At 38.0% G+C, this 68,159-nt stretch overlaps 1 protein-coding gene across 1 annotated transcript; it reads left to right on the top strand.

Annotated features, from left to right (window-relative positions):
* Positions 1-22,125: 22,125 nt before the first annotated feature.
* Positions 22,126-23,852, top strand: LOC122282811 (photosystem II 10 kDa polypeptide, chloroplastic). The gene is made up of 5 exons (XM_043094847.1): positions 22,126-22,381; positions 22,479-22,537; positions 22,824-22,879; positions 23,445-23,497; positions 23,609-23,852. The coding sequence occupies exons 1-5, from the start codon at positions 22,225-22,227 to the stop codon at positions 23,701-23,703; spliced, it is 420 nt and encodes a 139-aa protein (XP_042950781.1). The 5' UTR covers positions 22,126-22,224; the 3' UTR covers positions 23,704-23,852.
* The last annotated feature ends 44,307 nt before the right edge of the window (positions 23,853-68,159 follow it).

Genomic DNA, 68,159 nt, shown 5'->3' with positions numbered 1-68,159 from the left:
TCTTGAATTTATTATCTTTGATTGATATGTTTAGGTCTTTTTTTTTCTCCTGTTTAAGAAGAGAACCGTATCTCAATTTTATTTAAGCGTTACAAAAATCTTAAGATCAAGCTTTTTAAAAAACACCACATTCTAATTCTTGGCAATCACAAATATTTAGATCATCCAAGGCCAATTTTGACAAAAAAAGTTACTATAGAAACCCTTGCAATGGCTTCTTTTTTTATTTTATTTAAAGCTAATTGGTCAGCTACATGATAATTCCCTAGCTTTTCTAAAAATATGTTGTATATTTAGGAAATTAAGGATATTAATATATACCACACCTACTCATGTTATTATATTGATATATTTCAAATTAATGACTTCATATAAGGTGAAGTACTGCTTGAATTTGAAATAATATACTTAATGTTGTCCTTTTTTTCTTTATTTTTCCTCTAAGATGTAAATGGTTTTGAAATTATATATAATATTTGAAGATGGAGGTCGTTTTCGATCGAAATTTGAAATCTTAATTAAGCTATATTATAAGCATGTCGACATTGTTCATGATCTTAATTCTTGACTTTTTTAAAAGCTGGTTAAAACATTAATTAAAGTGTGCATTTTATCTTTCTTTTTTAACAAATAATTAATAGTACTCCCCACCAACCCAATTTCTTTTGGAGTATAAACTCTTATAAATACTCATATTCTACCCTAATTTTTAAAGCAGTTGTGCGTGCATTTAATAGAGATTTTTAAGGTTTATTTTATTGGTTGCTAACAAAGTGTCCATAAGAAGCTTAAATCCATGGTTGATATTAGCGCTTCAACCATTCTTCTTAAGCTGGCCTTATGTGCTGCTAATTCATAGTGCAGATTTCCAGGGGGAACCAAACTACAAAGTAGAAACCCATATGCTTAACCACACGGCTTTGAGAGCAATTTGCTAAGTTTATTTAGCAAATTTGCTATTTCCCTAAATTTATATTTTGACTTTAGGCCATATTTTGTTTTTTTTTTTTTTTTTTTTTTTTTGTGTAGTTTATAATATTTACTATTTTTATATAATAATAACATTTATGCAAGTTCATTTACTAAATTTTAGTATATTTTGTAGATGGACCAGATTCAAGATTCTACTACGGATGATGTAGAGTCAAGTATGCCTACACAAAGTGGTACAGCCCTACCTCCACCCGCACTCAATGTAAGTGGTAGACATAGGTCAATGGTTTGGGATCATTTTACTAGAATACCAAACGGTGATCCAAGTAAACCTAGGGCTAAATGTAATTATTGTACTGCTTCGTATGCATGTGATACGAAGACCAACGGTACAAAGTCCATGAAATATCATATTGAAAAACAGTGTAAGAAATGTCCTTTAAATAGGACAGATAAGTCTCAAACTACCCTACCTTGGAAGGCGGATAGAGGAAGTGGTAGTGGAGAACTTGTGTCTATAGTATTTAGTGTTGATGCTTGTAGACAAAGCTTAGCAGAGATAATAATTCTTGATGAGTTACCCTTTAGGCTTGTTGAGAGAGAGGGTTTTAAGAAATTTATGCTTACTGTTTGCCCTAAGTGGGTAACGATTTCATCCCTTGTTACGGTTGCAAAGGATTGTTTTAGTGTGTATACGAGGGAAAAAAATAAGTTGAGAAGTGCTCTTCAAGGGCAACGAATTTCCCTCACTACGGATACATGGACATCCGTGCAAAATCTCAATTATATGTGTCTTACTGCACACTTTATTGATGATGATTGGAATCTACACAAGAGAATTCTTTCTTTTTGTTTGGTTGAGAATCACAAAGGGGATACACTTGGTAAGGCCATTGAGATGTGTTTGCATGATTGGGGGCGACCAAAATATCTTGCCATCACACTTGATAATGCAAGTTCTAATAATGGTGCAGTTTCTTATTTGAAGAAAAAAACCAAGTATAGGAAGGATACTATTTTGGAACATGAATTTTTGCATGTTCGATGCTGTGCCCACATCTTAAACTTAATAGTTCGTGAGGGGTTGAGGGAATTTGATGAGTCTATTGCGAAGGTGAGAGGTATTGTAAAATATGAGAAGTTTTCACCTCAAAGGTGGAGTAAATGTATACAGTTGGAAGAAATTACGTGTAAAAGTGGCATTTGCTTAGATGTACTGACTAGGTGGAACTCCACCTATCTTATGTTAGAGAGAGCAATAAAATTTCGAAGAGCATTTGAACAGTTGGAAGAAGAAGATTCGGCTTTCCTTACTAGTATTGGAGATGATGATGACGATGATGAGGAAGATGTAGAGCAAGTTGTGAATAGGAGAACGTCAAAAAAGTTGGGGCCTCCCAATAATATTGATTGGGAGAAGGCAAGGTTGTTTGTAAAGTTTCTTAAACTATTTCATGATGCAACTTTACGCTTTTCGGGGGGTCTGTATGCAACTTGCAACTCTTTTTTTCCAGTGTTAGCTACAATATCCGGTGCAATTGATTTGGAGTGTCAAAATCAAAACCTTGTGGTGGGATCAATGGCCACAAATATGAAGAAAAAATTTAACAAATATTGGGGCAACTTGGATAATATGAATATGTTGTTGTTTGTTGGGATTCTTCTTGATCCTCGGTACAAGATGCGATATCTTGACTTTGAGTTGGAAGTGATGTATGCCCATGATCCCACAAAAGCAGTTGATTTGAGTTGTTCAGTGAAGAATACTTTAACCCGCATGTATGAGGCATACCTTGCAAATGAAGATGTGAGCAACTCTTTACAACAACAACAGCAGCCTAGAAGTTTATCACGTGAAGATGTAAATCTTACTGGTGAAGATGGCGCAAGTACAGACGTGGATGTTCGTGCACATAGAATGGCCATATTTCAGCAACGGTTGCAGTCTGAGGACTCTCTTGAAAGTAAGTCAGAGGTTGATAGATACCTAGATGAAAAGTGTGAGACAGACAGTGCAAGTTTTGACATTCTAGTTTGGTAGAAGGTTAACTCATTTAGATATCATGTGCTTTCAAAAATTGCACATGATGTACTTGCAATACCAGTCTCTACAGTTGCCTCTGAATCTTGTTTTAGCATAGCGGGTCGTGTTCTTGATCCTTTCCGAAGTAGTTTATCTCCGATGATGGTTGAGGGCCTCATTTGTACACAAAATTGGCTTCGTTCTTCATCTACTCCAATCAGCCTTAGGACTATAATGGATGATGTGGAAGATTTTGAGAGGCAGTTGGATATGAGTATGTTTATTATTTACTTCATTTTATAACCTTTATGATTTATATATGTAGTGAAAATTTATATAAATTGTTTTTTTTTCCTTTATTGTATAGCACTTGCTCAGGAGGGTGAAAATTCTATAGAGGCGTCAAATACAATGTCTACATCTAATGCAAATTCATGAGGTGAGAACTTAAATTGTTTTCTTTAAAATTTCAGATTATTTTCTTCAATTGTGACTTGTCCAATTTAGTTTTACTTTTGTATTGTCTCTCATTGAATTTTTGTGTCCTATTTGGCAGCATTTTGTTTGGTGATGAAAGTTTTGACGGGATCAAGTGTTTGCAGTTTAGAGATCATATCTTAGTTATTTGCTATTTGTATTAGTTATTATTTACTCACTTGTAATGCGTAATATCACTTTATTAGTTATTATGGCTAGAAGCCTAGATGCATGGATTGTAAATTGTAATATTTTTTATGTCCTTTGCTTAACTTTTTTTGGTTTCTTATTTTTTTTCCCTTTTATTTGGACTTTTGGATATTTAGTTGGCATGTTTAGTTAGATGTTTAGTTAAGAATTAGATGTACGTTTTAACTTTTTTCCTTTTCTTTTGAAATATGGATGTTTAGTTGACATAGAATTAGATGTATTAAATTTCATTTGATATAAAATATTGCTTGTAGTTGTATGTGAGGATTTGACATGAATTGTTGGATTTTTTATTTTTGGATGTAAAAGTGGTGCTCTTTAAGTTTTAATGAAATCATAAGTCCTTTGCAAGTCATTAATTTAGACATTAAGTCATGGATTTTTTGTAATTTATGGGTCTTTTTCAATTTTCTTTATTTTTTTTCCTTGTAAAATCTTTTATTCATATTTATTGTATATAGATAATTTTCTTTTTATGCTTAATTTTATTTTGTATTCAAATCTTTTATTTTTAGGTATTTTTTAAATTAAAATTAGATAAAATATTAATGTGATTTCACTGTTGGGCCGATTGGGCCCATGGGCCACATGGTCCATATTTGGACCGACAGACCGACCGGACCGGACCACCCCGAAAGGGACCGACCGGACCGGTCCTTAGTGCATTTCGGTCCGGTCCAGGGTGGGAAAACCCTGGACCGAATTAGTTCGGTCCGGTCTGCAAATCCCCCTGCGGACCGACCGGACCGAACCGAATTCACCCCTAATTCTTGTGACACCCCGTTTTTACGTGTATTTTCACTGAAGGAATATTTTAATTTAATTAATATAATAGTTCTTTTATTTTAAATTATCAGATTTTAATTGAATTTTAATTGCTGTTTAATTTATTTTAGCTTGTCTTTGGATTTAAAATTAAATAGTTTGTTTTTACTAGTTAATTATTATATTTTAGCTTTACGTTGTGTTTAAAATATTTTCTTAGTTTTATTGCTTTTAAACTTTTTTTTCGTTGGATCAGTCGTTGAACTCCAGAGGTGAGGATTGGACCTCATTTCTTTTCTTTTCTTTTCTTTTCTTTTTCTTTTTCCCTTTTTCCTTTTCTTTTCTTCTTTTCTTTCTTTTCTTCTTTTTTTTTTCTTCTTTTTATTCCCATTTTCCCCCTCTCCCCGTGCGCAGTTTCTCTCTTTTCTCCTTCCCGTCGCCGCCACTTTGACAGGCCAGTTCTCCGCTGTCCGGCCACCGTTTAGTGCACCGCCACCACATTCTCTTCTCCTTCCACCAGAGATCATCCCCACCAATTTTCAGAGCCATCAGACCATCCGTTAGCCTTCGAGAGCCGTCGGAAGTCGCTACACCTGCTCTGTTTTTGCCCCTGTCGCCGGTTGCTTTCGCAGCCCAGAACTGCCGCTCGCCGGCGGCGTGGCCTACACCACCCACCCAGTTTTCTTCCCCTCTCACCGGTGAACACCCCCACCAAGTTTCACCTCCATCCGAGCCACCGTTAGCCGCTACGAGCTCCTCCAAGCCATATGGTTTTTCACCGTTTCTGGCGCTGTCGCACCACCTCCGGCCACCATCTTTTCATAGCTTCTTTCCCTACCTCTTGCCGACCTAAACCACCCATTTTCGGCCTCGATCCGTTGTCGGAGCAGCTCCCACGAGCTCAACTCCGTTCAGCCCCTTTTTGGCTTTCGACCGCCATTTCCACCACCACCCACGGCCAAAACTCATTTTTCTTAACTTCATAAATATCTCAAGGCCATTCCCTATCAATCCCAAGCCTTGGTTTGTCCCCGTTCAAAAGTGGGTATTTTACAACCCACGACCACAGTGTAAATTACACTGTTACGTTGCTTTTCCTCCGCCGTTTGCAACGCCGCAAGCTTTCTAAAAATACCGTATAATGCTGTAAGTATTTTCCAAACCCTACTTTTAGATTTAAATATATTTTGCTCTTACAATAAATTATTGCTACTGTTGGTTGATTCCGGACTGAGTCCGAGGAGTTCGGGGGTCGGATGGATGGAGGACGGAGTTGCTTGATTTATTGATTTATGGTTGGTTGATTGTTTTGTGCATTGAAATTGCATTTACATGGTGCATGCTCGTGCATTTTATTTTATTTGAGAAATCCTATTTTGTTGGCATGAATGGATTTTCGGGTGCGTGTATCTCACAAGCCCAAGCCGAGATGGGTTATTATCTCAGTGGAGCTCCTCTGGTCACTCGGGAGTGGATAACACTGAGTGATGTCCCCTGAGTTGTCGTTGGGCGATGACGGGAGCGGGGCTAGAGGATGGCCTGGCCAGGTACGCGCTGGGCGCGAGTCTAGGCATCGCTCTACTCACCGACTCCGTGGCCCTTCGCTGGCGAGGGCTAGAGGATGGCCTGGCCAGGTACGCGCTGGGCGCGAGTCTGGGCATCGCTCGTTTAGGTGTCACATGCGTAGTCGTTACCTGCGGTGTGGCACAGAGCCAGGGTGTGCGGATGATCCCTAGGGGAGATCATGGTGCATGCATAATTGGATCGTTTTTATGGTTTTCGGATGCGGGCCATTTTCTGGAAAAATGGCGAGATTTGGTTTTGAGGCTTTTGATCCATTTTCTGGGAAAATGGTAGTTTGGGCCATTATCTGGGATAATGGCGAGGCTTGGTTTTAAGGATATGTTTTTATGGGCCAAATGGGTTTTTTTGGCATGCGTGGTAAAAATGTCGTTTTGCGGGACATGTGCATTGGCTTTTCTTGCATCCATGTTGTTTGAGTTTTATATGTTTTTATCTAGTGGTGTTTGGAGTTTACTTACCTGCGGCACCATTTTTGGTACCGTAGATTTTGGTGCAGAGTACGAAGAGGAGGAGGAGGCTAAGCCCGAGGATGTGGTTCCGCCGGAGTTCTGAGTTGGTTTATGTTTTATATTTGGCTTTTGAACTATATTTGTGTTATGTAATATTTTATTTATGTATGTTTTAAACAGCTTGTATTATATTAAGAAAAATTCAGGTACTTAGTTATATGACTTTCGTTATCCGCTACGTTTCCTTTTGCACATTTGTTGCTCTTACACACACTTGGCACTCATCTTAGGGTGGTAACCCGGGTTGTCATCATCCGGACGTCTCGATTTCTCCGTGTCCGTGCGTGGGGATTTGAGGGCGTCACAATTCTAGAGGTAGGTTTGCATGTGAGTCATGTGGCATGTGGGTGAGTGAGATGGGCGTATGCCCTAGGTGTGTGAACCCTATATCATCTTCCTTCTCTTTTGCTTCTTCTATAAGCCTTCAAGCATGTTTGCCAAGTGGCTAGGGGTGCTACCCATACCATACGGTGCGGGGTAGACCCCCCTGCCCCCGGTGTGTAGGGTCCTGCATGACCGGGTACGATGTGGGGGGGCAATCCGTCCGCCCCCCCCCCCCCCCCCGGCCATGGCACCCCCTTCTGGACCTTGGGCCCAGAAGTATTTTCTGGGCCGAAAATGGCCCAGAAGCAATTTCTAAGCCATTTTTGGCCCAGAAAGCTCAGCAATGGGCCAAAAATGGCCCACAAGGTTGTATTTTTGGCCCAAAAAAATCTTGGATGTCATTTTCATTTTTCAGCCCATAAAATTATAAGTAAAAAGAAAAAAAAATTAAAAACCAGATTAAAAAAAAAAAAGTGTTATGAATGGTAATTGATTTTATGGCTAATAAAAGTTACTAGTCTAAGAGTCTAATATGTAATAAACTAATAATAATAACTAAGCTATTACAAAATTGAAAGGCTAAACAATTAAAAAATTACAAACATAAACATGTCCAAGGTACATTGTATCAACATTACAAATCATTGAATACAAAATATGAACAAATAATTAAAAATTGAATATTCTAAAGAGATTTGTCAGTTGTGGCTTGTCTTTGAGTCAAGGGGTGTGACACTTGGGGCGGCCCGGGCTTGAGCACATTTTTATGTTGCAGAGCTGCTAGACGTCTATGTATTACTACAAAAATTAATATTAAAATTAATAACAATGAAATCGAAATCAATATAAATAAATTAAAATAATAAAATAAAAAACAATTACCAGGAGGTCCAAATCCAGACTGATCACCACCCTCATCGGTCTCCTTAAAATCTAAAATATCCAGAACATAAATATCATTTCCTATCGTCCAACTCTGTGTGCATATCAATGCCTCTACAGTTGTAGGAGATAATAAACTACGGAAATGATCCAATATACGACATCCGGTACTAAAAGCTGACTCTGAGGCAATGATGCTAATAGGGATGGCCAAAATACAGCGGGCACTCTCAGAAATGATGAGATATTTCTTTGAGGCATTCTTCCACCATCCTAATATATCGAAATTATCATCATCATCTTGGACCATATCCACTGACAAATAATTGTCTAACTCAGAAACCACCTCCATAGTTGTCTTAGTCCACGGCATTCTGCGCTTCTTTGTAGGAGGCCCGGTCACAGTGTCTGTAGAAGGCGTTGGGGTAGGTATATGTGTCTTCGATGTAGTACCACCCTTAATTGTATTAAACTCATCATACAATTTTTTCAGGGTATCTCGTGCCAATTCACCAATAAGTTCAGTCCATACCTGATCGTGAACAAGTCTCAACCCATATAACAACCCTGAAACTTTCAGATGGGGATCAAGAATAACAGCCACATATAACAAAATATTCATTCTAGTCAAATCTCCCCAATACTTATCATATTTTAGCATTATGGTCACTGTCATCCCCCTCATCCTTTCATTAGAACCCCTACACATATCTTCTAATTCTTCTTTTACCCTATATATTTGTTGACAAAATCCATGAGATGTAGGGTACAAAGAACCAAATATATTCAATGTGACATCGTAAAATAATCCAAGAAAATCAACGAAAGTAGAAACTACCACCCAATCCTCATCATTAGGCTTTCGTAATCCATCGTGCTCATCAAAGTATTTGACATATTGGATGTCTTCATCACCCAATAATTGAAAAGTTGTCTTATATTCTTGGGTTGCTTCCAACATCAAGAAGGTTGAGTTCCAATTGGTAGGAACATCAGTACAAAGACCCTTCTTCGATGTTATGCCTGTAGCCTTTGCAACAACTTTGAATTTCTCCAATCTAGAAGGAGAATACCTCACAAATTTCACAGCCATTCTAACTCATGCAACCGAGTCATCAACATCTTTCAACCCCTCAGTCACAATTAAATTCAAAATATGTGCAGCATATCTAACATGCAAATATTCACCACCCAAGAATGTCTTATTTACAACTTTAAGATAATTCTTTAGATATCCCAAAGCGACATCATTAGACAATGCATTATCAACTGACACAGACAAAACCTTTTCCAACCCCCACTCCTTTATTGCGGCCTCCAAGACCTTCCCAATCGTCTCACCCTTATGATCAGTTATTTGACAAAATTTAATAATCTTTTTGTGCAAAACCCAATCAGCATCAACAAAATGCACAGTCAATGACATGTAATTCATATTTTGGATAGAAGTCCAAGTATCGGTAGTGAGGCAAACTACCAAACCCGCCAATTGGCCCCTCAAAACCTCTTTATCACGGATGTACATCCTCTTAATATCCTTTGCCACAGTGTGACGAGAAGGAAGTACAAATCTCGGTTCCAACTCTTGGAAAAATTCTTGGAACCCTTTACCCTCCACAAATTCTTGGAAAAATCCCGAAAGCCCTTTAGGGGTTTCAATCAATGAAACCCCTCAATTAACATGTATGCATAAAATTATTAAAAATCATATATAATGTCATTCAAATATTTAATATCATGTATAAAAGAGCATAAAATATAAAATAATAAATAAATAAATAAATAATTTAGGGTTGATAGTAAGTTAGTAACCATTTCATCTTAGTGGTTTCAATCAATGAAACAAAATAATTGGGTTTCGGATTGGAACCCTAATTTAATTTGGGATTCCAATCCGAGACCCTAAATCAATTTAGGATTTCATTTGAAACCCCTAAATTGATTTGGGGATTTCAATCAATGAAATCCTAAAAAAAATAATTGTGTTTCAGATTGGAACCCTAATTTAACTTGGGATTCCAATCCGAAACCCCAAATCAATTTAGGGGTTTCATTGATGATGAAACCCCTAAATTGATTTGGGGGTTTCAATCAATGAAACTCCAAACAAAATTAGGGTTTCGGATTGAAACCATTTGGGGTTCCAATCCGAAATCCTAACCTCTAAATTGATTTAGGGGTTTCATGATTAAAACCCCTAAATCAATTTAGGGGTTTTCAATACAATGAAATTTACATGAAAAACCATCAATTTAGATGGAATCCGAGACAATCACAGTAAGAAAAGAAAACCCTAACACTGAATACAGTCAATACACATGCACAATGATCACAAATCCACAGCACACAAGTCACAGATCCCATCCTACATCTCCGATTCAACTCATCCTTCCTCCAATATCCGATCAAAACTCAAAAAAAAAAATAAAAAAAAAAATCAACGGAGAAAGGAGAGAGAGGAGAGAACGAGCTAACTTACCGTGAGGCGTGCGTCCGGCGTCGTGCGTCGTGTGAGAGAGAGGAGAGAATGAGAGCAACTCCAAGGACTAGTTGCGAGAGGGAGGAGGGAATGGGGTACTGGGGTAGGATAGAGAGAGAGATTTCGAGAAGAACTACCGAAGGGAGGGGGCGACGCCGAGGGGGGGGGAGGGGATTTAAGGTTTTTGTTAAAACTAAATGAAACGGCGTCGTTTTGTAATGGACAAAACGGTGCCGTTTCATATATAAATTGGTTTTATTATATACATATATATAATATAATATAATATATTATATATAAGTAAACAGGGCGAGGCGGGGGGAAAATGGACCGGGGGGAGGCCGTATCGGTCCCCCGCCTCCACTGGGGGGCAACCCATACGGGCGGGGGGGCCCCCCACCTCGCCCTTGTGTGCGGATGCCCCGCCCCGCATATGTGGGGGCAGGGCGAACGGGGCAAAGCAACGGTCCCGAGGCCCCGCTGCCCACCCCTAAAAGTGTCAACAATGTGCCAACCAAAAATGCTTCTTTCCTAGGTTCCAATGATGGGATTTCTAGGGAAAGCTAAATACTTTTCCCCTCCCAAGTAGGCACCTCTCATGCCAAAAACCCTAATCAAGCCCCAGTCCTAAGCACTAGGCCCTTAGTTGCCAACTTTCACTGGCCCATGATGGGCCTCCTAGTGGGCTTGGGTGCCTATTATTTAAGATGGGAAAGGCCCTTGTTACTTCCCAAGGTCTCTTCATGCCAAAGCTTAGTCTAATATCTAAGTGGGCTAAGACTAAGATAACAAAAGTGGTAAGTAAGGACTTAGCAAAAGTCTGGGTCAACACACATATCCCCGTTCATGACAAATATCATGCAATGCATCTTCGTATGCAACTAGCAGTATGTAATAATCACAACAACAAAAAAGGGAGACTTTGTGCTAGAACAAACTAAAATGTCCCAATATATAATTTAACCATAGATAGCCCCTTACTTAAAAGAGGTCCAGATATTAAGGCATAAGTTAAACATAAATCTGGGAGATGAAATCTCCTTATCACAAACAAAGTTCATAAAAAGGTAGCTCAAAACAACTCTCTGATACGCTTCAAGGTGAACATGACCATCTTTATGAACAATAATATTAACTCCATCTTTCAGTCGAGATTGAGCTTGTTCTCAATTATCTAAAGCCCAATGGAGTTCATCACCATTTTGTTCATCAAAGGCTGGTCTTAACACAACTTTTATCGTTCTGGGGAATGATAGTGGGATTACCACAGTGACATTCCTTAAAATTTCAGTAAGTTAAAAAACTAACTTGCACAAAGATAAGATATACATAATTAATAATAAACATGAAATTTATGTATGATTTGCAAAAAAATTGTATTTTCCATTCATCCAAATTCCTCAACGTCTTTCCCAAAAAGAGTTTTGATGCACATTTTCTTTCGGATAACATTTTCTTAAGAAAATACTTCTTGTTATTAGAGTCATTATAACATAACATATGGTATCATCACAGTTCTTCATTTGCATTGTGAGTATCGGCCAGTAACCGTAGTACAACTCATGTTGAAATTATGTTGTCTATAGATTCATTTCTCAATGCATTGATATTAAACATTTCATCATCATAATATATCATTATCATCATAACATATGCACCCATCAACATTAGGCGCCATATACAACTTCGTTTCAGTATTTTTTAAAAATGATCAATTCGAAGCCCATTGACGATTTTTACCACTCAATTTTTATTCACTTCAGATTGGACATAGTAGTTCCACTAGGATATTCCCCCAATCCTAGCATTGGGTTGTGATAAAATATTTTCATGCTATGCTGTTGGATAAAATATTTCATAACATGTGTTCATTTTGTAACGTGTATCAAGTTTTATGCAAAAATGACCTTTTTATGCAACATGCTAAAAATTGTATCCTTTCATGCTTGTGCAAGAGTAACATAACACATGCCATGTATTCAAGTAGCCAATGCTCCATGATGTATCATATGAAAATTCATGATCAAAATGACATTTATAACATGTACGGTGTTTATACAAGAATAATAAATAAATTATTCCAGAGTAAGTTAGAAACTAACTTACAAACTTTTTGAATTCTATGGATCATAGCTTGCTCAAATAAAATACGTAATAGAGTTAAAATTCTAGGATAAAAAATTAGTATTTGCAAATCTGGCCTCTAATTTCCTGAAATTGACATTTTGGCTCAGAACTTTCACTATTTATAAATTGGCCCCAAATTTCATCAAATTGCACAAACTTCATTTTCTTTTCCATGTTATTAATCCATATGTGATATTGGAATTACCAAAATCAAACATCCACTATGCTAATTTCATCCAACCCTTGGCATGCATTATGACTTGATTTACACCATATGTGATTTCTAGCCTATAATATCCATGAATGCATGTGTGACCGAATTTTTTCATGTAATAAATAATAGATTTGATCCTAAGGACATTTTAACAACTTAGATTCAGGTCACATGAGATCCTATCAACATTTATGCATTAATCAACATCAAAACATCACAAAATCTCCAAATCGAGTATATGCATGATGTATCTAAGTTCTCTTTGACAAATGAACTCTTGCAGCCTAAATAAATCATGCAATCTAACTCTTATCTTGATGACAATATGCTTCCAGATGTTTATTACTTATGATTTCAAAAACTTAATTAAGAAATCCAAGATAACCTCACACAAGTGGAAGCCGAAACAAGCTAGATGATCAACCCAAGATATTGATTTATAAACCTATCATGAGATGCTATTTTATTCAAATATGAACCTTAAATAAATCAAACAAGACATTAGCTAAACCTATAATATCATATCAAGACATTTCAAGGCTAAAGTTTCATCCCAAAACAATTTATACAAGCAAGACTCCAAATCTTAACCGAATTGTACCTCTCAAGTTCAACCTTATGTAGCTCAATCAAATCACCATTATCATGCCATAAATTAAAGCCAAAAATGTTAATCTATCACACAAAAAAAATATTAGGTAGAGTTACTCAAAAAACCATAGCTTTTGAGACACTCAAGCATCAATTACCTTCAAGGTGTTCACTCTAGCTTCACGGTTTCACTCATCTCTCTCACACTAAGAGTGTTTTGCTCTCAAGAAGACCAATGAAATGCTTGAAGAAAGTGTGAGAAGAAGTTAGGGATGAAGAGTGGTATTTATAGGGTTCAATTGAAGAAGGTGGAGGTGCAAATGGATGGAAAGCTATACAGTTTGCTGAAGTGAGGTGAGTGTGATTAGTGAACTGTTCGAGGGAGTGCATGCTTGGGTTTCCAACTTGAATAGTTGAACGACTCACTTGATTATCCCATGGAAAATGACTATATGAAGGCCATTGGTGTAGAATTTGAATGATTTCAAGAGTTGGAAGAAGAATCACATAATTCCTCAAGAGAAACTGAGTGCATGGCTAGTGGTTTGGCTTTCCAAAATTGTCCAATTTTGAGCACCCTGGTCCTATCTTTGTAGTCTGTTTTAATCAAATAGTAGACACTATTTAAAGTAGGTTTTCCTGGTGTGTATTGAGGTATGAATAGTTGCCATTTGGTTTAGCTTGAACAGAAAATGAAGAAAGGGTTGAATGAGCATAGGTTCAACCGAAATAAGTGTCCTTCGGTTTTGATCATTGTTTCGGCAAAATCTAAAGGTGTCATGAGGGTGATTTTATGACATGTTTCTGGAGTTGGAGATGATGCTAAGGGTGTGTGAAGAAGGCTGAGTTTGCTGCATAAAATATTCTAAAAATCATTGGAGGTTTTAGCATGCTTCACTTCCTAGGTGGAATAGTTTCCTGCTTTGAGTGTTTATGGGAGCTGTTCTTGGATCTACATTAGGTCTGGGTTTTCTAGATTTAGGTGAAATGATAAGGATTGAATAAGTTGCAGAAAACCTCTTGAGAAAGTTGTTGAAAAGCCAAGGTTTCAATGGCTTGTTCTAGGGGTGCATCGGTTGCACTTTGATGCATCGATTGGTGAGCTTCAATGGCATTGACATGTCTTTTCTTCAAATGAAAATGGCTGGATTTGATTTAATATTCTAGGGTTGCCTAAAAGTGATGCAAAAAAAGAGGAAAAGATGAAAATTACAAATCAAAAGTCATGGGAACTAGAAGAAAGCTTGGCAAGTCATGATGTTCAAGTTACTATTCATGGCAATGATGAGAGGTTTTGGAAATATAAACCTAAACTCAAGTTAGAAATCTGACCACGGTTGGAAAACAAACCCTAGGGGCGTGTGGGATGGTTTTAAGAGAGAAAACCATTTGCATGGTGGTAATAGCCCTATTTGCAATAGTGAATGAGAATCCTAAGCTTTGTCTCCAACTGTTCAAATCTTATTAGGCTACATATTTCTAAGGATTTAAACCTTTATGTAGGCCTTGAAATGGGCCTTTCCTTGGGCCTCATGTTTAGATCTGATTGGGCCTTTCCTTGGGCCTCAATAGCTCACTAAGTTGAGCCTTAGTCTTGTATCTTACTAAGTTGGGCCTATAGTATTGGGTCTATCCTTGGTCCTTATCTTATTAAGCTTGGACCTTTATTATAACCAACTATTGGGCCTTCTTCAAATCCATCTAATTCTCTTGGCTTGCTATGGACCAAATTCCAAGCCCATTAAGGTAGCAAGTTTCCTTCATGGGACTTGTCATCCGACTATTGACTTATTGGCACTTATTTCCTAAAAAGTCTACATTACTCTAGAATCCTAAAAAAATTACTAACTAAACAAATGGTGGAAGTTATTTTATCAAATCATGATCCAAAATTTATCTTTCCTTAAAGATCCCAACTTCCATTTGACTAAGATCATGGGTTACTATTGTCTAATCCTAAGTTGTCGTTAGGTGGGGTGTTACAGGAGCTAACTTACATGAAAAATATTTTTAACACTATGGTAGCGCTAACGCCACTCCTTTCTTTGCATCATTTGAAGCAACTTGCTTTCTTGAAGACTCTAACCGGATGTAAGACTAAACACTTGACAATCACAAAGTGTGATTTTGGCCTTTATCCAATGCTTTTTAAACTGAGGGAGTGTCAATCGTATTTTTTACATTCGTCTGACTCTAGACATGCTTGAGTATGAGACTTTTAATTTTGCCCATCCATTTACCCTCTAGCCTTGCAGGGTGGCAAAAACTTATTGGAATAAGGTGTGCAAGTCTTATGCAGTTTGCCTTTAATCAAATCCTATAGTTTTTCTTCTAATAGGGTCACCCACATGGTTCAAGACCATACCTCTAAGACTAGATGATATGGCCTATAGATTCATAATCTTTTTTCCGCAGGCTCACTCTGGACATTACAACTCTTATGTAGTATGGGCCTCTGTGTACAACACATGTTGCCTCTAAGCGTTTCAGTGTTATCTTGGAGAGCTCTTACATCCATATCAGTCTCGTCCTTGACCGTTGCTCACCCTTGTATTGAGAGTCGTCCCTTTCAGAACTACCATCCTCTTTAACTCTTCGTTATTTTCCTATTACGCTCAACATAGTTTTGCTCACCTATCACTGGGTGACAGTCCTTTATCGCCCAGTGCCGCTCTCCTTTTTTTTGGACTAGCTTCACTTTTCTTGCCTCATTGTCTCATCTTCCATAGTACCTTGCCCGTGGAAAGGGGTCTCTTACCTTGATTCAGCTTGGTCCTCACATCCTCTCCTCCTTAACAAAGAATCTCTCCCTTGAAATTCAATGAGGACCATCCCTTGAGATGGAACTTTAAGGGATGGGCATGAGGTTGGGCATTCTTTGGCATTCTCTGTCGATGATGGTTAAGGTGATGACCCATTCTTTCCTTGGTCGACCTTCTGACCTTCATCGTCTATGATTTGGACAAGAGTTCCCTCCTTTTGTCTCCTTCATTGGCTACTCTGGTTGCAACCGTCTCTGCTACTAACTCAATTCCTAGCTCCTCCACTAGATTCAGCATTACAAGACATTGGTGAGACTTTGCCTTTGTCCTCTTTTTCATCATCACATTCTAGAATCTTCCGCTTCTCTCCTTTCTACCTTGTGGCTTCATCAACATGATCCATCATCTTCAAGATTAGGGCCCTAGCACTCTGATGATCCCCTTCATTTAATGATGTTCCTTCTCGATTTGCCAGCATTTTCCTTCTAGCCTTGTAGCTTCGCGTTGTCCTTCAATGAATCAATAGATTACTTCTAGCGGTACAATTTCATTTCATGTCTTCCTCTTTTCTCACACCATGATAATAATTTTGGAGTTATAGATGTGTAACCAAAGGGGCTGTCTGAAGGCTTAATTATAGTCGCACTCTTGCCTTCGATTTGACCAATCTACCTCTACCTGTTGCATTCCAACTTATTTACTATGGCTCAAATAAATAGGGAAATTGCTCCCACATGACCTGCTCACTTTCTTATGTAAACTCATTGTTTTTCGAGCTTCCCTATTGCACTTTTATTAACAATATGGTTTTCGACCATAGTCTCTATTCTTTCCAGTCTATGATTTGTACTGGCTTTTCCTTATAGGTGAGATTTGCTTGCAATGGAACTAGATTTGGATTAATCATTCAAGGTTGTTGATTCCTAAAACTCTTCATCAAGAAGGAAATGTGAAACAAGTTATGAATCCCTTCGTATTCTTTTGGAAACACCACTCTATCTACTACTGGGCCTACCTTCTCTAATACTTGATAGGGTCCAATGTACCTTGAGCTTAGTTTTCCATTTAGCTCAAACCTTTACTCATTTCATAAGTGATACTTTGAGATACACCCAATCACTTTATTCAAATTTCAACTCTCTCATTCTTACATCAGCATAGCTCTTCTACCTACTATGCACCATCGCAATTCTTTTATGTATGAACTTTACTTGCTCTCTCATCTCTTGTATGATCTTAGGCCCAATTATCCTAGCCCCCAAACTCATCCCAAAATAAAAGCGATCTACATTTCCTTTTGTACAAAGCCTTGTAATGGGCCACCTGAATAGTCACCCAGTGACTATTGTTGTAGGCAAACTCAATAAGTGGGACATGGCTTTCCCATGAGCCTCTAAAATCCAATACACATGTCCTTAGCATTTCCTTCAGCGTATGGATTGCCCACTCCAAAGTCTCTAGGCTTGGGTCAATATCCTAGTAAGTTGATACAATCTATTGAGAGCCCATTATCTCGTACATTGTTTGGCCCAGTGGTCAAAGGCCGTAAGTGGAGAAAACTAAAAATAGAAACTACCAATGAGGCCCAGAATAAGAAGCAAATAAAGTTAACAAGGAAGAGAGGTGTACCTGAAGGAGAAGAGGAGTTACAGATTGATACAAGGAAGAAGCTGCAAGTGGGAAGTAATGAAGGTAATGCTTTGGACTAAACATTGATGACATAGGTGGAAGCTATTTCACAACCCCGCTGGAAGCAATGAAGCAATGAGTTGGAATTCCCATGGGCTTGGAAACCCACATGGAATCCATATATTTGAGACCTTTTCAAGAAGGAAGCTCCTGATGTTTTGTTTTTGTAAGAAACAAAACTAAAAGCTTGACGTATGGAATCATGTAAGTATCAATTTGAATTTTAGAATTATATGGCTATTGACTGTGAGGGGAAAAGTAGAGGAATTGATTACTTGTGATGATGATCATAGCATGACTTTGCATATAATGAGAGTTTGTGGGCACCTAGATATGGAAGTTAGATCAAACACATCGAGTTTAATAAAAGCACTAAACTGGAAGGATGATACTCCATGGCTTGTGTTTGGAGATTTCAATGAAATCTTTATTCGCATAAAAAAATTGGTGGAAGGGATAGGCTTAAGAAGCAAATGCTTGAATTTAGAAGTGTATTAGCTAAGTGTCAGTTAAGGGATTTGGGGATTTAGGGTTTAATTGCTCAACATTCACATGGTGTAACAGAAGAGAATGTGATGAGTGTATCAATGAGAGATTAGACATGTTTTTGGCCAATTCTCAATGGTGCAGATTATATCCCACAGTGATGGCTATTCATGGAGTGGCTACTTATTCAGATCATCTTCCAATATAGATAAATACAATTGGTGAGAAACAATATAATGAAGGAAGAAAGCCATTTAGATTTGAAGCTATGTGGGTGGGGGAAAAGGAATGTGCTAACATCATTGAAGAGTCCTAGAACTATGGAGGGAGATAGAATAACATTTGGACAATTATGCATTTGATCTCAAAGTTTGGAGAAGGTCTATATAAATGGAATAAGGAAAAATTTGGGAATGTACAAGCAAAGCTCAGAAAAGTTAACAGGAGCCTTCAATCGATACAAGAATCAAATCCAAGGTTCACAAGGACTAATGACCATAAGGTCTAATACTAAGTCACTTTGGCTTAAAGAAAGTGATCAAAATACTAAATATTTCCATTCATAAGCTTATATCTGTAGGAAGAAGGACAAAATAACAAAGTTGAAAGATGAGTCTAGGGTATGGAAAGAAGGGGACCATAAAGACAATCTCATTATTGATTATTTTCAATCTCTATTCTCTGTTGAAGATCAGCACAATGTAGTTTCTGTCTCAGATCAATAAAAAAGTTACAGACCAGATGAATGAAGATATCTCAAGACCTTTCTCTGCAAATGAATTGGTAATAAATTTGAATCAAATGCACCCTACAAAAGCACCGGGCTCAGATGGCATGTCGTCTATATTCTTCAAAAGATACTGGCACATAATTAGGGATTCTATTATTGCTGCTGTTCTTCAAGCTCTGAATTCTGGTGAGTTTCCACAAGACCTTAACCATACTTTCATTACTCTAATCCCTAAGGTCAAGTCCCTTGTTAAAGTGGCTGATTTTCACCCAATTAGTATTTGCAACATTACTTATAAGTTGATCTCAAAAGTGATAGCAAACAGACTAAAGTTAATAATGCCTATGATAATTGCTGAGTCACAAAGTGCTTTTGTTCCCAAAAGATAGATCACTGATAATGTCCTTATTACTTATGAATTGATTCATTTCTTGAGGCAAAAGAGAAAGGGAAAAAATGGGTATATGTCCCTTAAACTTGATATGAACAAAGCATATGATAAGATGGAGTGGGGCTTCTTAGAAAGGATGATGATAACATTTGGATTCTGTCCAAAGTTGATTAATCTTATTATGAAGTGTATCAAACCTGTTACCTTTTCTATGCTTGTTAATGGGATTCCAAAAGGTCCTATTGTGCCCTCTCGAGGGCTGAGACAAGGGGATCCCTTATCTCCTTATTTATTCCTTTTATGCATTGAAGGTCTTATTCCTTTTCTGTGCTTGTTAATGGGATTCCAAAAGGTTCTATTGTGCCCTCTCGAGGGCTGAGACAAGGGGATCCCTTATCTCCTTATTTATTCCTTTTATGCATTGAAGGTCTTATAAGCTTATTAAGACAATGGGACCGAAGGGAAGCAATTAAAGGAATAAAAATCTGTAGATATGCCCCTAGAATAAATCATTTGCTATTTGTCTGCAAATAGTGTCATTTTTTGCAAGGCAATTATGGAAACCAATAGAAAAGTTCAAGAGCTCCTTAATAGTTATGAAAGAGCATTAGGTCAGAAGATCAATAGGGACAAAACTGCCATGGGTTTTAGGAGAAATGTTATGATGAGTTGAAGCATGATATTATATCCATATGAGAAATATTTGGATTACCTCCTATGGTTGGTAGGTCGAAAACACAAGCATTTTCAGTGATCAAACAGAAAGTATGCAAACACTTCAAACATGGAAAGGAATTAGCTAGTTGTCACAAGGAATGAGGGAAATCCTTATTAAAGTAGTGGCCCTTTCAGTTCCAAAGTATGCCATGATTTTCTTTAAGCTTCCTGAATCTTCATGTTTTGAATTGGAGAGGATGATGGCACAGTTTTGATAGGGTCAAAGAGCAGATGAAAAAATGATTCATTGGATTAGCTAGGAGAAGATGTGTGAGTCAAAGTTTAGAGGTGGGTTGGGCTTAAGGATCTAAGAATTTTTAATATGGCACTTCTGGCTAAACAAAGTTGGAGATTGTTGCAAAATGAAGACACTTTGTTGTACAAGATATATAAAGCGAAGTACTTTCCAAGAGTTAATTTTTTTGAAGCAAAACTGGGAATTAATCATTCATATGCTTGGAAAGGAATATGGGAAGCATGTAAATTGTTGTATAAGGGCTGCTGTTGGAGAATTGGCAATGGACATTCTGTTAAGATTTACAAAGACCCTTGAATCCCAGGTTTAAATACCAATGAATTCACAGCTGGTAGTGCAATGGATGAGATGGATGATACTGTTGATTCTCTCTCTTTTCTTTTCTTTTTTTTATCTGAAAAAAGCAGGAGTAGATGCAATACTAAGAAATGAGAAAGGAAGTCCTACTGGCAGCTAGTAAAGTGGAGAATGAGGTGGCTACTCCTGAAACTGTTGAAGCTCTATCTATGTTAAGGGTTTACAATTCTGTGTCACCTGGGGCATACCAAACTTGATCCTTGAACGTGACTGCCTACTACCAGTTCAGGAACTCATCCAAGAAGGAGAGTCTATGACAATGGTGGACAACCTGCTAAGAGACATCAAAACACTGATGAAAGCATTTGCTGATTGTCAAGTGCAACATGTCCATTGAATGGGCAATGAGGGAGCTCATAAATTGGCTACACATGCTTGGCATGTAGACAGTGTTGAAATGTGGTGGGACAATGTCCCAAATTCAGTGTCACGAGCTATTTAATTGGCTTGATGCAAACAATTTGTAATGGTTTGGATGCAATCAAGTCTGTTTCTGTTTTCCTTAAAAAACAAAAATGCCATATAAACGATGTAGAAGGTGTAGCAAATAAAAGAACTAAAATTTTCATCTGCAATCTTCATTTTCATCTTCATCTTTACTGTTTTTATTGATTTCTAAAATTTTGATTCGGTATTTGTGATTGTTTGAATAAATATGCATATTAGGATTTTAATATGACCATCTGGTTGCGTTTGGGACGAGGCCATCTAGATTCTTCGATCTATAAAAACACGTCTGCAAATAGCACATTTGACCCACCCAATTGTTAATCAATTAAGATTGGAATCACAATAATTCACGAACTCTTGTTTTGAGGCCGCCCCATCGATCGATTCGATCGACCCAAGCTCATAGATAAGATATATATAGTAGAAACTGTAATGAAAACTCTAAAAAGATAGGAAGAGAAATAACGACCACATATTTTTAGAGTGTGGGAACAATCGTGATCATCGTCATCCTCCCATTAATGAATGGAATTGGAATCTAATTACATTGAGGTTAAATATTACACTTTCATTCTATCACGTAGAATGCGACATTTTTATTGTTTTTAGATCATTTTTTATTTTTATAAAAATAATTTAAAAATTCATGATAAGCAATCTGAATTTACAATAAATAAAAATGTGATACATATAATATTTAAACTCGTTCAGATTTAGAGATACGATAAGATAGTTTTAAATAAAAGTTAAAAATTAAATAAAATATTATTTTTTTAATATTATTATTATTTTAAAATTTGTAAATTATTTATTTTATTTTTATAGAAAAATGTTAAAAAATTATAATAATAAAATAAAATAAGTTAAAACATTCTCTCAATGCAACCCAACTCTGAAACGAACTTGAAGTGATATGCAAATCAGCATATGATTTCTGTTTCCAGGAAGGTTCATGCATTCCAATCCAGTGGCCATCAGTACTCCACGTGTCCCGTGAAAGGACGAGGTTTAGGGTCCGCTTTTGCCTCACACAGAACTGGCCAAACCGAAGAGAGAGCTAGCTCGGGATTTGGATAATGCTTTGCAAAACCATATCAAGAGTTTAGCCACACAAGATCTGCCACGTGTCACATGGCAATCGCCACTCTGTGGACGGTATTATCATGGGGATGATGGTATGAACTTTGGGCCAACGCGTGCAAGTAAGAAAGCAAAGAGGCAAAGACCAAAAAACTTAATTTAAGCTAAGAAGCAGAGACCAAGCAGCAATGGCGGCATCAGTTATGGCTTCAGTGAGTCTAAAACCAACTCCTTTCTCGGTAGAGAAGTCAGCAGTGAGAGGGCTTCCCTCTCTTGCAAGGACTAATTCGTCATTCAAAGTTGAGGCCAGTGGAGTGAAGAAGCTCAAGACTGACAAGCCATATGGTATTTTTATTATATCTATATATACGTTAATTAGATGCATGCCTGCATGTGTGTGTGTGTGTGTATATAATATTGATGTTATTTCTGTGTTATTTAGGAATTAGCGGTGGCTTGAACTATGAGAAGGGAGTAGACGCATCCGGGAGGAAGCAAAAGGTACGTAATTATTCTTAATTTAAAAACTATTTTCTCATCTTCTATGGCCATGATTACTATCACTGGCCGCCCAGCAAGCATATATATATATATATATATATATTTCCACAGCTTTCTCTTTTCTTTTGTCACTTGAAGTAGCTTAATTTTGTAATTTGTATTTTATTTTTTTGGGTTTAAACAAATGAATTCAGCTTCAATCAAATTGATTTGAGTACTAAATCTCTGAATCCCTTTAACTTCCTTTTGATCTTTGCGATTCTCTACACAAATGAAATTGATTCAGGGAAAGGGTGTATACCAATTTGTGGACAAATATGGCGCTAATGTCGATGGATACAGGTAATTATATATATATATATATATATCGTCTTTTATTTATATTTTGTTGTTGATTCAAATTACTTTTTCTGTCATGTTTCGGAAAATACCACTTTTGTTCGTCATTGTGTAACTAGTAATGTTGTTTGTTCTCATTTCTCTCTAGCTCATAATTTTCAATTATTTAAAGCCTTTGTCATGTTGTTGTTGTCTTGGTTATCCGCTTTGAACATCTGAAATCATGATTTTGAATCGAATTCTCGATACAAGAAAACCAAATAGATATTAGCTCAACTCATGAGAAATTTGTGCCAAAGGTGGCCGGGAAGCAAGCAAAACAGACACCAAAATTCTAATTTCAGTCTGAATTTGTAATTCAAACTTCATTAAGTTAGGACCGTACTGAGTATCCCGTTAATACAAATGAGATAAAATATTTTTAAAAAATTAAAAAAATTATTATTATAATATAATTTTTTAATATTAATTTTATTTTAAAATTTGAAAAAAAACATTATTATTAATTAAACACAGCATATGCTTATTATTGCATCTTTCTTATTTGAGTCGATTGATTGATGTGCAGTCCTATCTACGACACCAACGATTGGTCTCCAAGTGGTGATGTCTATGTTGGTGGTAAGACAACCTAGCTATCTAGTGTTGATAAATTTTATAACTTTGAGGTTGTATTTAGAAAGATAAAATTATTATTTTTTTTTTATGTTTTTTTTATTATAAAAATTGCAGGTACCACCGGCTTGGCCATATGGGCAGTTACCCTAGCTGGTATTCTTTTAGGAGGTGCACTTCTTGTCTACAACACAAGCGCTTTGAGCCAGTAGAAATCCAATCATGTTTTCTTATGCTGCAACTATAGTATATCCAAAAACATACTGGAAGTACAACCTTATTTGTAATGTTTTAGGCATGGACATGAATTGATGCCTGTTTTATGACTTCTAATGTGAATTATTCTGAAACTATTCTTCTTCGTCTTTGCGGCCATAGTTTGATGGAGAAAGACAATGGAACCACTACAACAAATACCATTTTCTCCCAAGACTATTCTTATTTATAACTTTTGTGGAAAAAATCCTATTCTCACAAATTTTCATCCTGGAAGGCTTGTGAGATATAAGTTGCCACAAAAAATATTATGTCCCACAAGTGGTTTAATTCGTGGGAAATATGTAGTTGTTCTCATGACACATCCCCCAACAAGAGCCTAGGTATTTCCCACATCTATATATGTAGCATTCATAATTTGATACCTAGATGAGATGGCCAAAATATTGCAAAACACACTCACAACCATATAACATAATTTACATATCAATATTTGTAACATTCCAGGATGTCCTGGTGTTCATTGAAGGCTATGGAAATACATTAATGTTTGCTGAGTGGGAAGGACAAGATGGTCATCAGCATGCATATGCATACTTAGTTTATAACCCATATATGCGACTAAGTACTATATATACTCATACAACTTGGCTCCAAATTAAACACATAGCTTCATTGAATTCATGATGTGAGACAACAACTTTTGATCTGCCCAGATGACCACCAAATAGCCTCTTCATCCGCACATTTTAGGGGCTGATAACAACCTGAAGAGATAGCACAAAGATGTTAGCCCATAATTGAACAAGTGCCTCAGCAAAATAGCCTTACAATACAACAATCATTAAAAGCACAAATGTCCACAGATTTCCTGACATAAATCTCCCTTAATATAACTGGTCATTTACAAGAGATCAAACTCAATGTATATTGTAAAATCCTCCAGCAAAGCCAAAATCAAAGAGAAAAAATATATGAGGTCTAAAAGCAATGGAAGTACCGGAAGCTTGGCTAGAAGTGTGCAGAAATAAAATCTGGACATAGTATGCTCACATTCATTAAGTCAACCACATGTATATAGGTGTTGAACAAAAATTCTCTCAAGCTAGCTCCACCCTCGGCTAGCTCAAGCCCTATCTATATATATATATATATCAACTTGTATATATAGGTATTTATATATAGGAAATAAAGAAAATAATGGCTTATGGCTTTCTATAGTACAAATAGTAATTGATTAGGCATATATATACACTCACAAGCAAGAGAGTTGGATAAGGCTACAATATATAGATTATCCAAGAATGATAAAATACCAATTCAGCCAATAAAAGATTTCCCTACAAAAGGTCAAAATAGCACATTCTTAGCCATTTCCTGGTTATTAGTATACAATAAAGTACACCACAAGGTAGAAGCCATATATATGTCAGTATGATCGATATCACACAAAAACATAATAACTTTTGTAAAGGCCAAATCAGAACATGTCATACTCAAAATATATTACCAAAAAAGTTTGATTATCAGGTTTCGGTTCTAGCTCTAGCCCATCTTCAACTTCAGGTTTGGTTTTCTATCTCAAAAATGAACAACAAATCAATAGTTCCCACTAATAAAAACAAATTTGCTATCATAAATCTTCCTAAATATAAATGGTCATTTACAAGTGATCAAACCATTTGGTGCTATGATAGGTACTAGGAAAAACCGGTGGTCTACAAACTATTTCCTATCTAATCCACAGGGAAATGAGTGATTTTCTATTTTATGGTGGAAACAATCTACACTAATTCAGAAACACCAGAGAAGACAAAAGGTATGTTTATAAATAGTAGGTGAAATACCTACTCTAGCACCCAGTACTCAGCAAATCTCAATAGCCAGTTTAGCAAGGTATAATTCCAGCAAAAAAAGGTTAAACTCTATATATGCTAGCAAATAGCAAAACAACCTGGACAAAAAAACAACATAGAATGAATGAAATGCTAGTCCTTAAGTTTAGACCTGAGTAATGAAGGCCGTGGTGGGGGAGGGGGTGTATTGCTCTACTTTGTAAAAGTCAACTCATTTTGAAGATTCTTCATTTCTCTAAATCTCATATTCATGCTGAGATTAAGTTAAATGAGGGAAGTAATGTATCCTGGTTCCTAACAGTAGTGTATGGTCATCCTGAGGTTTTAAAGAGGCATAAAACGTGGGCTTTGTTACAATCAATTATTTTAACATTAGGCTGTGCTTGGCTTTTGATGGATGGTTTTAATGACATCTTACACATAGGGGAAAGATGGGGGGAGGTGTAGAACAGATAGGCAAGTGGAGGAGTTTAAAGATGTTTTGTACGATTGTCATTTGTCAGACTTGGGTTTTTGTGGACCTCAATTTACATGGTGGAATGGGAGGCAAAATGGAGGAAGCATCTCTGAAAGATTGGATAGGTTCTTATCTAATAATGAATGGAGATCCCTTTTCCCAATGATGGTTGTTGAGCATCTTCCTATTGCTTATTCAAACCATTAGGATGATTGTGTGGTGGAAAGAAAAGGGTCTGGCTTTAAGTTTGAGGCTGTGTGGATAGATTTAGCTGAGTGCAAACAGATTATTGCCTCATCTTGGGAAATGATGGGAGGAGAGAATGATTTTTCAATGGTTTTGCAGAAGATCAAAAGGTGTGGGGAAAGGCTTCAGTATTGGAAGAAACATAGTTTTGGCCATGTAAAGAAACAGATTGCTAGAGCTCGTGACAGACTTCATCTTCTATATCAGGTTGATCCTGATTGTTTGAGGGCTAATGATCATAGACAAGCGAATGCTGAGATGCACAAGTGATTTGAAAGAGATGAAATCATGTGGAGACAAAGGTCAAACGCTTTATGGTTAAAGGAGGAAGATAAAAATACAAGATTTTTCCATAGAAAAGCATCCCAAAGGCAGAAAAGAAATTTCATCAAAGGGGTTAAGGACAGCAGTAATGTTTGGCACATGGGGGAGGGTAGGGATAGAGTTACTCTGGACTACTTTCAAACCATCTTTACTTCTCCAGATCGGCAAGGTGATGTGGGTTTCTTGGATGGGCTCCAAGGTCATATAACAACTGAGATGAATGAAAGATTGCTTCAAAATTATATTGCTGGGGAGGTTTATCAAGCTCTTAATCAAATGGATCCTTCTAAGGCTCCTGGACCAGATGGCATGCCCCCTTTATTCTATCAGAAGTACAAGTCTGTGGTTGGTCAAGACGTCTCTAGGGCTGTACTAAAAGCTCTAAATGAGGGGAGTTTTCCATCTGCTATGAACCATACCTTCATTGTTCTAATCCCAAAAAGGAATAAACCAGAAGTAGTGGCAGATTATAGACCAATTAGTCTGTGGAACATAGCCTATAAGTTGATTGCTAAAGTACTATCTAATACACTCAAAAGAGTTCTTCCACTAATAATTTCCTTATCTCAGTCAATTTTTGTGCCTAGGAGGTTAATATCAAATAATGTTTTAGTTGCCTATGAACTAGCACATTATTTGAGACAAAAGAGGTATGGAAAGAAATGGTACATATCTTTAAAATTAGACATGAGCAAAGCATATGATCGAGTGGAATTGGGCTTTCTTAAAATTATTATGGAAATAATGGGGTTTGAGGAGAAGTGAAGGAAGATAGTCATGAGTTTTGTGAATTCTGTCTCCTACTCAGTTCTTATAAATGGAACCCCAAAGGGACCTATCATGCCTTCAAGAGGATTAAGACAAAGGGATCCTATATCCCCTTATCTTTTTCTTTTAAGCACTAAGGGTCTGGTTGCTTTGTTAAAACAAGCAAAGGAGAATAAGCTAGTGGAAGGCATCAAAATTTGCAAAAGGAAGCCCAAGGATCAACCATCTCCTATTTGCATATGATAGTTTGTTCTTTTGTAGGGCCTCTATGCAAATAAATGAAAATATCTAAAAACTCCTCAAGGTGTATAAGAAGCCTCAGGCCAAAAAGTGAACAAGGAAAAGACTACTATGGTGTTTAGTACAAATGTTGATCCTAAATTCAAGCAAAATATCATGGCCTCTTAGGGAGTACAGCAAATTCAGCATTTTGAATGGTACTTGGACTTCCATCAATGGTAAGAAAATCAAAAAATAAGGCTTTTATGGATATCAAGACCAAAGTTTGGAAGAAATTGCAAGGGTGGAAGGAAAGGCTATTATCTTAAGGTGGCAATGAGGTTCTGATAAAGGCAGTGGCTTTATCAATCCCTACATACTCGATGAGTTGCTTCAAACTGCCTATGAGTTTATTTAGGAATTTGAAAAATATGATGGCTAAGTTTTGGTGAGGCTAAATAAAGAAAGAATAAAATAAGATGGGTAACTAAGATGTGTGCAGCTAAGTCCTATGGTGGTATGGTTTTAAGGATCTACAGAGATTCAATATGGCTTTATTAGCTAAACAGGCTTGGAGAATTATGAATGAGACATCATCCCTTCTGCACAAAGTGTATGAGTCAAAGTATTTTCCCAACTCAGATTTTCAGAATGCTCAATTGGGAAATGCACCTTCATATGCCTGGAGAGGAATCTAGGACTCCAAATATTTTCTACTACAAGGTTATAAATGGCGAGTGGGCAATGGAAAGTCTATAAACACCTCAATAGATTTCTAGATGCCTAGTCAAACACTTGTCTCTATGGTTCATGATCAGGATAGACTGCAAAGTTACCAAACAGTTGCCCACCTCATTGATGAAGATGCTAACTGGTGGGATGTTGAGCTAGTAAGAAGCCTAATGACCCCAAAAGCTGCTAAAGTGCTGAGATTACCACTTGGATCTATTAATATAGAAGATTAGCTAATTTGGCACCATGAAAAAACAGGTGCCTACTTAGTGAAGAGTGCTTACAAGTTTTTCTTGTCTTTGAAGAGTCATAGAACACAAGGGAAATGCTCAAATTCTCAATCCCAATAGTCTTTTTGGAAGCACATGTGGAAGTTTCCTATGCCTAACAGAGTTCGAGTGTTCTCTTGGAGAGCTTGTAAGCAAGGGCTGCCTACTTTGAGGAATTTATTAGTGAGGAAGGTAGTAGTAAAGGATACTTGTAGAATCTATCAAGTGAGTGGGAAGGATACAACTCATGCACTGTTTTATTGTTCATCCATCTTATCATATTGGAAGCAAGCTTTCAACTACCAAACTTTGGATGGTGACCCAATGGATTTTATGTAGCTTGTACTGCAGGTGAGACAGGAAGGGCGTGCAAGGGATCTTGTGAAATGCTTTCTCTTGGCTTGGTCTTTCTGGCACAGGAGGAATCTGTTCATGTATGAGGGACACACCCAGCATCCACAACAAGCTATAGATTATGCTCTCTCTCTCTCTCTCTACCTACTAAAGGACTCACATGATGTTCAAGCAGCTAGTCAGGAGAAGGTGATAAGGAGGCTTGGTTGGAAACCTCCTTATATAGGTGCTCTTAAACTTCATACAAATGGAGCAATTTTCAATGAGTTGAGCAGGTCAGGAATTGGAGCCATTCTAAAAGACGAGAAAGGCTATGTTATCATGGCAACTTGCAGCAAAGAACCAGAGATTTCAGATCCAATGGAAGTTGAATTACTTGCCATTTTGAGAGGCCTACAGCTATGCATTCCAATGGGTATTGGTGATATAATTGTGGAATCTAATTCTTTACTGAGTGTTAATGCTATACTAGCACAGGAGGATTCCATGTCTCCACTAGGTAATCTGATTTTCTCAATCCAAGATTTTCTCAAACAGATGCCAAAAGGGCGGATTCAACATGCCATCAAAGTCTCTAATGTTGCAGATGATGCAATGGCAAAATATGCATGGTTTGTAGAGAGTTTGACAGTTTGGTGGGATTCAGTTCCTGAGTATGTTTCCCAAATTGTTTGGCATGAAGCCAAGTTGTAACTCGTTATGTTGTTGTTATTATAATAAAGATGATTATATTATTATAAAATAAAAAAAAAAGTTCTTTTGATATACTTAGCAATGTTTAGAATGATAATGGATCTTCGTACATTCAGATTGCTAACGGTAGTCAGTTACCTATTCATGCTATTGGGGATGTTAATTCCACAATTAGAGATGTTTTTGTATCTCCTAAGCTTTCCACTAGTCTTAATCAATAGGTAAGTTGGTAGATAACAACTGTCATGTTTGCTTTTTTCATGATGGTTGTCTTATGCAGGATCAGGTTTCAGGAAAGATACTCGCGAAGGGGCCTAAAGTTGGACGTTTATTTCTTCTGCACTTGTCCATTCCTGCTATTATTTCATTTTCTTGTAATATTGTCAACAATAAGGGTGAAGTTTGGCGCAAACAGTTGGGTCATCCTAACTTTATTTTTTTATCTCATTTAATAAACTCTGGTTTGTTGGGCAATAAAGATCCATTTTCTTCTCATCTCTCTTTCGATTGCTCCATATGCAAATTAGGTAAAAGTAAGTCTCTTTCTTTTCCCTCTCATGGTAGTCATGCAAAAAGTTGTCCAACAAAAATGAAATGTTTCTTAGAAGTCTTGCCCTCATTCACCTTAACAAAATGGTGTCGTTGAATGTAAAAATAGACATTTGTTGGATGTTGTTCATACTTTATTGCTCCACTCATCTGTTCCACCTAAATTTTGGGTCAAAGCATTATCTATGGTAGTTTATTTAATTAATAGATTGTCGTCTAGTATCTTGAATTTTAAAACTCCCTACTTTCGTCTTTATCATCAACATCCTCGTTATCTTAATATGCATACTTTTGGTTATATTTTTTTTGCTCATTTGCCATCCCATGAACATTATAAATTATTTGCCCAATTTGTTAAGTGAGCTTTTATGGGTTATTGTGTTTCACACAAAGGCTATGTTTGCTATGATCTAAGCACTAACAGATTTCACATTTCCCATCTTGTTGTCTTCTTCGAAAATCAGTCGTTCTTTTCTTCTCATGCTAAGTCTTTGCTTGAGATGCATGTTTTGCCGCATTTTGTTGACTTGACTCCTTCTCCTAACCGATTCAAACATGGACTTTTGTATGAACGCGATGCCCCACTTTGACCCTTCTTGAGCCTGATCTGCCATCTGAGCCTGTTTAGAGTGTATCTTCTACAAGTGATCCGGACAATCCCACAGTTCCTCGACGTTTGACCAGAGTGTCTCATCCACTGAATCAATATGGTTTCTCGCATACCTCTCTTCATGATACTTTGTCTTCCATTCCCATTCCATCAGGTTATTCCGAGGTGGCTAAACATGATTGTTGGCATGAGGTGATGGCTGAAGAGCTTCGGGCTCTCCAAGATAATCATACATGGGATTTTTTCCCTTGTCCTGCTAAGGTTAAAGCCATTGGTTGCAAATTGGTTTATTCTATCAAGCTACATTAAAGTTTTATCACGACCCCAAAGGCTAGGACGGAGAATTGCCCTAGTGCAACTCCTTTATCCACTCAAGCGTATCTAAAATGGAGTGGTAACCCTTGAGTCAATGAAGTATAGTCGATGGACCTCGAATGGTTTTTAAAAGAAAATGATAGTGGAACGGGGTTACACCTAAAGCTAGTGGGTACCCTACAGTGAAGGTGAAAATTGAACTACCTTAATAAGGATGATTATAAATAAGACGTAGTCACCTTGGTCAAAGTGGGTCAATGATAGATGCAGTAACTAGCAAGAAACACACGGTGCATAGGGGAGCCGCGAGGTATCCATTTATAAGTTAAAAGTTAAAGAAAGGCCTTGAGCTCCACGTTATGCCATGCTATGTTTTATGAATAAGAACCCGAGCTCACATGTATGCTATATGAAAAACAACCCGTGCTCACAAGTATATTTATATAACAAGAATGAAATGACAAAATGATGTTTTATGAAAAGAAAAGGGTTATGAAAGTCACAATGCACACGGCATTTTCAAAGTGTGAGTGTAGGGTTGAGCAACCAGGTACCAGACTGGGCACCCGGGGATACTCGGCCTAGAACTCGAGTTTCAAACCTGGGTTATGACCTAGAAATCTAAATTAATTTGAGTTTTTACAACCCAAAAATTTGGGTTAACAGCGACGACGAGGATGACAGAGGGAGGCTGGGGTTTCTAACTTTCTGGCGGATTGGTAGAGAGAGAGACAAATAGGGGGAATTGGGAGATATGGGGGGGTTGATTTTAACCCAATGCCAAATGCCATTTTGACACTGGTTTTGGGTTATTAAAAAAAAAAGCCCCGATATTCAGTCCAGGCACACCTAGGTTTTAGAAGGCAGGTATCGGCCCAGGTTTGTTCTGAGCTAGGAAAAAACCCAGGTTTCAGGTTTTAAACCCATACCCGACCCGGGTTTATTTTTGGTCAAAACCTGCTTATCCGGGTTCTGGACTAGGCCAGAAGAAAACCCAACCCAGTTGCTCAACCCTATGTGAATGTCAGAAATATTAAAAAGAAGAAATATTTATTAATCGTGTCTTATTAGATTAATCCATTTTGATCTAAACTCATTTATATCACAGAATATGTCATACATTGACACCTCTAGATGCAACGCACCCTAACATATTCATGGCAACGCAACAAAATTTAATTAGAATGCACAAAAATAGGATATGGCAACTTGCTCTTAGTGGGGAGGGGTATAGATCATTTTATAGATGTCATAACTTTATTTTTTTCTGCGTTGCACTAACTTTGACAAGGTGTTTGTTTGGTCCCCTATCCTTATTATGTATCTTGTATTAACTTTATTGTCCTTTAGCTTTTTCTAAATTGTAAAAGAATCACAACACTATAACAAAGTATACATAAACTTGTTATTTTATTTCAAATAGTTAGTGGTTTCTAAATGGCCATAAAGAGTTTTCTTAGGAATGAGAAGGTAGTGCTACACGTACAGGAACTGAACAACCTATATTTGGTATGGTGGTATAACTATAATTAATGTTAGCTCACCATCGTGAAACAAACAATTGAATTCTTTTAAGCTGAGCACATGATCTATTTAATTCGTAGGAAAAAGATCAATTTGATTTGCTGAGTACTGAACTAAAAGCTAGTAAATGTTACAACAATATTATTGTTGCTGCATTTACTATAAATTTTACCAATAGTTTTTTAAAAAATAAAATAAATTTTAGGCGTGGCCAAGACCTAAAATTTGGATTGGTCTTTTGGTAGTGAGCCACTTATATTTTGGGTCATCTAAAGACCGATTACAAATCATCTCAGCTTTTGCATCTAACAAATTTGTAATGGAATTTCTTCTCAAGCCTAGTAGGTGTAAGGTGTTGTGTAGAACCACATTAAGGGCACGTTTGGACACTTAGAATATCTATAAATAATAATGAAATAGTTTCAGTTAAAATGTTTTATTAGATTATAGAAAATGAGAAAGAGAAAGTTGATTAAAAATATTATAAAGTTACAAAATTGTTTGACTATAAATTTTTAACATAATTTTTATTTTAAAATTTGAAAAAATTGTATTGTTTTTTGGGTTTTTGTTTGAGTGTTTGGAAAAATTGTAATAAATATATATTGACTAGATGAAAAAATTGAAGAATTGAAATTAAAAAGTATTTTATGTTTTTTTCATAATAAGATTTCTATTTATCAGAAAAACCGTACAACCAATGTTTATCAATCAAAATAACAAAAGTAATAAACTCAGGATATGATCCCTCCCATACACTGATATCATCATTAGTCCAAGCATGCTTAGCCAGATAGTGTGCCCCTTCATTGCCTATACATCCAATATGTCGAATGCTACAATGGTGGAAGGTCTTCATCAACTCTAGAATCTCCTTGATCACATTTCCAAGATTTGGCTTTTGATAGTGCTTCTTCCAAATCTTGGTTACCACACTCACCACAATAAGCTCCTAGACTATAGCCCTTGTTGATTAATGCATGTTCTGATTTTGGTTGATTTTGTGTAAATTTGGTTGGTCTATATCATGTCGTGTACTGATTTATACAGTGAAATGGTTTTGCTTTTGCTAATTGTGTTTGGGGAATTTGTATTTTCATTTCAACTATAAGGATTCTATAACTATAAGTGAAGGTGTTATGGAGATTCTTTATTGGTGAATCTGTGTTTCTCAATGGTTGAACCTGGTGAATTAGAATTGTGTACACCAACAATTAGAGAATTAGAATTGTTTCTCTTTTTGGCTAGTAAAAATAAAACAATATTTTTGACTTGAAAAATATATAAAATTCTATGTGCGTCCTTTTCCTTTGAGTCTATTTTTCATATTAAAAAGAAGTCTTAGTTTATTCATCACCATTAAACCATTCACTATACATGGTCCACAAAATGGGCCTCCAAGATTGAGAGAGGCGCCTAATTAAGTACCACATGTAGAACCTATAGGTAGAAAGAAATTAGACGCATAATGCATGCTAGCTAGCCAATTCTTTCTACCAATTAGTGATCATCCAGAGATGAAAAAATTCAAAAATTGAGAATTCTTAAATATGGTTAAATCGAATTATCTCAAGGAGTGGAATTTCCATAAAGTTGGATCTTTGCTCGTCTTACGGCCCACAACAACACTTCTACATCACTTAGGAGGTTAGGTACTAGAGTCTTGATGGTTTTTCTAGGAAAATGAAGAGAGAGAGAGAGAGAGAGAGAGAGAGAGAGAGTTTTTATCCTTTTCTAGACTATTTCACACATCCACAATTAATGTACGTACTCTTATTTAAAGAGTTTTCACACCCAGAAATTAAATAACCTCCCTATAGTTGTGATAGTGGTGCAAAGTTAAAAAAAATAACTTCCCCACCCATGTGGACACAACTTGATCATATGATTTACCCATTATCAACAAAAATTATTAATAAATTAGAACAACTTGCACTAAGAAGCAAGCTAGCTAGACATGATGATGATATTTATACAGACCTAAACAACAGCATTGATGTTTAATAAGCACTCTCAACTTGTTTCTGATTTTGATAGTCAAATGAGCAAACCTTTCTTATTTAATTAGGAACTCATGCATGCAGCAAGTTAGCCCTCTAGCTATGTATATATTTTGAGTTATTAATTATGATGAATTAATAAGACTTTAATGTTAAAAGTCTAGTATCTTATATGGAGGTTTTTTACTTCTTCTTTTTTATCTATATATATAAGTAAACAGACAGCTTGCAAATAAAATTTTCATTAAAAGGTGACCTACATGCATGTTTAGAATGTTATGATCTCTATACTCATTTGGATCACTACTTGATGAAATGCACAAGGGGTTGCTATTTGTATTATATATTCATTAATTCCAATTCTGGGTTTTTTTCCCTCTTAAATTGGATTTGTTCTGGAGATTGATATGTGATGTACTAATTCATGCAATCTTAATCCACCAACTTCTTTGATGCTTTAAAGAGAGCTGTTGATGACTTGATTATAAGGGTCTGAAATTTGATTAAGTATGTAAAGTCTTCTTCCAAAGACTTGCCACTTTCAAGTCTTATGTTGATAGGTCAAAAGTTCCATGTTCTAGTTTCTTGGGTCTTGACATGCCTAATAGATAAAACCTGACATATCTTATGTTGGACATGGTTGAAAAGTATCAAAAAACCTTCCAACTTCTGCTTGATGAGGATCCCTACTTACAAATTTATTTGTATTAAAATGGATCTAGGAAAAAGGGTGGGAGCTCCTGAGGCTGATGATTAGGGGACTATAAGAGACTTTTCGAAGTTATTTAATGTCATTGTGTGTTTCTGGTACATTATATGTCACATCAAATCTATATTTTCAAGAGATTATTAATATTCATGCAAACTTAAATACTTTTTGAAACAATAGTTATCGATGCTTGAGTTCAATGGCTTTTAGAATGAAGACAAAGTATAATAAATACTGGAGTGGTCTTCAAAAGATAAACCGATTGTTGTTTATTATTACTATTCTTGATCCACGGTACATATTGGTTCAACAAAACATTGGGTGATGAGAGGGGTGAGGAATTTGTTGCACTCCTCAAGAGCGATATGGAATATTTGTATGAACAATATATTATGCTTGGTGGTGGGCACGTAACTAGGTCTAAGTCAACTCCTTGTAGTAAAGGCAGTACATCAATGAGGAGTAGTAGTACTTGTACAATTGATCCCATGGACTTTTTGAAACAATTCCATAATGAGCAGAAATTAGCATCCTTGATAGATTGTAAGTCAGAGTTAGAATGGTATTTGTTGGAGGATGTTGATATTCCTACGAAGAGTTTCGACATTTTAATTTGGTGAAATGTTAACTCCACCAAATATCTGGCTCTTACTCTAATGGCAAGAGATATCTTGGTCATTCTGACCACCACCGTAGCATCTGAGTCAGCATTTAGCTCAAGAGGTCGTGTCTTGGATCCGTTTAAGAGTTCTTTGGCTCCTAAAACTGTAAAGGCTCTTGTGTGTGCACAAAATTGGCTTAAGTCCATTCCTATATGCTTGAGTCAAAATTCTTCAAATACCATTGATAATGTGGAGAGCTATAAGTTAGACTCAAGTAATGAATTTAGAGATTTTTTTTAGTTGTTATATATGTGGAGTAAGAGGATTTTCCCTACATGCCCTTGGGGCCAATATGGAGTGACCACTTGGTCCATGGGTAGAGCCTAAGGCCCAGTAGAATAAAGGGGGGCCTGTCAGACTGACCTACGAGCAAGATCCTGGGAGGTCACGTCGGTCGTCCAGCACTTTGGGTGCTGCCAGGCCCTCAAGTACTTATCAGCATGGGTGAACATGAAGCAAAGAGGAGCCCATCAATATATGACACTACCTCATCGACGGACTAGGAGAGACATCAAGATGGCCACATCAGACATGAAACTACGCCACATTAATGGTGCCTCTGCCGAAACACGCCACATTAATGGCAATCCAGCCTGAGCCAAGCACTGCATTAATGGTGCCGCAGTTAAGGGACACCACATTAATGGGACTGGCCAAGAGTCATGATGAGAACAAGGGACCCACAAGAGCAGAGAGGATCTACCCCCTCCTCAGACACCAATATAAATACAAATCCTCAGGTACAAGAAAAGCTCTCTCTGGCTCTCACTGTCAACTTCAGTGTTTTACTTGCCCTCTTCTCAGAACGCTTACTAACTTTAGCATTGAAGGCTCCCCGGCCCCCAAGCTGCCCTCCCTTATCTTTATCTTTCTTGAAGTTTTACAGGCCATTACCGAATACCCGAGTCCCTGGAGTGTGGCCCAAGGGCGCACGAAACACAATGTTAATAGTGGTGCCATCAATAGGATCCTTTTAAAGATCCTTATAGATCTTACGTGTACTTCATATGCATGCGACAACCCATTCACAGGTGACTTGGGGCCAAGACAAAATCGCCATGGAAGCAAGGCTGAAGACCATGGAGGAATGGGTGACCAAAATGATCACGAAGGTGCAAAAACTTTACCAAGAGAACGAGGAATTGTTAAAACCTCACTAGGGACACACTAAAAAGATTGACCTCGACAGTGGCAAACATGAAGAATCTTGGAACACGAGAGCAGTAACAAAGGAAACGCAAGAAATGAAGAACATGAAGGACAAAATTCACAACCTTCGAGAGAAATACGAGGAGATTGCTAGGAAGGTGGGCACGTCATCATCCGTGGACCAGCTGCTTGCAACCACGGGCTTGCCTTACACTAAGGAGATCAGAAGATCATGCCAATTCCCTTGGCTCCGAAGTTGAGGGTCCACACCATGGAACTATACGATGGAGGACAGGACCCTCTTGAGCACTTAGACACATTCAAGGCTCACATGACTCTACATGGCTACCCCCAACGAGATAGCATGCAAAGCATTCCCGCTAACCCTGAAAGGCCCAGCCCGAGTATGGTTTGGATCCTTGACGCCTGGTTCCATGGATAGCTTTGATGAGCTAGCCATACTTTACCTGACCTAGTTCATGTCAAGCCAAAGAAGGCGACGCCCAGCAACTTATCTCCTCAGCATCAAACAAATAGAGAAAGAGAGCCTAAAACTGTACCTAGCAAGATTCAACAAGGAGCTCATGTCCACTAATGACCAAGACGAGAAGATAACATTGGCGGCACTCCTGGGCAGGGTCTAGCCTCAATCCCAATTCATGGAAAAGTTAGCCAGGACCCCTATGACATTGTGAGAGTTTATGGATCAAGTTGATAGCTTCATCAATGCCGAAAATACTTTGCGAGCCTTGATGGAGCCAAGCAAGAAGGAGTTGGAAATGGCCGACCGGAAGGCCAAAGCCTCAATGAAGGCCTGGGCCCCTGAGAAGGTGGAAAAATCTGCCCACAATAAAAGGAAGGAGGAAGCCCCCAAGTAAGGCCTGGATATTACTTCGATCGACCTACACTCACTATCACCAAAGCTAATCACCTACTACCCATGAAGATGACGATCGAAATGCAAGACATCGCTACTGTATATACCACAAGTCTACCTCCAACAATACTAAGCAGTGCAACTCTTGGAGGGAAGAAGGAGATCGTGCAGAGCTAGCCAGGCTGCAACACTTCCCTCCTTGAAGACAGTATTAGGGAAGAAGGGACAGAGCGAGGGATAGAAGCTCCGACCGAACCAATTGATAATGGCAGGAAGAAAGCCCGCACAGACGACCACTCGAGCGAAAGCAGTTGCGCAACCATCCTCGATCGCCACCATGGCAAGGCCCCTCTTGGAGAAATCTGGACTATTGTCAGAGGTTTCGTAGGTAGAGGCACCACATCCTCCAATAGGAAGGCCTATGCGTGGCGAGCTCAGTACGATGAGGTATACTTAGCAGACTAGCACCCAACCAAGCACTGAAAAAGTGAGCAGGCTCCAATTGTCTCCTTTGGGGAGAGCAATGAAGAGGGGGTTGTGTACCCCCACAACGATGCGCTAGTCATAACCATGCTGGTGGCCAACTTTACCACCTTAAGGATTCTTGTAGACAATGATAGCTCTGCCGACATCCTGTTCTGGGAGGCTTTCACCTGGATGAGAATTGATGCAGCACAACTAATACCAGCTCCAACACTACTGAAGGGATTCTCTGGTGATATGGTGCATCCCAAGGGATTATCACGTTGTCAGTCCTGGTGGGCATCGCCCATTGCACCACTGCCTTCATGGTCAATTTCCTTGTAGTGAAGGCCCCGTCATCCTACAATGCCATCATCGGTAGACCCACCCTCAACAGCCTATAGACGATCACTTCGACCTACTACCTCAAACTGAAGTTCCCAACTTCACGAGGCGTAGGAGAGGTCCAAGGGAAGAAGGTCACTAGGCGGGAGTGTTACGTCCAGGACCTCAAAAGTCCATGTAGGCCTTAGCCTTTGGCTCACCCTACTGGGCTTGTGGGGAAGGAAGGGAGTGCAAGAAAGGGCAATGTAGGGTGCCAGTGATAGAGACAGAGCAAGAAGGGGCTCCGAGGATCGTGCTCCCATTCCTTTCATTTTCATTTTGTGGACTTCGTCGGACGCTGTAAATTTGCTCTGGTTAATGAAAATATTTTGTCGTGTTCATGGTGTTTCAATAAGACAAGGTCACCTTTTAGATGAGAGCAACCGACAATAACTTCATCGCCCGACACTTACCTTTCCTGCGATGCCAACAGGCAGGAGCGGGATCAGTCTCAAACTGCCAAAATACCTACCTCTACTGCAAGGCAAAAGGGGAAGAGTGGGCCCAAAAGCCGCTCTAACCCTCCCACAGTAGATAGCGGATCCTACCTCACAGCAGCTCAAATAACCTACCCAACCCCCATCGCAACAAAGAGTGGACTAGCAGCATCGTTGTCCAAAAAGTTACCTTCCTTGTGTGCATCAACAGGCGAGAGCAGGCTCAATCTCAAACTGCCCGAATAACCTACCTCTATCGTGGGGTCGTGGATCCAGCCCTTGGGCGGTCTGAATACCTACCCAACCTCCTCTATAACAATGAATGAGTTCAGTGCCAACTTGGCTCAAAGTTTACCTTTCTTGCAATGTCAACGAGCGAAAGTGGGTTCAATCCCAAACTGTCTGAATAACCTACCTCTTCACGGGGTGAAGAGGAAGTGTTAGCCAAAAGCCGCTTTACCCCTCCTTCGGTAGACAGCGGGTCCAGCCCCTCTGGCAACACAAATACCTACCTCGATTCCCATCACAGCGAAGAGTGATCAACCGCATTGCTGTCTAAATTAATCTTCCTGTGGGGCACCATAAGGATGGGTGTAATGCTGGAGGCTGCTTTATCTTTTCCACAAAGGAGTGCGGGTCAGTCCACAATTGCCTAAGGATGACACTGAAATTACCTTCCTCGTAAGCGTCAATAAACGGGAGAGGGTTTATTCTCAAACCACCTAAATACCTACTTCTACCGTAGGGCGAAAGGGGAAGAGTTGTCCAAAAGCCGCTCTAACTCTCCCACAGTAGTGAGCGGGTCCTGCCCCACGGCAACCCAAATACCTACCCTGACTTCCATTGCACCGAGAGAACGGACGACCCTACAACGTCACCCAAAGAAGTTACCTCCTCAGGGTAGTCACAATGGGGGGATGGCTTGAGGCATCTCGACCTTTCCCCGATGGAGTGTGAGTAGGTCCCCCAACCACCCGAGGTATAGCATCAACAATGGCAACAAGGTAGTGAACTATGGCGGAAGAATGACATCATATCTTTCCCTACGATGTGAATGAGTGGGAGCGGGTCCAGTCTCAAACTGTCCTAATACGTAATCTATCACGAGGCAAACGGGGAAGAGTTGGCCAAAAGCCACTCTAACCCTCTCATGGTAGAGAGCGGGTCCTACACCACGATAGCCCAAATACCTACCCTGACTCCTATTACAATGAGAGAGCGGTCAACCCTACAACATCGCCCAAAGAAGTTACCTCCTTAGGGGAGTCACAATGGCAGGATGGCTTGAGTCATCTTGACCTTTCCCTATGGAGTGCGGGTAGGTCCCCCAACCATATGAAGTAATAAGTCAACAATGGAAACAAGGTAGTGAACTACAACGGAAGAATGACTAGCAAGTGAAGGTCCTGCAAGCAAAGCCGACGATCAACTGAATCATAGTAAGTCACATGTTTTCAAGGTTGACCAAATGAAGTGCGATACTCATGAAGGCTGCCCTCTCTGCTCAACGAGGGATGCCAACGACCCCCACAAACTAGGCTGAGTAAAAATTGTAAAAGCACAACAAATGCACAAAGGAGAGAAAGCAAGGAAATGAATAAAGTTGACTACACAAAAGTAAAGAAGTTTTATTAAAACGATAAGATACAACATAAAGCGCCAAGACAAAGGGTGACATGATACAATATAAAGCGCCAACACAAAGGGTGACATGGTTCAATATAAAGCATCAAGAAAAAGAGCAACACAGAACAGCATAAAGCTCCAAGATGAAGAACAAAGTACAACTCGAGATCCTGGCACCAAGTGTGAACAACTCAGGGCACCAACCAATGGGGTAGGAACCAAGCCAGATTGTATCTCACTAAAATCTGGAGGTCGAGGTCAGAGGACGCATGGCAAAAGAGCGAGATCAACAAATAGCACTCTCTATGGAAGGCAGCAGATAGAGATCTCCATCACTACGATGAACCAACAGCAGCTACAAGAAAGTCTTTTGCCACCTCCTACCCGAGGTTGCTCGAAAGAAAATCAAGTATAAAGCAATGCCAAAAGAAGAAAAGTGTCAAGAACCAGAACATCCCACAGATTTCTACATTGAGAGCATTAAGAAGGGGGAGCTCGTTCGACCAAGTCGAAGAGAGCTCCATCAATGTCTCAAAGTGTGAAGAAAGAGAATGCACTTTTGTACAAACAAGTCGCCCGGGACAAGGAAAATGAATAAAGAGAATGCATTTCTACAAAGTGAAGGGGAACAGATTGCAACCATTTGCAAACTAAGCCTACAAGGTCGAATAAAGGGATAATAGTGAAGCATTTCGGCACAAAGAAGATGAAACATAAAGGTATCCATAGAACCTAGATCTAGTGACCCAAGGAAAAAAAGAAGAGATAGAAGAACTAGCATAGAGCGGAAGATGAAAAAATCAGAAAATGAAGGCCCTATATGTAAACAGACGCAACGATTAGAATCCAGAACAGCTGGAGTCTATTCACTCGATCCAATCCCCTTGATTCATGAAGTTTAAGCAATGGACGTCCAATGAAAAGATGTGGGAAGGAGCAATTGACGGATGAAATTAATGGCAAGAGAATTAAGGGGCACTTTAAGTGCGAAGTGAAATCGTAGGATTTTGTTATTATTACAGAAGCTGAACAGTTGCCCAAGATTACACAAGAAACGAGGGGCTCAGATATCGTCATAAAGATCTAGGGAGACAACACATGGCAGGTACTAAAGGCATGACTACATATCCGACAAAAGGAAAAGGTTGGGAAGCTCAGCAAGGTGAAAATCTGCCCAAGGGGTAGCCAAGAAAGAAGGCCAAAGTGCTTGGTGGAGTACGGCGAGTCCCATAGCCCAGCCTAACAAACTATAGCAGGAAGGCAGGAGCATAGATAAATTCTCATTGTAGGCACTCAATAGAGATTTAAGGGAGAGAAACTAAAGTAGAGCGAGTGTTGAGAATTGGTAAGTCCGTAATTAGAACCAGTCAAGAGGTTAGTCAAGAATAAACATGAGATCAATCTAGAGGAGCAGATAGACAAAGCGCAACTAATGACAAAGGAGTGTGTTCATTAATGTTTGGGTTTGTACATACAGAGCATGTAAAGTCCACGTTGAAAAGAGAGAGAGAGAGAGAGAGAGAGAGAGAGAGAGAGAGAGAAGAAAACTCAGGCCCCAAGCATGTCGAGCTCTAGCTCAAGATCTTCATCCTCCGAAGTGCAGGCCAAAGAAGCAGGCAGATCCAGGTCGACAGCTCCCTTAAAGGCATCTGGTATCAGATCTATCCCCTGCCAATGACTATGCTTGAAAGCATCTTCATCAACTGGAACCTTGTTAAAGTCGAGACCGTTCAAGAACTGCTCGCATTCCCTTGGGAGTGGCTGCAGATTATCCAAGAGATATTCTCATAAAGACTTGAGGCCCTTTACACACCCCTTGGCCCACACCCTTCGGCCAAGCAATGTCGCAAACATATGCAAGGCAACCCCCCAAACATGAGCTAGACCCCTCTAAACGTCTGGGACGAGCTGTCCCTCAGCTAAGAAGTTATTCTGAAGATCAACCACATGCCCCTTTAGCTCCTCTATTAGCCTAGCGTCCTTCTTCAACCTCTTCAGTTTCTTCCAGTGGGTTTTGAACTTGGCCGACTTCTTATTGGCTGCCTCTAGAGCTGAACAAGCAGCGTCCAACTTCTGCTCCAACGACTCTCGCTCCACCCTCTCGCTAGAAAAGGAAAGCAAGGTAAGCCACTATACTCGAAGAGTTGATAAAGGAAGAAAATTAGAAGAGAATGGGATTGTGTACCCCACAGAATATCCCAAATAGGTACTTGGCTACATGGCCGATAGCTTCTCCATGACACCCTCTGATGGGCCATTGGCATAATGGAGGGATGACCTCAATGGAGCTTTCTCAGTTGGCTCCCCAGGCGGTCACCTAGACCTGACAGTGGCGGTTCCCAGGTGGGCCAAGACAATCCTTGGCCTAGGGCTAACTCCCTTGTAAGAAGAGAGGAATATCCGTATATTATCCTCCGAAAGAAGAACCTCTGACTGAACTTCACCAACATGACTCTTCACCCACTTCACGACATTATCAATGCACTTTTCGTCAACTGGGGAGGGCGAAAAGCGAATAGCCCTCTCTTCAGGTAATTTGCCCCAAGCAGACCAAATAGGTAGCTCGCAACGGTCTGCACAACCTTGGAAGGACACCAACCAATGGCCTAACATGAAGAAAAACTTGGGAGACCAATCCTTCACTTTCCGGCACTTCGTCTCCATAAAAACCAGAGGTTGTTACGCTTTAAAGTTCCAGCAGTGACCGTGGATATCTAGCACATTGGTGCACCAAGGATGCGTACTTTGCAAGACCTAGCGCCAAAGAACATAGTAGTTTGTCAGGTGCCTCCATGCATTAGGGTGAAGTTGCGATGGAGCCAAACCAAGGAGATCCAGCACCTCGTGGACTGGTCGAGAGAAAGGAAACCTCAAGCCATTGGTAAACATGGCAGGAAAGAGGGCCAACTTAGAAGAACGACCTTGGGCATCAACAGCCCCTTCATTCAGACATGGAATTTCAAAGGTTACAGTGTCAAGGATATGGCAAGCAGCAAGTATGTGCTCCAACATCCGAAGGTCGACGGTTGAGTGCCAGCTGTTGCCAGCAAAAGGACGACTAGTGTAGCTGCTCTTCGCAGGAGTCACCAACTATGTAGTTCTTTCTAGACCTATTGGAGAAGCAAGAGTGACATAGAACAGTAAGTGGCAGAGGGTAAGGTTCAACGAGGAGGAACTAGCCAAAAAATTTACTAGGAATGAATACGATAACCCCCTCCAATTTATAAACTAGAAGAAGAGCAACCATTTTGAATAGACACGTGGCAAAAAGGTGAGAAGGGGTGATTCGATTTCTAGATCATACTGCGAGGTGGTGGGAAAGCAAATAGTCATCCGATGCAATTGAAGGGACACCAATCATCGCCACCTTAGGTAAGCACGCCTACGGGAGGCTAGAGCCAGGCCATCATTTGGTAAGTATCGAGGAGTCCTTCCCGACGTTAACAGTCATACACATCCCTCATCGCAAAGCTAGGGGTATGAAAATAGGAGTAGACACTAAATTGAATTCCACTCAGTCTCAGCAGATGGAAATTAGCTGGGTAACTATAAGGGAATTTTTCCTACATACCCTTGGTGCCAACATGGGGTGACCACTTGGTCCATGGGTAGAGCCCAAGGCCCAGCAGAATGAGGGGGGGCTCGTCAGACTGACCTACAGGTAAGATCCAGGGAAGTCGAGTATACTATCTAGCACTTTAGGCGCCACCCAACCCTCAAGTACTTAGCAGCATGGGTTAACGTGAAGCAAATAGGAGCCCTTCAATATCTGACACTATTTCATCGACGGACTAGGAGAGACATCAAGATGGCCACATCGAACAAGAAACTGTGCCGCATCAATGGGGCGTCTGCCGAAGCGCATTGCATTTATGGTAATCCAGCCCGAGCCAAGCACCACATAAATGGTGCCGCCATTAAGGGCCACTGCATTAATAGGACCGGGCCAAGAGTCATAATGGGGACAAGGGACCCCCAAGAACAGAGAGGATCTGCCTCCCTTCTCGGACGCTAGTATAAATATCAATCCCCAAGTATGAGAAAAGCTCTCTCTGGCTCTCAGTACTCTTGACTCCAGTGTTTTACTTGTCATTTTCTCAGAATTCTTACTAACTTTAGCATCGAAGGCTCCCCAACCCCCAGGCCACCCTCCCCTAACTTCATCTTCCCTGAAGTTCTACAGGCCCATTACCAAAGACCCGAGTCCCTGGAGCCTGGCCCAAGGTTGTATGAAACAAGACGTTAAAATGTTGATTTTGACATTTTGTGATACTAACCTCTTATACTTTAACATCTTAATGTAGAATTAACCACTAGTATGGCCATCTTACTTTGTGAAAATGATTGACAGATTGAGGTTTGAGTTACTATCCAACAATCCTTTAATTTCTTTTATATATGAATCTATCGTTAATTTATACTATTAATGTTATGATTTTTAATAATGATCATGTTGGTTTTGGCATAGAAGTGAGAATGAGAGAGTGAGGAAATAGGAAGCAAGCTAGGTTTTGTTGGGTGGGTTGAAAAGTGAGGGCTAGGGTTGAGTGGCTAGGGTTGAGGGATTGGGGTTTTGTTGGGTGGAGTTGCGGAGTTGCCCTCCTAATACTCTTGTTTTGGACTTCGACGGTAAGAAAAAGAAAACAGTTATGTATAATGTATCATTTTCATCATTTATTTATGATGATGGCTAAATTTGGTGTACATTTTAGCTTTTAATTTTCTGCCACTTATCATGGTATTATTGTCATCATTAAAGTTATGGATGACAAGCTGGCCAACATTGTTTTCTTATTTCCTCCCAGCTCCAATGTAAAAGACATTGATACTACCCAAGCCTCTGCTATTTTTTGGAAGGAGCATGAATATTTTGATATCAGTCTTGACTCTCATAGTCTCTTATAACAATAATTCCAATCGTCATTTTCTGGTTAGACTAATCTAAGACTATATCTAAGGTAGACTGTTTTCTAGTTGCTATTATGATTATCATCCATTGAATCATGAAGTTCCTTCGATGACATCTCTACTACTGCAACTAGATTATTAAAGTGTGGTAACTGACCTTCATAAATCACCGGTACTAGTAGTACTAATGCCTTTAGAATTACAATTGATTTCTACAAGCAATGGCTTAAAAGGATTGTGGTAGTCATTGATTGCTATGGGCCATGAGGATACGTACGAGTGCCCTTTAAAAAAAAATTAAGTGGTTCCATGCCCATTTTCATGGAATAAGGTATCTTTATTTCACTTGAAATGAATGGTATTTCACTCACAATGAATAGTATCTAATTACGTTTGAGATGGATAGATCCTTTGTTGCATTTTCATAGTAATTCCTAGTTTGGTGGTTAGCTATGTTTTTTGAGTATCTCCTATAGTTCAATTGTTTGGGTTTGTGATGGAAAGGACTAAGTTGTGAAAATTTTAGCATTTAGCTGGCTCCAGCCTCCAGGATTTACCATCATTTCAATATTTGATGATGTCAAACCAAATAGGATCCATTAAAAATGAGTTTTAAGTCTATCAAAATAATCATGCTATTTTTGAAAATTTTAAAATTTGAAATTTGAAAGTCCACATAGTTTTTTTTTTTTTTTAAAAAAAGTGGGTCTAATATGAAGTTAAAAAAGATAATAAAAAAAAAAACCCAAAATCCAACTCTGCGCCGACAAATCAAAGTCAGAGTCGGAGCAGAGGATGTGCATCTTGAAGTCGGAGTTGGAGGTCAAATTTTGACAAAAATCAGAGTGGAATTGGAGGTTAGCATTCCAAATCCGAGCCGGTCAATGCTCAGTCAAGTATGAAGATCAGTTACCACACTTTAATAATCTAGTTGCAGCAGTAGAGATGCCATCGAAGGAACTTCATGATTCAATGGATGAGAATCATAATAATAACAAGAAAACAGTCTAACTTAGATATAGTCTTAGATCAGTCTAACCAGAAAATGGCGATTGGAATTATTGTTATAAGAGACTATGAGAGTCAAGACTGATATCAAAATATTCATGTTCCTAGTAGAAAATAGCATAAGCTTGGGGAGTATCAATGTCTTTTACATTGGAGCTGGGAGGAAACAAGAAAACAGTGTTGGCCAACTTGTTATCCATCACTTTAATGATGACAATAATACCACGATGAGTGGCAAAAAATTAAAAGTTAAAATGTACATAAGATTTATCCATCATCATAAATAAATGATGAAAATGATACATTATACATAACTGTTTCCTTTTTCTTACCGTCCAAGTCCAAAACAAGAGTAGTAGGAGGGCAACTCCGCAACTCTACCCAACAAAACCCCAATCTGTTAACCCCAGCCCACACTTTTCAACCCACCAAACCAAACCCAGCTTGCTCCCCATTTCCTCACCCACTTGTTCTCACTTCTATACCAAAACCCACATGATTATTATCAAAAATAATTACATTAATAATATAAATTAAAGATAGATTCATGTATAAAAGAAATTAAAGGATTGTTGGATAGTTACTCAAACCTCAATTTGTCAATCATCTTCACAAAGTAAGATAGTCATACCAATGGTTAATTCTATATTAAAATGTTAAAGTATAGGAGGTTAGTATCACAAAATGTCAAAATCAAAATAGATAACAATTAAAAAAAAATCTCTAAATACATTGCTTGAGTCTAACTTATAACTCTCTGCATCATCAATGGTATCTAAATAATTGACTCAAGCATATAGGAGTGGACTTTGACCAATTTTGCGTGCACACAAGAGCATCTACAGTTTTAGGAGCAAAATAACTCCTAAACGGATCTAGGACATGGCTTCTTGTGCCAAATGCCGACTTAGATGTTACGGTGGTAATCGGAATAGCCAAGATATCTCTTGCCATTAGAGCAAAAACCAGATATTTGATGAAGTTGTCCTTCCACCAAATTACAATGTCGAAACTCTCTATAAGAATCTCAACATCCTCCAACAAATACTGTTCCAGCTCCGACTTACAATCCATCAAGGATACTAGTTTCCATTCTTTATGGAAGTTTTTCAAAAAGTCCATGGGATCAGTTGTAAACTTACTATGACTCCTCATTGATGCACAACTTCACTACGAGGAGTTGACTTAAATTCCTCTCATCACCCAATGTTTTGTTGAACCAATATGCTCAGGAAATCAATTTGTACCGTGGATCAAGAATGGCAGCTATAAACAATAACCGGTTTATCGTCCCCATTTATCATATTTTATCTTCATTCTAAAAGCCAGCGAACTCAAGCATCGATTACCATTGTCACAAAAAGTATTCAAGTTTGCATGAATATTAATAAGCTCTTGGAAATATAGATTTTATATGACATATAGTGTACCAGAAATACACAAGGTGACATTATAAAATACATTAAGAAACTTAGAAAAGTTTCTTATGATCTCCCAATTATCAGCCCCAGGAGCTCCTAAACCCTTTCTCCTAGGTCCATTCTAAGACAAACAAACTCGTGAGTAGGGATCCTTATCAAGCAGAAGTTGGAAGGCTTTTTAATACTTTTCAACCAGGTTCAACTTAGGATAAGTTGAGTTCCATCTAGTAGACACATCAAGACCCAAGAAACTAGAACATGTTACTTCTGACCTATCTACACAAGACTTGAAAGTGTCAAGTCTTTGGGGAGAAAACTTCACATACTTAATCAAATTCCATACCCCTTTAATTAAGTCATCAACATCTCTCTTTAAAGCATCAAAGAAGTTGAGATCAATACATGATATTGCATATTCGTCCATTATATTGTTTGTTTAATTACAGGTGTTGGTGGACTAAGATTGCATGAATTAGTACATCACATATCAATCTCCAATACTACTCCAAATTAAGAGGAAAAAAACCCAGAATTGGAATTAATGAATATATAATACAAATAGCAACCCCTTGTGCATTTCATCTAGTAGTGATCCAAATGAATATAGAGATCATAACGTTCTACACATGCATGTAGGTCACCTTTTAATGAAAATTTTATTTGCAAGCTGTCTGTTTACTTATTATATATAAATAGATAAAAAAAAAATATAAAAAATTTTAAATTTTAAATTTTAAAAATTAAAAAAAAAAAAAAAGTAAAAAACCTCCACATAAGCTACTAGACTTTCAACAATATTAAAGTCTTCTTAATTCATCATAATTAATAACTCAAAATATATACATAGCTAGAGGGCTAACTTGCTACATGCATGAGTTCCTAATTAAATCAGAAAGGTCTGCTCATTTGACTATCAAAATCAAAAACAGCAAGTTGAGACTGCTTATTAAACATTATCATGTCTAGCTTGCTTCTTTGTGCAAGCTGTTCTGATCTATTAATAATTCTCAAATTTTGAATTTTCTCATCTCTTGATGATCATTGATTGGTAGAAAGAATTGATGATCAAATTTCTTTCTATCTATAGGTTCTACATGTGGTACTTATTTAGGCGCCTCTCTCTATCTTGGAGGTCCATTTTGTGGACCATGTATAGTTAACGGCTTAATGGTGATCGATAAACCAAGACTTCTTTCTAATCTGAAAATTAGACTCAAAGGAAAGGGACGCACATAGCATTTTTTATATTTTTCATAGACAAAAACATTGTTTTATTTTTACCAGCCAAAAAGAGCAGCAATTCTAATTCTCTAATTGTTGGTGTACACAATTCTAATTCATCAGTCACAACCATTGACAAACATAGATTCACCACCAAAGAATCTCCGTAACACCCTCACTTATAGTTATAGAATCCTTATAGTTGAAATGAAAATATGGATTCCCCAAACACAATCAGCACACTGTATAAATCAGTACATGACATGATATAGACCAACCAAATTTGCACAAAATCAACCAAAATCAAAACATGCATTAATCAACAGGGGCGGTAGTCTAGGAGCTTACCGTGGTGAGTGTGGTGAACCAAGATCTAGAAGAAGCACTATCAAAAGCCAAATCTTGGAAATGTGATCAAGGAGATTCAAGAGTTGATGAAGACCTTCCACCATTGTAGCATTCAGCATATTGGACGTATAGGCAATGAAGGGGCGCACAAACTGGCTAAGCAGGCTTAGACTATTGATGATATCGGTGTATGGGAAGGATCATATATTGAGTTTAGTACTTCTATTATTTGGATTGATAAAAACTAGTTGTAAGGTTTTTCCCATAAATAGAAATCTTGTTATAAAAAAAAAAAATCATAAAACACTTTTCAATTTCAAATATTCAAATTTTTTATCAAATCATTATCTATTCATTACAATTTTTCCAAACACTCAAACAAAACGGAAAAAACAATACTACTTTTTTAAATTTAAAAATAAAAATTATATTAAAAATTTATATTTAAACAATTTTTTAATTTTATAATATTTTTATTCAATATTTTCTCTCTCATTTCTTAAAATCTAATAAAACATCTTAATTCAAACTATTTCATTAATATTTAGAGATATTATAAGTGTCCAAACATGCCTTTAATGTGGTTCTACATAATACCTTACACCCACTAGGCTTGAGAATAAATTCCATTAGCAAATTTGTTAGATGCAAGAGCTGAGATGATCTGTGATCGATCGACCCCAAATAGTGGCTCACCACCGAAAGAACAATCCAAAATTTAGGTCTTGGCCACCCCTAAAATTTATTTTATTTTTTCAAAAACAATTAGTAAAATTTATCGTAAATTTGACAACAATAATATTGTTGTCACATTTACTAGTTCTTAATTCGATACTCAGCAAACCAAATTGATCAGCTCAAAAAATTCAACTATTTCCTATGAATTAAATAGATCATTTGCCTAGCTTAAAAGAATTCGATCGTTTGATTCACGATGGCAAGCTAACATATAGCTTCGTTTGGATCTTTGACTAAGTTCAGCTCATCTCAATTAAGTTTTATTTTAGATATATTCCAACATCTAAATACTCAACTTCCAAATCATTAAACATTACTCAACTCAAAATTTCTTTACACGTATGAACCATAACCTTTTTCAACTTTCCATAAACATATATAAACTATCTTAACTTTCAAATATATCTAAACTTATTTAGGTAGGCTCTACAAAATTAACTACATTATCTTAACTCATTATTATTAATAAAGAATTCAATTCAACTCAATAACTAAATGGGGCTTTATACCACTACCAAACACAAGTTAATCAGTTCCGGTCTAGCACTACCTTCTCATTCCTAAGAAAACACTTTATGGCCGGCCATTTAGAAACCACTAGTTACTTTAAATAAAATAATATCAACCTTTTTTTATAGTGTTGTGATTCTTTTATAATTTAGAAAAAGATGAAGGACAATAAAGTTAATGCAAGATACATAAGGGGTAGGGCACCAAACAGCAACCTTGTCAAAGCTAGTGCAGAAAATATAAAGTTATGACGTCGATAAAACGTTTTGTTCCCCCTCCCCAATGAGAGGAAGCTGTCATATCCTACTTTTATGCATTCTAAGTAAATTTTGTTACGTTGCCACGATTATGTTAGGCTGCGTTCCATCTAGACGTGTCAATATATGATGCATTCAGTGAACGTGTCAATATTATTTTAAGACGTAGATCCCACGGACTTTGAGGTGTGAACATATGTCTGTGGGTTACGTACGATCCATGCATTTTAACAGGTGGGAGAAGGGCAAGAATGTCATCTTGTTGGTTTTTTCATCATATACGGAGTTTGAATTTACAATTTTTTTTTAATTATTTAAGTTGGGTTCTTTTTCCATCATATTGGGTGGCATAGTAGCTTTTTGCTTTATAATAAGTGATATGAATATTTGCAATTAATTAATTACAATTCTAATAAAATATTCCGTTACGTTATAATTATATCATTATGTCAACACTTATCGTTGGATATTATAAAATATTCATTATGTTTTTTTATTTGTTATGATATTTTCAGATAGATAAGTTGACCTCAAATGGCATATAAATAAATGTTATTCTATCTATTTTACACTTGAAATTAATCAAAAAATAGTCCAAATAAACAATAAAAAAATAAAAAATCTACATTCATCCTAATGCTTTGTGAATTTCTTACCATTTTTCTTATTTATAAGCTGTTTTTCATTGAGCATTTTTTCTCTCTAGTAAAATAAAATATTCTCATAATATATTATAGCTTTTATCATGTTTTATAAATTAAGTGTGAATGCCAGAAATATTAAAAATAGAAATATTTATTAATCATTACTTATTAGATTAATCCGTTTTGATTTAAACTTATTTATATATATCAGATTCAAACTCGTCAGCTTTGTATTGTGCTCGTGTGAAATTCATAGGATGTGTCATATATTGATACCTCTAGATGCAACGCGGCCTAACATACTCATGGCAAAGTGACAAAATTTAATTAGAATGCACAAAAATAGGCCTATGGCAACTTCCTCTTAGTGGGGAGGGGTATAAATCGTTTTAAAGACGTCATTACTTTATTTTTTATGCAATGCACTGACTTTGGCAAGGTGTTTGTTTGGTCCCCCACTCTTATTATGTAGTAGTTAGTTGTTTGTAAATGGCCATAAAGAGTTTCATAGGAATGAGAAGGTAGTGCAAGACAGGAACTGAATAACCTGTGTTTGGTATGGTGGTATAAAGGTTCATTTGTATGTTAAGTTAGGTTGAATTCTTTATTAATAATAGTGAGTTTAAATGGTGGAATGAGTTTTGTGAAGCCCACCTAAGATAAATTTAGGTATAGAGATGAATTTATATGTATTTATGGGAAATTAAAAAATGGATCTCACGTGTAAAGAGGTTTTGAGTTGAGTAGTATTTAGTGATTTGAAAGTTGTATATTTTGATATTGGTATAGGTCTAAAATAAAATTCAACTGAGATGAGTTGAGCCTATTCAAGAATCCAAACGAAGCTTAATGTTAGCTTGCCATCGTGAATCAAAAAATCGAATTCTTCTAAGATGAGCAAATGATCTATTTAATTCGTAGGAAATAGTTGAATTTTTTGGGCTGATCAATTTGGTTTGCTGATTACTGAATTAAGAACTAGTATATGTGACAACAATATTATTGCTGCTACATTTGTATAAATTTTACCAAAAGTTTTTTAAAAAATAAAATAAATTTTAGGGGTGGCCAAGATCTAAAATTTGGATTGGTCTTTTGGTGTTAGCCACTATTTTGGGTCAACCGATTACAAATCATCTCAACTCTTGCATTTAGGGGTGTAAAAATAAGCTGAAAGATCGAAAAATAGACCCGGACCAAACTCGACAGGTTGATTCAGTCTAATTTTCAACCGGTTCGGTCCGAAATCAGTTCCTTCATTTTGAAATATATATTTTATTAATTTTTAATATTATATATAATATATATAATTATGTATGAAATAATATATTATAATTTATAACATAACATTTTAATCTTAAATATAAATATTTATTTGATCATATGTTTTAAATATAAAATATATATGTATTAAATACATTTTATTACCTAATAAATTCTTAACATATTTCTTTTGATAAATATATTACTAATATATTTAATATATTAAAATTGAAAAATCAGACCGAACCGATAAAACCAGAAGTACCGGTTAAGGAAGTAACCAGTGTGTAATCGATTTTATAAAATACAACACCAGTATTGCCAGTTCAATCCTAGATTTTGTCTAAAACTAAACTAAACTGGACTGGTTACACTCATACTTGCATCTAACAAATTTGGTTATGGAATTTATTCTCAAGCCTAGTAGGTGTAAGGTATTGTGTAGAACCACATTAAGGACATATTTGGACACTTAGAATATCTATAAATAGTAATAAAATAATTTGAATTAAGATGTTGTATTAGATTTTAGGAAATGAGATAAAAAAAAGTTAAATAAAAATATTATTAAAATTTTATTTTAGAATTTGAAAAAGTTGTATTATTTTTTTATGTTTAATTTGTTTGAGTGTTTGGAAAAGTTGTCATAAATAGATAATAATTAGATAAAAAAAATTGAAATTTTGAAATTGAAAAGTGTTTTATATTTGCAATGTTTAGAAAAACAATATGTGAGAATATAAAAAAATAAAATAAAATACTTGAGAACTCTTGTGATCCCAAACTGTAAACTCTCTAATGTCTCATTCTTTTATAATTTATTTATTTAAGGAGATCCTGAATGCATAACAATGGTATCAAGAGCACTGTACATAAGTCATACCATCAACTGTTGACCATTAGACGTAGGATACTACTTATCATCTCATAATACATATTTTAATATTATTTTTTATTTTATTTTATTCTTGTTAAATTAATTGAGTGTTCTACTTATTATCCATATACTATATATATATATATATATTATTAAAAAAATAAAAAAATAAAATTAATACAATATGTGATGTGTGAAGATGATAAAAAGAAAATTTTTAATAACAATGGCAAATAAAATACTTATCATGACAATTAATGTGTACAATATAAGCCACGCATGAACAAGAGGGCAAGTATTGCAAATTGGTTAGACTATTACATTACAATCTGTATGCTGAGAAGTAGAGGATTGCAATATTAGCCAAGTATATGAATTTTTTGTGGAATGTTTGCATTATCTTCTTTTCGTTCCTCAGGTTCCAATCCTTCATTCTTTCATTCTCCTATTATTTTTGTTTTAAGAAAACATCTTTGACCCCTTTCTGCTTCACTTTTAAATCCAATCATATTTAATTATTAATCTCCCATTATCTCTGCCTCTTCCTCTTTTTAAGTCTCGTTTTCTGACTTTTTCGTAACTACAAGAAGGAAAGGAGTCCATCCTCTATGCCGTCACTGTACTAGATCTTCACTCGGTTTTAGCTTGGCATGTGCGTTTCGATGGCTCATTTCTTGCTTCTCTTACAATATCTATGATCAATTTACTGATGTTTAAAAAATCATATGGGAGAAAGAATCATTCCTGACCCACTAAGATAATTCAAGTCTCGATCGGTGTAGTCTGATGCCCTACATAGTGGTCCAATGCAATTGTACAGTATCAGTGCGTATGTCAATCGCAGTAAAAGAAAAATGAGTGCAGAGAAAGTAAAAGAAATTAACATACATATTTACATAATTTGGCATAATGCCTACATCCACGTGCATTTGAGGAGGAGAAATTCATCATAATATTTTTATTTACAATTTCTCATAACCTCTTATTTCTCATTGTACAATGATGATCTCAGATATACTTGTTGGAGAAGACACATTTGCTACAGCTCCCTTTCTAAAGGTTGAAGGAGAAGTTGGAGAAGAAGAGGAAGACCCCTGCAAGTCGTCTGGATGCCCCCTTTTTATCTGATCCTTCTTTCTGCATGCCCCCTGTAGTAGTGAGGCAGGGCTTGCTTTGCGTGTCTGACCGTCTCTCTCTTTCCCACTTTCTCCTGACACCTTCCTTACTTCCTGACACCTTTTACTTGCCTCCTGGCCCCCTACCCCCTTACCTCCCTACTTCCCCTCTTGTCTCCTAGTGGGCTGAACTTGGTATTGGGCCTAATTATTTTACCTCCTCACAGTTGCCCACAATTTTTTAGGGCAACTTGTTCCTAAAATTTGCAATAGAGGTTGTCCGTAGAAATTTGTGAGGAAATAAACTTTGGGAACCAGTCCTTGGCAATCCCATTCCCCTCATGTTAAGCAGTAACAATTTCTAAGCAGATTAGGCAGGAGATAGGCTCGACCGCATGAAGTGCAAGTGCTGGGCTCGTCTTGGCGAGGCAAGTGGAAGATAAGCTCAACCGCGTAAAGTGCAAGCGCGTAGCTCGCCTAAAGTGAGAGATGAACTCGATCGTGTGGGGTGCAAGCTCAAGGCTCGACCTAGCAATATGAGCGAGAGATGGTGGGATGAGCGCGAAGCTTGGATGTGGTGGGAGGGGTCTTCAATTGCATAAGATGCAAGTGCAAGGCTCGACTTAGCAAGATGAGTGGGAGATGGACTCAACCACGTAAGGTGCGAGCGCGGAGCTCGGATGTGGTAGGAGATGTATTCGACCGCGTAAAAGGTGATCATGGAGCTTGGATGGGGCGGGAGGTGTCCTCGACCATGTAAATTGCTTAGTCTAGCGATGTGTCTATATGTATGCATGTCATTTTTGGAAAGTGTATGTTCGCCTGACATTTCCATTTCCAATTTTACTGGTGGTTGAGTTTGTATAAAGCAACCCACTAGCGACAGTTGTGGCTTGAGTGTGACCCTTGGTGCGAGTCTAGGGACTCATATCAACGTGAAGGTCAGCAAGTCTAGGGACTTATGTATGAATGACCTTCTAGGCAAGTCTTGGGACTAGTGCTCGACCTAAGCTTCATGGAAAAGTCTAGAGACTCAACTTGATGGAACGAAGGTCGACAAGTCTAGGGACTTATGTCTGACTGATCGGATGGGCTAGCTCTAGGGCTCTAGCCTGATGCAGCATGTGTACCAATAGATCTCCTGCAGCCGAGGAATTATGTCTGAGTTGGTGAGTCTAAGGAACTGTGTCCGAGTAGGTGACTCCCAAACAAATGCCTGAGCAAGTAACTCCCGTGCAGATGGGTTCTGAGTAGGTAACTCCTGAGCAAAGGAGGTGAGTCCAGGCAAAAGGGTCATGAGCAAGTAACTCCCAAGCAGAAGAGGTAAGTCCCGAGTAGGTAACTCCCGAGCAGGTGACTCCCAAGCAAAGAAGGCAAGTCCTGAGTAGATGGGTCCCGAGCAAGTAACTCCCGAGCAGAGGAGGTGTTTGCCTGCCATTACATGGGTGACCAAGCAAGACCTCGGGCCAAGGAGGTGGTTGCTTGCCGCTTGGTAGTCGAGCTGCTTGCTACAGTGGAAGGGGCCCTGATGGGTGCCCCATATAGTGCCCCATCGCCTCCTACAACGTGCGCTCCTTTCGTCGATGGTGGATGTCCTATCAAGAATAGAAATTACTAGCATGTTACGTGGTGGACGCTAATAGGTCCAGCGGGCTCACTATAGCCAGCCTTGAGCCTTCCGGTTGCACATCCCATGCACTAAGCATATGTGGTGCCAAAGGCTACCATTAGTTGACCAGGGCGGTCGGTAACCACCTTAAGACTATCCTCAGAAGCCCCAATGGTCAAGTGGTAACTGCAAGCAAGGACATCGAGCTCACGACAGTGCCATCAGCTTAAGTGCACGTTGGTGCACTTCGTGGCCAAGAGCTGCCACTAGCCAGCTTAGGTGGTCGACAACCACCTCAGGGGAGGCAGATAGCGCTGACTACCCTTTTGGTGGTTGCCAGAGGCCAAACCGTGCCGCAGCAGGGCTAGGCTTTATGTCTCCTACCGCTTGCAAGGTTGTGCACGCGACTCCCTCGGTGGTGCTACCTCTGTCGAGTGTGGTCATTTGCAGACAAAAACCACCAGCAGCCCAAGCTGTGACCTCTGGAGGATCAAACAAGCTCATGACTAGCCATGAGCCTTTCGGGTGCGTGGCAACATTTAGAGGGTGCCTGTCGTGCACATCGTGCACGACCATTATCCCTGGTGACCACCATGGCCACAGTAGAGAACTGTTGCGACCTTCATGGTGGCCGAGAGCTCCCTTCAACGGGACCACAGCTAGGCATGAGAGTATCACAAGTGCATGGGATGTTCACCCATTGGCATTGTGCGTGACATGCATGGCTTGTACGTGCATAGCACTGTGCACTGTGTGTGACAAGTGTTGTGCATGCCGAGCACAGCGTCCTGTGTGGCATTGCACATTTAAGTGTGCAGTATTTGCCCGCTAGTGCATGTGTCCCATGCACAAACTATACCCCTGAGTCAGGAAGGTGAGTGGCCCAATCACTTAAGCCATAAGTGCCATGTGCGGGCACTTAAGTGTTTGGTGTTACCAACTACATGGGTGATGCAGAGTTTACTCACCATATCTTTGCAATGGTGCTGCTAATAAAAATAAGAATAGTAAAGCTATGAGTACTTATCTAGAGGAAGTTTCATTTGTTCATTTCAAGATTATTCAGCGCATAAAAAAATTGTCATTCTCCCAGCTTTGATGTAGAAAGTGAATCATATCCCACAGATGATGCCACTATTGATACTAAAAAAATCGCACAACAAGCCAGAATGGGAGAAAGAGTCATTCACAGCCCATTAGGGCAGTTTGGGACTTGATCAATGTGGTCTGAGGCCCCTAGCAGTGATCTGATACTGTTGTATGGTGTTGGTGCGTACATCCATGGAAGTAAAAGGAAAAAATTTGAAGAGAAAGTAAGAGAGATGAACATAGGCATTTACATGATTCGGCATAATGCTTATGTCCACTAGCATTTAAGGAGAAGAAATTCACTATAATATTCTTGTTTACAGTCTTTCATAAAGAAGACACCTTTATTGGAGCTTCCCTTCCAAAGGTTGAAGGAGGAGTTGGAGAAGAAGAAGAAGACCCCTGCAAGTTGTCTGGATGTCCCCTTTTTATCTAATCCTTCTTTCCGCGTGCCCCTGCAGCTGTAGTGGTGAGGCAGGGCCTGCTTTGCGTGTCTAACCGTCTCTCCCTTTCCTATTGTCTCCTGGCACTCCCTAACTTTCGAACACCCTTTACATGCCTTCTGACCCCTACCCCTCTACCTCCCTACTTCCCCTCTTGTCCCCTAGTAATGGCCTTGTGGGTTGGGCCTAGTCTAGGGCCTAATTATTTTACCCCTTCACACTATCCTTCATCGATTAATCTATCTTCTCTTAATGGTTCACCCTTGCTAGAGCTCAAGGTTGGGGGAATGGCCCTCCCTATCTTTCTTCTTATTTTTGTCTTTAGAACATTCTCATTGGTTTAGCTAAATGTAAATGCAAATCAAAATTTGACTAATAATCCCTTAAAATGATCTATATTGAAAGGGGGAAAAGATAAATATTTTGCTTATTAACTACAATAACTCTCTATGAGTGTATAATTACTGTCCATTAAATAATTTATATTAATTTCTCTGTTACACTTCTCCCTCCCATAGACCAATTCTCTCTTCTCCTTGACAAAAACCCCAAACAGTAAGATATTTCTCACACGCTGACTATCCTATCCTCAACAAACCTCTCTCACTTCACCTCTCGCACAAGCATTCAATCCCAAATGGTAAACATTTTATCCTCACAGAACCCCTCTCTCACTCTGCCTCTCACACAAGCCTTTAAAGCTCAAACAGTAACTTTTTCTAATCTTATTCATTGTTCTCTCTCTTTGGCTGAGACTTGTTGATCCCTTCCCTATGATTTTGTGGCTACATTTTCATATCTGAGGTCTCCATTCACACAACGACGCTGCACTTCCTCATCAACAAGGCACTTCAATGTCGAATCTATGGTAAATGTGAAGCCAATTTTCTTTATTTTCTGAAGTAATACTTTATTAAAATGGGTTGATTTTCCCTACAACAACTGTTGAGAATTTAGGGATTTGATATTCTCATATTTATGTTTTTTTTTTTGTCAGTATCCAAAGGTTAAAGATTCTAAACGTCGAAATTTTTGTATTTTTGGTGAAGCCCACCTTGGTTTTTGTTGAAATCTTCTCAAATTTGTGCTCTTTGATTCATGTTATGCCTTCAATGTCATGCTTACATGTTCTAAAAAAATTGATAAGTATTGTAAATTGTTATTTCTTTGAAAATTTGAGGATAAGTATTACATGCTTTGATATTATGCTCTGTCACCGTATTATGTGAAAAAATGCAATGCTACTGCAGCAACAAGTAGGTATAAAACCCAGCCTTGTTAACTGCTTGGATGGGTTTTGGTTCTATATGATATGCGCTATTCCTGACATGCTCTTCATTTGTTCTTGGCATACCTTCCTTTGTTCTTCGTTTGCAGCCAGCATGTTCTTCAAATTTGTATTTCTAAGCAGTTGGGCTTTTTTTGAAGTATAGCAACTATTCTTTGCACTACTGACATGTCAGAAATCACACAAAAAAATTAACAATTAATCTACTCAACGGCCACTATTCCGCTGCAGCCATAGAAGCCATGACGTGTAAACCGGCTCATTAATATGGTTGAACTGAACCGGTTAGATTGAATCAGTGTGAATCCCTCCATTTCCCCTGAATCCGTGTGAATCCCTCCATTTCCCCCCAGGAGCCTTCAAATCCGTGTGAATCCCTTCACCGAAGCCCCTGACCCCCACCTGGCCATCGAAGCCCCCAACCCCCCGGAGCCATTAACGGAGGTCCCTCCCGAAACCAGATGCGCTTCGACGTCGAAACCCACCGGCTAGTTTCCCTCCCGAAAGTAAACGCCATTCGGTGAAACCATATGGTCTGAAACGGCAAAACCCACTGGCCAGTCTCCCCCCCGAAACCCTTCGCCGTTCGGTGAAACCAGATGCTCTCAACGAATTTTTCCCACTGGCCAGTCTCCCTCCCGAAACCCGTCGCTGTTCAGTGAAACCAGATGCTCTCAAACGTCCAAACCCACCGGCCAGTCTCCCTCCCGAAACCCGTCACCATTCGGTGAAACCAGATGCTCTCAAACGTGGAAACCCACCTGCCAGTGTCCCTCCCGAAACCCCATGCTGTTCGGTGAAACCATATGGTCTGAAACTTTGAAACCCATCCCTGTTTTGGTCCCAAGACCCTACTCCGTTAGTCAAAACCAGATTCTCCATTTCAACAATTGAAACCTTCAACACCTTGATGCTCTGCTACGTAGCCCCTTCCTATCACTCCCCATTGAGAAAGGTAATTTTTTCCCCACGAAAGGTTCTAAACTGTTCTTGGTATTTTACAGATTGCGAAATTAGAGTAGGGATCTTCTTACAGATTGCGAAACTGGAGTAGGTACAAATTTTCCAAATTGCCTTGACTCATGGGTTTACATAAATATGGTTCTGTATTTTTCAATTTGGCTAGGGTTCTGTATTTTACAATGGAATGATCCGTCTCACATTCTTTGGTTCTGGAGTTTGTATGTTACAATTTGTCTCTGGAGTAGGTTTTGTCTCTGGTATTTTACAGTATGCTTAACTGAAAAATCATGTTCCTTATTCCAATTATGGTGAATGTAAATGTATGTAAATTTATGACAATGTATCGATCGGTCGCTAAATTAATAATGTTTGATAATTGAGAATTGTCCATTTTGATGCTAATGTCTGGATTTAAAAGATATAAAATCTTGTTTAACATATCATGTATTACTAGGTCAGTTTCAAACTTGTGGATTTTGCAGATGATATGGATTATTTACTTTCTCACAATTTGATGTTGAATGTCTTTGGTTTTTCTGAAGCGCGCATGGCATCATCTCATTCATCATTTGTGGTTAATGATTCTCAAATTGAGTCACCAACTTGTTGGTGTGGTTTGAAAACTACATTAAAGACGTCTCACACGAAGAAAAATCCTAAAAGGAGATTTTTTGCTTGCCCAAATTATAATACGGTAAACTTGTTATTTGTTAAATTTGCATAATAAGTTTCTGATTGCGGTTGGTATTTTATCAATTTAATTGGGAGTTTGCACTGTGTGCAGGGAAATGCAATGTGCGAATTTTTTGTATGGGCGGATATACTTTATCTACTAGAAGAGAATTTTCGTGCAAGAGAGAATAAGGCTTCGAAGACGTGGGATGATGTACTACATCGCGAGTATGACATTCGGAAAAGGGAAGATAAAGTGAGAAAGATAGTGAAGAATCTGAAAAAGGAAAAGCGGAAATTGTTGTTTTTGTACTAGGTTATTACATTTGTAATAGTGTTTGCTTGGTTTGGATAAATTCCATGTAAACATACTCTTGTATATGGATTAGATTAGATGGTTTTTGAATGGTTGGCTTGTAACCATGTTTTGATGAACGGCATGTAACTAATATGTTGCTAAGAGCAACCTATGTATAAAGTTTGTTTACTATGCTATTTGTTACTAATATGTAAAGCCCGACTATGCCACAGTTTGTTTACTAATCTCTTTGATTTTCTTGTGCAAGTTGTTTTCAACTGTATAGAATGGTAAACAATATGATGAACGTTTGTAGGTATTTTTTTCTAAAATTACTTTGGAATGTAAAGTGAGTCTACATTCAAATTAGAGTTTTTTTATTGCTGCTTTTTGGTTGGGCTGGGATACTTGAAAATATTTCCATTCTTCCAGGGACTCTAATTCTACATGCTACTGGAAATTACAAGTCGAGCAACTAGCGGTCATTTTAATCTGCTCATTTAATATGCGTTCGATGCAGTCGGCTGCAATACGTAATCGAGGGAACCCAAAAAAGATTCACAAAAACACCAAACTTATTGCTACAACACAGACGTAAGAGAATAAGTATTTCCATTCTCTTGCCGACGGTCATAGGCCTTCGACTTACTCATGCAATCCAACCTTTGTCCTGTGTACAAGTTTTGAGTAAAAATTAGAGGCATTGCCTTCTTACGTCCAAACCAACATTGTGAGCATGCAGTTAGGAATAATGGTGCATGTATTAAAACAACACTTTATTTCCTGGAAGTTTCTTTACATATCTTGTGGCAAATTTACATTGGCTTTCCTCTAATTATAAACCATACACAACTATTCTTGTCTTAACCCGAGCAACTCTTCTTGGAAATTCCAAAACCGTGAGGTACACTGGAAGAAACCCGAGCTCCTCCTATTCATGACAAATGCAATATGAAAATTTTAGAATGATTCAATTTAATATCAACCAAATTCCTCTAATTTAATATATTCATGACAAATGCAATATGAAAATTTTAGAAGGATTAAATTTAGATATCAACCAAATTCCTAAGACTTAATATATTCATGACAAATGCAATATGAAAATTTTACAAGGATTAAATTTAGATATCAACCAAATTTAACAATTTAATATATTCATGACAAATGCAATATGAAAATTTTAGAAGGATTAAATTTAGATATCAACCAAATCTGTAAGATTTAATATATTCATGACAAATGCAACGTCATCAAATTTTACAAGGATTAAATTTAGATATCAACCAAATCTAACAATTTAATATATTCAGCGGCCCCCACCAATCTAACATGAATGTTTCTGAAACCAGAAAATCGTGAGGTACACTTGTAGAAGCTCAATCATTCAGCTTCTACTATGAAAATGCATTTCCCATCTCCCATGAAAAATTTAGAGATCAACCAAATGCAATGATCCAAGACATATTTGTTTCTTGGTCATGACAGAAATGAAGGTTTAAATAAGAGCATTCTAACCTCAAATGAAGAACCCTTACAGTCAAACTTTCCATTCTTGCTCTTCAAAAAACTAAACCCCCACCACCACATCCATATGAAGAACCCATGTGGCTTCAAAAAATACCGACAACCCCCCTCCCCAACCCATGTGGCTTCAAAATTCATCTCCGGGTGGCTTTCCTCTAATTTTATACCAGCCCATCACGTCCGAGTTACAAGTGCGCATTACTATGGTCACACGTCTGAAAGAAATAATCAATAATTAAAACACTAACAGAAGCACGTTTTTTTATTTAACAAAATTATGAGGTATCATAAGCTCAATCATGGTATTGATTTATTAAAAAGACAGTTAACCTCATTTTGTGGAGTTGATTGTGACAGAATGGCATTTTCTATCGAAACAGCACCAACATCAAATGTGTGTTGTACCGATCCGGGGTTCTCGCCCAAATCTGTTTCATCTACCAAAATTTTCCTGTAAGTCTAAGTTCCAAAACAAGAAAACACATATATTAGAATCATAAAACTAACTATTGAAATTCAAACAACTTCAAGGAATCATTACCGGTTTCTTTCTCTTTGTTGCAATCTTTTCTACGGATGGAACCTTCCTCTTACTTGGGGGTCTCCCTTTCCCCCAGATCACGTTAGGGCTTAATATCTTCTTCTTCCCTTTCCCCAAGTCCACATTTGGTTGCGTAGTCGTTTGTCCGCACTCCAGCTCTGGTGTTGAACTCTCACATTTTGAGTCAAACTCATCAACAACACGCAAGAATGCACTAACTTGTGCATTATTTGAGGAAATTTTGGTTGCTAATTTTGAACATCTCTTGATCACAAGCTCATAATTCTGTTTGTCAAATCTGTCCCGCTGGTCATCGTAACTAGTTCTGAGTAATGTATATCTCCTCTTTAAGTCCTTTCTCCAACGATCCAAGACATATACTGATGGTAGCACGTTTATTTTCTTCAGCTAACAAACTCTAAGGGCATGTCTACATAAAATCCCCCTCGTCTCAAACAATGCACACATGCATTTTACCTCCACCTCGTCCTTGTTAAAGAAAACTGAGAAATTGACTGTTTTGATGTGGTCTTCAGTAGATATTTCATCCAACACATCGTATTTTAGAATGCACCCTTGTGTGCTTACCAAGGAATAGTTACAACACATTAGGCTGAGCAATTCTTTTTGAACCTCTTTGAACTTTGCATTTGTATAAAACTTTCAGAACTGTTTCTCAATGTTAAAGTGAGACACGCAAGGAATTGTTTGGTTGATTGAATTGAAGTCAGCAGTAGTCTCTACCTCGACCTTCTTTCTAAGAGCATTATCAAATTGGTCGACGAATTCCTTTAACGTGGTTTCGAAATTGACATACCCGTCGAAAAACGCATTCATGCTCTCCAACCTTTGAGTCGTACTCATACCAGCCCAAAATACAGTTTTCATGTAAGCTGGAACTCAAAAATGCCTTTCCTCATATAAGGTCTGAAGCCAATTATTGCCAAGCAAATCATACTTGGCAAGTAGTTCACCCCAACTCTGATCAAATTTTGTCCCGGTCTGTGAGTCATATACTGCAGTCTAAATGTCAATCTTCAACCCCACATTGAAGCATGAGTGAGATCCTAACTTCTCTGGAAGTTTCCGCATTATATGCCATAGACAATACCTATGACGAGTTTCGGGGAATACAATGGCAATAGCACTCTTCATTGCCCGATCTTGGTAGGTTATGATGGCTTTGGGCGCCCGACCATTCATGCAATCCAACCACATTTTAAACAACCACACAAAAATATGTGTGTCCTCATTTGAAATCAATCCCGCCCCTAATAATATAGACTGCCCATGATGATTAACACCAACAAACGGTGCAAAAGGCATCCCGTACCTATTTGTTAGGTAGATTGTATCGAAAGTTACGACATCTTCAAAATATTCATAGGCCGCTCTACTCCGAGCATCAGCCCAAAAAACATTTTGTAACCTACCATCATCATCCACGTCCATGTTAGATACGAAACCATCATTTTGATCTCTCATTCTTTGGAAATACTGATTAAAGGCTTCGCCACCGCCTTTACCCAACCTCAAATGTCTAGCCTTGTCAATAAAATTCCGACAATCTTTCTCTTAAAAAGTTAGGTTCTCAAAACCCCCCACATCAACGACAAGAGAATAATAATTTTTGTTCATTCTTATACCGGCTCGATCATTCAGGTCCAGGATCCTCTAACTACATTCATCTAGAAACTTGTGTGATTGCAAAAGTCTTGTCTTCTTGGGGCTCACAGTTATATGGTTGTGCACATTTTCAACAGTTGTAAAAACCCACTTGTCATTCTTGCTCAACGTCGCATTTACTCTCGCTTTACAATCCGTTCTGATTGTTGGCCGTGGCTTCGAGATATTACTATTCTTAGGTTGATACTTTCCGCCATGGGCACAACCAATAGTGATATACATGGGCCGCCCGTCATCATCTTTTCTAGTTCTCTGTGTCCATACACCAAAACCCTCTAACTTCGCATATTGCTTATAGTAGGCTATCAGCTCCTTCAGACTATCAAATTCCATCCCGGATCTTGGCAGTTCAACTCTACCCTCATCATCTTGGACAATAGTGGTACCCTCTAAATCTTCATTTAAATCGAAGCCCATTTCTACATTTATTCACGCAAGGATGGATTAGCAGAAAAACAATATTACTCTCATATATTGTTAAAAGGTAGGTTGATATAAAATACCATCGACATCATGAAAATGTGCATCAGCCATCGATGATATATTGCCCACATTTTGTTCAAATTCTATAGCAGCTGCCACAGTTGACGATGAGGGTGCCTCTTGTTTCAGGTCCTCTGGATTACTCGGTGAGTAGGGCATATAATGTGGCAACTAATCAAACATTACATGTATGTTGTTAGGCAAATTAGAATGACTCTAAACAAATGCTATGATTGTTAATTTCTGAAAATTAAAAATTCATGACAAATTTTCATACCTCTAATGAAGCATGAAATGGGTGATCGTCTACCGGATTACTTGTCGGAGGGTATGGCATATTTACATCAAAAGAACGCTAATTTTCACTTATTCATGAGCTTGCCACATCAATTATTAAAAAATTAAAGACATCAAGAACTATACTTACTTGGTAGACAATCGGATTGCTATAAACAATATCTGAATGCGTCTTCAATGAATGCGAAGTCGACGTCGAGCAACTATGTGGCATTCCATCTTCGTCTTCCCCCATCACACTAAGACTACGAATGTCTTCCAAGACTTTATAGACGATGAACATGACAGCAAAAGAATAAAAAGGAATATTAAAGTCTCATACGTAATGCATATTATGAAAAGATAAGCACTTTGATAAAAAAAAAAAATGATCATATGTTAATTTCTCAACTGATCGAGGCATTTAATGCTCAATTGTTAATTTCTCTTGGAACTTCAGGAGGCATTTAATGATGACCAAGGATGGTGCATGACTTTGATAGAGACCATTATGATACAAAGATATGGTTACCCAACCTCAAATATAAAAACTAGAATGTAAAAAGTTCTTATGGGGCAATAAGCAAACAAATGGAAGTCCCAAGCTTGCAAGAGGAATGAAATAAAGGCAATAGTGACGATTAAGATTAAAATTGAACCATCTGATTTAGTAAATAAATAATGTATATTGAACGTGTTGGGTTATTATTTTTTTTAATTTTTAATTTTTAATTTTTATATTTTTAACCAAACCAAGTTGAACATTTGTAATACGTCTAGCATAACTAAGGAGTTCAGACTTCTAAGCCTAACTGATCTCCACCCTCACAATAATTTTTACAGATTTTTACATCCAATGTTGCTAAAGATTTTGGTGTATCAATTCGCGTTTCCTGGTTATATTTTGCTATATCAACACACTCATACTCTTAGATTTTGTTGTACCAATCAAAAATAAAGCTTCAGCCATAACACTTTTACCTAAAAAAAATAACGATATATATACTGAGTAGCGGAGATTTTTTTTCAACTCAAACAAAGCATTTCCATAATAAAAGCAGAGGAGAATTGCACACTCTAAAACCAAATGGGTTTCTTCCACGTAGTCTAACAAAGATGAAATTGTTTTTCTCCATGCCCTACCCTAACCCCCATTACCCATCTCAGAAAATACAAATCATCCCATCTCGATGTACACATGAATAACATAATAGTGTAAACTTGAGATGGAAAAATTTTTGCCAACGAAGCTCAGCAAACCATGGCCGAAACAGAGCTTTTAGGGGTAATTCTCACTGGTTTCATGCGTTCAATTAAGTCGCCGAAAGATGCAGCAGGTTTCCGACATACGAGCGTTTGGAGGTGCCGTTGAACATGGAGACATCATCGCAAGGTGGTCCTGGGAAGAGGAACCCCGACGCAGGTTCTTGACGACGTGGGTTTACGCAAGTTTTAGATCGCATTTACCCACTCTGAAATATAGCTACCAGGTTGTGAGCCGAAGCTGGGCTGACAAAGCAGTGCCCCTCGATGGCGCTGACAAGATACTCGGCGTCGTCGGGAGGCTCTGAGTAGAGGAAGTGCACACCTGTTGCTGTTGAGGGAGGAGGGACTTTGCGAGATGATTTCGAATGGGGATAAAATCATAAATGGATTTTCAAATGAATCAAAATGCACGTTTTGGTTAGGAAGTAAATATATATATATATATATATAAAACAGACCCGCCACGTAATGAGTGCAAAGTGTACACCGCTACAGTGGCTTCTCCGTAGCTGAACTCAAAAATTAATAGTCTCAACCACATATAATAGAATATTGACAAACATTCTAAAATATTCTCAACCACCCATTAGTCTCTCCCTTTCATCTCTTTTGTCAAACATTCATCTACTCCACTACCATCATCTCAGTCCCGCGCTGACCATTTGCATAATACAATATTATATGTACAGGGTATACATTCCATTTTATCAAATTTTTCTTTTTTAATTCGATTCTTAAGTATTAAAATACTCACCATTTCCACGATAACAGGCATGACT

Source organism: Carya illinoinensis, chromosome 11, assembly GCF_018687715.1.
Source record: "Carya illinoinensis cultivar Pawnee chromosome 11, C.illinoinensisPawnee_v1, whole genome shotgun sequence".
NCBI classification, from domain to species: Eukaryota; Viridiplantae; Streptophyta; class Magnoliopsida; order Fagales; family Juglandaceae; genus Carya; species Carya illinoinensis.
Note: the sequence above shows the minus strand (reverse complement) of the source record. Positions and strands in the feature narration are given on the sequence as shown.

Coding starts and splice junctions, on each gene's coding strand:
- LOC122282811 (XM_043094847.1), top strand. CDS start 22,225: ATGGCGGCATCAGTTATGGCTTCAGTGAGTCTAAAACCAACTCCTTTC. Junction 22,880..23,444: donor GCTAATGTCGATGGATACAG/GTAATTATATAT, acceptor ATTGATGTGCAG/TCCTATCTACGACACCAACG. Junction 23,498..23,608: donor TGGTGATGTCTATGTTGGTG/GTAAGACAACCT, acceptor TAAAAATTGCAG/GTACCACCGGCTTGGCCATA.